The following is a 61,032-nucleotide window of genomic DNA, read 5'->3' as shown; positions in this document are numbered from 1 at the left end:
CTCTTCTCTTTCCAGAACTCTGATGGCATGAATATTGGATCTTTCATTATGTTCCAGCAGAACTTTGGAGCTCTGTTTACTTTTCTTTTTCAGTATGTTTTCTCTGCTATTGGGTAAATTTTATTGTTCTATCTTCCAGTTCACTGATTCTTTCCTCTGTTGTTTTCATTCTGCTGTTGAGCACATCCACTGAGTTTCTATTTTCGTTATTGTGTTTTTCAGTTCTAAAATTTTCATTTGGTTTTTTATATCATCTACTTCTTTGCTGAGACTTTCATTTTTCGTTGGTTTTATGTGCGTTCATAATTCCTTATTGAAGCATTTTTATCATGGCTGCTTTAAAATCACTGCCAGTTAATTCTATCATCTCTGACATCTTGGTTTTGGCATCTGTTGATTGTCTTATTGTTTTTGACATTTTCCTCATTCTTGGTATGACAAGGAATTTTCAAGTGAAAGTTGGATATTTTTGTATTGTGTTGTGAGACTCTGGATCTTCTGTTTTAACTCGGCTTCTCCGATACTACTACAAGAAGGGACAGGTAAGATAATAAGAAAATTGAGTGAAATTTTGTAACAACATTAACATATAAAGAAGCTTATAATCATGGTGAAAGATGAAATAGGAGCAGGCATACGTGGTAGAAGTGGGAACAGGAAAGATGGGGGAGAGATACGCCTCACTTTTAAACCCCTAGAACTTGTGAGTACTTCTTATGAGAAGGGCAGCACAGAGCCTGATGAATCCATCCCCATAAATCAACCACCTCCCACCAGGCCCACCTGTAACATTAGGAATTAAAATTCAATATGAGATTTGGAGAGGACATCTAAACTATATCATATGACCATTAGAAAAGCAGATGAAACAGATTCACACTTTCTACTGTCCAGATACTTTCATTCCAGAGCAAATGGCTAAATAATTGAATTCAACATTCTGTGGTCAGAAGAGAGAAAGGAGGTGTACAGGGGACTTTGGCTACATTTGTCCACTTCCCTTATGCTGTTGTTGTGAGTTTTGATGTCATCACCTGAAGGGCTATTCATGGACAGAAGAATTATTGCTATTGTTGAGATTATCCCCATTTCTTTAACCTAAATAAAAATATTCTTTTTAGTTTCTCATATATAATATTCCTAAAAAACTCTAAGAATTTTGGTTAACTTTCTTGTTACTGTGTGTTATAAAAAATGACAGGGAAATGGCTAAGTAGATTGAAATTACACAAACTCTAGGAGTCAAGTTTCTCTTGGGCAGGATTAGGAAAGACATAACTGGAAATATTCCACCAGCATAGGCATCAGATGCATGGGGCCCATTTTCTGTTGCATCCCTGCTCAGATCCACCCTCTTCTAAGGCCTCATCCAGGTCTGGCCTCACCCTAGAATCTCCTTTCACAAAACTAGTTAAAGGAGACCAGAAATTTGACAGATGGATCCTACTGCCTCTCCTGAGCTGGTGCCCACAATTTCCTGAAAATAAAAAACAGATAAATGGGAGCAAATAATTATCTATTTGTGGACCACAATTTCTTTTTCACTGAAGGCAGTTCTACAGATATCCCACCAAGTAACTTGTTTTTTTTATTTCTGCAAATCCAGTAGTTGCTCTACAAGGCACAAGAAAGGCAATATAAATACCAAAAATCCCTCTGAACAGTCCACCCTTTCTCTATCCCTCTCATGTGTCTATATAGTTTTTTTCTACATATTTTCTTCTTAAGGTAAATAATTTTAAAAATGAAAGAAAAAGTGGAAATGCTGGGCCCTTCATTTAAATCCTGGAAATTACAGAACACTTGGCACCCAACTCCCAGGGAGCCATGAGGATTCGCTCATGTCACATGATATTTCCAGCACAGTGCTCTGTACATACTTCTAAACACATAGTACATGCTAAGTATACATTGTATTAACTCATGTGTACATGGTTTCCAAATGCAGACCTACTCAAACATTGATGCCTTCTCTAGCCTCTGTAAACTTTACAGAGCCAGCTGAGAATAACATGTTTCTTAATGGTGATTGGTGGTTTCCACTTTGGGCCAAAAGTATTTATGTTGTGGTAAGAGTGTTGGGTGTCAGGAACTCTGTGTGCTGTGCCTACTTTCTCTAGCTAGTGCCACTACAATGGATGTACTGGAAGAAACATCAGCATTAAGAGGAGACTTTTTAAAGAAGTCAATTCATGGACCCCTTCCAAACCTGCAGAATCACATTACTAAGAGAGAGGCCTGGAATTGGAAGTGATTTATGTGCACATTGAAATTAGAGAGGCAATTCTTAGCTAAGTGTCTCTCAGCCTAGGCGTCCAACCATAGTCACATGACCACTTTAAAGATAATACCATCACCTGTGCCCTCCCCACAGATTTTGTCTGTTGATCTTGGTGGGCAATGCATATGATTTTAACTAGAAAGTCAAATTGTTCCTCTTTGATGATTACATAGTATTATATCGAGAAAAATCTAAAGACCACCAAAAAACTTTTAGATTTCATAAAAGATTTAATAATGTTTCAGGATACAAAAATCAATGTAAAAAAGGTAGTAGCATTTTTATACACTTTTTTATAGCATTTTATACGGCATCGTATACATAATAATGAACAACCTGAGAACCAAATTAAAAAGTCAGTTCCTTTTACAATAGCTAGAATAAAGGTGAAATAACTAGAAATACAATTGATCGTATAGGCTAAAGATATCCACAAGGAAAACTACAAAATATTGATGAAATCAATTGTACATGACACAAACAAATAAGAAAAACATCCTATGCTCATGGATTGGAAGAATTATTATCATCAAAATGACCATACTTCCCCAAACAATCTACATATTAAACGCGATTCCTACCAAAATGCCAATGTTATTTGTCATAGAATTAGAAAAAGTTAAATTCATATAAAATCATATACTAGAAGGCTTTAATAACCTAAACAGCATGGTACTGATATAAATAGAGGCCTAGATCAATGGAACGGAATAGATGACCTAGAAATAAAGTCACAAACCTACACAAAACTGATCTTTTACAAAGTCAGCAAAAACATACACTGGTAAAATGACATCCTATTCAACAAATTGCGCTGGAAAAATTATATTGCCATATGCAGTAGTATGAAATGGGACCTGTCGCTCTCACCATATACAAAAATCAGCTCAGTATGAATTAAAAGACTAAAATGAAGACCTAAAATTATAAAAATTCTAGAAGAAACCCTATGATAAACTCTTCTGGACATTGGCCTGGACAAAGAATTCATGACTAAGATCTCAAAACCAGATGCAACAATAAAAAGAATAGACAAATGGAACTTAATTAAACTAAAAGCCTCTTAAAAGGATCTTTTAATTAAACTGTGAGCAGACAACTTATGGGATAAGAAAAATGTTTGTGAACTATGCATGTGACAAAGAACTACTGTGCAAAATATACAAGGAAATCAAACAACTCAACAAGAATAAAACAATTACCCTCATTTAAAAGGAGGCAAAGTATGGGAACAGATATTTTTCAAAAAGAAGACAATAATAGCCAACAAACATGTAAAAGATGTTCAACGTTGCCAATGATCAAAGAAATGACAATTAAAAACCACAATGAAATACCATTTTACACCATTCATAATGGCTAATTATTAAAAAGCAAAAAAATGAAAGATATTGGCAAGGATACAGAGAAAAGGGAACACTTACACATTGTTTGTGGGAATGTAAATTTCTACAACCTCTGTGGAAAACAGTATGGAGATTTCTCAAAAAGCTAAAAATAGAACTTTAGAGTTCTATTTTTAGAGTGATTCAACACTCCCTTTACTGGGTATCAATCCAAAAGAAAATAATTTGTTACTTAAAGAAGATACCCATACTCATATGTTTATTGCAGCACTATTCACAATAGCAAGGATATGGAGTCAATTTAAATTTATCAATCAATGATTGAATAAAGAAAATGTGCTATGCATTTATACATTTCTGGAATACTATTCAGCCGTAAAGAAGAAAAACATTTCTTTTGCAGCAACATGAATGGAACTGGAGGCCATTGTTGTAAGTGAAATAAATCAAAACAGAAAATCAAATACTACAGTGTAAAATAAATAACACAAAGATTCATAGCAATGACAAATTAACATATTTTCAATCATATTAGATGATATTAAAACCATTATAAAATTTGCTGTTTTGTATCGTAATAAAGAATCATAAATGTTAACTTCATTAAAAAGTTTGACTAGGCATACAGATACATGAGCAGCACGTTTACCAGTAAACAGAGGATATACAGTATTTTCAAAGACCAAAATTATTTGATGTACATTTATTTATTTATTTTGGTGGGGGGAGCAGCTTTATTTGCTGGGGATATAGTGGGGTCTTCTCTCTGGAAGGTGGGGTCTTCCACTGGTCACCCCCGGCAGTGGTCCAGGAGGCGCCATGCAATTTAGTGCTGGGGTCAGTTGTGGGCTGGGCCTTGGAGAAGGCGAACTGTGCAGGGAAGCAGTAGCTGTGGGTCCTCACTGCCCGCTCCGTCTGGATGCACTGGGTCTCCTGGTACTCCTCAGACTCCCGCCAAGCCTGCGTCTCTATAGGGCAGTGACCCATCCGGCACGGAACCTTATCCTCGGAGCCCAGTTTGATGCAGGCCAGGCATTTCCGCTTCCTCCGCTGGGCTGGACTTTGCACTAGGGTTTCATCCATTCCTTATTCTGGCCGCTTGTCTGCCCGAGCTTAAATTCCAGCCTCGCAAATGTTCCAGCTAGGAAGGGCTTGTCCACGGCGTCGTCCACACTTGTCTCCCGGAAGACACGGGTGGGTGATTCCTCCAGGGCCACCTGCAGGCCCCAGGCGCTGGGCCCTGTGAGCTCCGCCCAGCTTAGGCCCCCCAGCACCTACCCACCGGGCCAGCGGCATCTGCAGCCGTCGTTGCTTCCGCCGTCATCCCGGCCCTGCAAAGCGGGTGTGCACCCCTCAGCTCTCCGAGCCCGCCAGGAGCCGCCTCCTCCCCTGCCCTGCCCCTGGGGGGACCATGCCCCCAGAACGTTGGGCAGAGGCGAAGGAACTGGGAAATGTTCCTTCCTCCAAATTGACCCTGAGGTCCGCCTGGTCCTCTCCACTCCCTCCCACCCTGCCCACACTGTTCACTGGGCCCTGCAGTTTCAGCAAAGTTCCCTGCCCCCTGCCTGTGCCGAGAAGCAGTCCCGTTGCCCACTCTCACCTTTAACCTCTTTTCTGGCCCATTCTCGCTCCCCACTGGATCTCCGACACGACCCCTCTCCTCCCTACTGTCCCCAGAGCCCCTCTCTGTTTCTCCCGCTCAGCCTCCTCCCTGCTTGCTTCTTCCTCCCCATGTGGAATCTCCCAGCTCCCATGGGGTGCCCTTCATCCTGGGGCCCAGACAAAACAGGTAAAATTATTTTAAATGGGAGCATGTGAATTACGTTGAATTCATGACAGCAGTAATTCATCTGGTCATATTTTAAAGAATTGTGAAATAATAATAGCAACTATCAATTTAAAATGTTAACTAGGGTTAAAAATGCCCGCCATTTCACCACCACCAACACCACCAACAGCAACAAAACCCTGTTATAGCTAACAAACTAGTAAAGTTGCAGGATACAAAATTAACATTGAAAATCAGTTGCAATTTGATACAGTAACAGCAAAATATTCTGAAAAAGGAATAAACAAAACAATTTCATTTATAGTATTATCAAATAGAATGAAATAATTCATTAAATAGAATGAGTTTAACCAAGAATATTAAAGATCTGCATACTGAAAACTATAGAAGGTTGATAAAAGAAGAATACAAAATGGGAACTATATCCTGTGTTCATGGATTCTAAAAATTAATATTGTTAAAATATCTGTACTACACATAGTTATCTACACAGTTAAATAAATTTTTTATTATTATACTTTAAGTTCTAGGGTCAAATTTCTATCAAAATTTTAATGCCATTAAAATAAATGTAGTGCAAACAATTGTAAAATGAGTAAGGAGCCACAACAGAATCCAAATAGCCAAATACTGAGAAGAACAAAGAGGCTGAAAGCCTCAAATGCCCTGATTTCAAACTATAGTACAAAACTATAGTCATCAAAATAGTATGATACCTACATAAAAACCAATGGAACAGAATGTAGGAGCCAGAAATAGACTCACACATATACAGTCAACTGTTACCATGGAATTAGAAAAGAAACAGAAAATGACATAAATAAATGGTGTACAAAACACTAGATATGTGCTCACAAAAAGTGAGTTCTTCTCTTATATCATCCCAAAAATGAGTTTAAAATAAATTAAGGACTTATACATAAGAACTGAAATCATGAATTTTTTATAAAAAACAGGAAAAAGCTCCTTGACACTGGTCATAGCAATGATGTTTTCGATTCGACATAAAGAACACAAGCAACAAAAGCAAAAATAAAAAAAGTGGAACTAAAGCAAAGTAAAAAGTTTCTGCACAATAAATAAAACAATCAACAAAATATAGAGATAGTATATTGGATGACAGAGAATATTTGTAATCCATATGTGGGATAATATGATACTATCCAAATTATATGTCACACTAATCAATATGAAAAAAAAAAAAAACCCACAGCAGAACAAAACAAAAAACAATTTTATTATTGATTGGGCAAAATATCTAAATAGCTATTTTCCATAGACTTAAAAATGGACAGCAGATCTGTAAAAGCATTCTCAACATCACTATTTATCAGAGTAATTAAAATCAAAATCACAATGAGATACTACCTTATCATGGTGTTAAGATAGCTATTATAAAAAATTCAAAAGATAAAAAGTGTTAGAGTGCAAAGAAAAGAGAATATTTGTACATTGTTGCTGAGCATGACCATTGGTGCAGACATTGTTAAAAAAAAAACCGTATGGAGATTCCTTAAAATGTGTAAATTAGAAGTACCATTAATCTCAATTTGGAGTATGTAGCCAAAGGACATAAAAACAGTATCGCCAAGGGTATCTGCACTCTTCTGATACAAATAAATGGATAAACTGTGTGAGAGAGGTAATTTCAGCTGTAATAAATTATTTCATTTACAACAATATTGATAAACCTTGAAGACATTATGCTAAGTGAAATAAGTGAAATAGGAGAAAGACAAATACTGCACGCTTTTATTTGTGGAATCCGAGAGAGAGAGAGACAGTGAGAAAGAAAAAGAAAGAATAAAAGAGAGAAAGAGAAAAAGAAAAGAAAGAGAAAGAAAGAAAAAGAAAGAAAGAAAAAGAAAACAGAGAGTCGAATGTTAGTTACCATGGGCTAGGAAGTGGGGAAAAGTGGGAAGATTGACACATCTCAAAGCACTCTATTTTACACCCTAAATGTATATACTTTTCAATGTGTAAGTCATAGCTCAATAAATGTGGAAAAAATTTAAGAGTAATCAGCAGGTCCTATCTAGCTACATGTAAACTTTATTTAAAACTCTCTTGGCCACTGTTTCTGGCTCAAGCCAGGAAGGACCCGAGCGCTTCTGGCCTCTTGACTTCTCCTACACTCCTCCTGCTGTTGCTATAGCTGAGGAAGATGTAATAGTTCCCAGGAGTTTTCTGGTTTCCAGACCTTGCAGATCGGGGAGGGCCATCAGCCGTCCCCTTGCTTGTTGCCCACAGCCCCGTTTGGCTCCAGGCAACCGTGTCAGGGCATCCTGGTGGGGGCCACAGCAGCCATCCTGGCGAGGCTGCCTTTCGATGCCTGCATTCCCATGGCCTCTTGGTTCCACAAGCATCCATTATGGCCCCAGCGCAGCCCTCCGCACATTACCAGTGAAGGGAATGTAACTGCAGAAGATACTAAGGAGGAAAATGAGAAAAAAATTTGGCCCTGTGTATTAGAGTAATTGTCATTAGATCACCTGTGTTGTATACAGGGTCACTGTTTATCATTACTGCTGTAAAACCTGCTGCAATTGGAGGAGAAAATGATCCTGAGCATGCTCTTTGAATCCTTGAAGTTGGTGTCAGTAAGTTTCATGCAGAAATTTATTTTGACCATGACTTACAAAGTTACGTCCTTGTAGATCAAGGCAGTCAAAAGGGGACAATTGTCAATGGAAAATGGATTGTTCAACTGGAAATTACTGTGACCCTTATGTACTTGAGCATAGTCATGAAGTGAAAATTGGAGAGACTGTTACCGTTTTACACTCACCCTAGCAGTGATACCTGGGCTGGCTGTGAACCACAAGTTAGAGCTCACCCTTGCCTTGATAAGAAAGATGAATTGTTAATTGGACCAACTCTAAGTAAGGAGAAAAAATAGTTGGAAATAAAATAATTAAAGAAAATACAAGTAAAATATATTTACAGAAACAGACTATGAAGATAAATAGTCATTGAAGAATCTAAAATATAAAAATAGAGGTGGAAAACATAGCAGATTGGAAGTGAAGGAACTTTCCAAAGAGATAATTCTCCTGCATCTGTTCATTCTGAAATTACCGACAGCAACAAAAGTAAGATGTTGGAGAAGATGGGTTGGATAAAAGGTGAAGGCCTGGGGAAGGATGGCTGGGAATGAAAACCGATTCAGCTTCAGCTTCAGCGAACACGTGTTGGCTTGGAGACAGGCAATCCATCCTCAACTGAAGATGTTCACCTTCTCCAAAACAAAAACAAACAAACTGGTACAAAGCGCGAGATAGGTTTGCTGAAAACTTCCCAGAAACTAAACCTTTAAAAAATGACCTAGGGACCATGCCTTGGGTAAAAGGGACTGTAGAGTGCAGGTTAATCATAGAGGAAAACTCAAGCTTTCTTAAAAATAGAGTTTGGAAACTCTTATCTATTTTATTTTATTTCATTTCATTTTTTGCAGAACTTTTATTCCCCAAAGAGTCTGTGGCACACAGGAACTGTGTCAGAGTTTAACATTTCCTGATTCAGAAATGTGTAATAAAGTTTGGTTTGCAGCTTTTAAAAATGATTTTTTAAACCAATAAATAGTAACTGAATCAAGGTATGCAGTTAGTGGACTAAAGTTTACAGGGCACAGATGAGTTTATCAAACTTCATTATTTTATTTTATCTCGTCATTTATGACATCCATAGAAGCAAAAAACCATATAGGCAAAACTCATGTAACCACTAATAAATGTACATTTGTCTTTTTCTCCATATATTCACAGTAAGATGCACAGCAAGAGAAACATCAAAAGTCTATAAAAATAAATCTGACTATATGCATCCTTGTTTATGCCCTTCGGAACCCAGGTAAAAGAACCTCTTATACTTGATATAACCTAAATAATATTATTGAAGAGCTAATAAACTAGTGACATATCGTAGAAAATTAGTGTTTTACTGTCTTCTTCTGTGAAGAAGCTGTTTATTGGTACTACATATTCAGCATTTATATTTGGCTTGCTTCATAGCTAACAAAATATTTAGATATGAACAACTGAGTATTGAAACAGTGTGCTGGCATTTGTAGTTTTCATAAATATTATGGCAGGCAATGGAGTTGCACCAGAGAAATCTGATTTCTAGTTCAAAAGGAATATTTAGTGAGGGTCTCCATTTAAGATATTTATTGAAAGTGTCCTCAATTGCAATACAAACATTATAAAAAATTTTAAAACACTCTTTTCAATAAATTACGAATTAAACAAAAAATTTAAATGATAGTTTTTATGGAGGTAGGTAAATGCTAATGAGGTAGAATGGCAATTAAAGCCAAAAGACCTGAATTCAGGTAAACAATTTTGCCCATATTAGTTTTATGTTAAAGGAAACAATGATTCTGACCATATACTATTTACTGCAGTAAAGTATTTCAGAAATCTGTGCATAATACTTAATTAATTTTCTAATGGTAAAAAAGGAACCACATCCTACAAATTACTACAATACTGTCTATTGAAGAGAGTGGTATTTCAAATGAAGAAACTTGGAATTTCTCATGAGGTGGTGATCTATGCCATAGAAAATCCATGTAAAATATTTTATTCATGTATGCAAATGTTGATATTTCTGCTTTTCAGGAAAATGACGTGCTCTAAAAACTTAATGCAGATAACTAAAATTACCAATAAGTTGCAAGAATTCACAAAATGCCTAATATAGTTGAAAGAAAAATATGGAAACTTCTCAGGACCAGAAGAAAATAATGGTAATGATCCAAAGAAGTATCAACCAAAGAGGTCAGTGCTCCATTCAGATGGATCTGATCACAAGGATTTCACATCTATGTGGGTTGTTCAGCTTCTGACAATGCAAATGGAATAAACATAGATCAATTGCCTGCTGGCATCTGGAGTGTGCTGTCTTCCACATGTGAGAACTAAATTATAAATTATGTTGCAGAAAAGGATATACACTACGAGCGTGAAGGATTAGATAAATTATATGGCACATAAAATTCAGATATGAGGTTTATATTTAAATGTTTGCCAATATCATTAATAAACAAGAAACCATAATAATGTGGAAAAAACCTATGAGCTTGTCAAATCATATTTGGAAAAGAGGCAAATGGAAAATGAAGCATTGAAAATGTAGTAAAACAATTTGATTTATGGCATACAAATTACATTACTAAAGTAGACTGTGCTAATGAGAAGACTAGTAAACTGGAATGCTGGGTACAATTAATGTAGTCATATACTCTATAGAAGGCAAATTAATACAAAATACAAATATATTTATTTATACATTAAGACTAAATGAGAAGAAATAAAAAAACATTTAATTGTTTTACTAGACTTTATAAACAGGAATGCAATATTCAATGAATTGGTGGCTCATAAGTTTCAGAAATTAGAAACAAGGCATGAATCCTATCAAAGTTTAGAGTATAATGAGTCAAAAAAAATTAAGAAATACTTAAAAGAAATAATGGTTTTGGTTATTGTGAATACTGCTTCAATAAACATGGGAGTGCAATTATCTTTCGGACACACAGATTTTATTTCCGTTTGATATATACTAAGTGGTGAGATTGCTGGATCTTATATATGGTAGTTCTATTTATAAGTTCTTGAAAAACCTCCATGCTGTTTTCCCTCATGGTTGTACCAATTTACATTCTCACCAATAGTGTATAAGTGCCCATTTACAGATGAATGAAGAAAATGTTACAGACACACACACACACAGGAATAATATTCAGTAATAAAACAGAATAAACTTCTGTCGTTTATCTCAGTGTGGATGAACCCAGAGGGACATTATGTTAAGTGAAATAAGCCAGTCACAGAAAGAAAAAGAGCACTCATATGTGAAATCTAAAAAAGTTGATCTCATAGAAGGAGAGAGTAGAATGGTGGTTACCAGATGCTAGGGAGAATAAAGGGATGAAGGAATGGGGAGAGGTTTGTCAAAGTTACAAAGTTACAGTTAGGAAGAATAAAGTCTGATGTTCTATTACACAGGAACTACAGCTAATGATAAAGTACTATTTATTCTAACAGCTAGAAGAGAGATTTTGAATTTTATTAGCACAAATAAATAATAAATGTTTAAAGTGCTAATTATGCAAATTACCCGTATTGGGTCATTGTACAGAATACACATGCATTGAAACATCGCACTGTACTCCATAAACATGTACAATGATTATGCACCAATTATAAATAAAATACATCTCGAAAAAAGAAGAATGATCAAACTGCATGACACCGAAAAGAAGAAAAACTCTTAAAAGCAGTGAGATAGAACACAGATAACCTGTGAAGCTGAGGGAAAACTCTTACCTTTGTATCAAGTTAGAGAACAGAAAAATTAATATCAATAAAATATTAAAATAAAAGCTTCTGGACAGCATACAATCTGTTAACAGAGTGATAAGACAACCTATAAAATAATAGAAAATATGTGCATCTGACAAGGAGTTAATAGGCAAAATATATGAGACTCAACAGCAATAAAAACTCAACTAAAGAGTGAGCATAAGACGTGAATAGACATTTTCCCAAAGAAGACACAAGGAAATGCTCAACATCACTAATTATCTGAAAAATGCAATCCAAAACCACATAAGATAGTACCTCATTCCATTTAGAATGACCACTGTCAAGAAGACAAAAGATAACAAAGATGAGGATGTGGAGAAAATGGAACACTTATACACAGTTGGCATGAATGTAAATTTAGTACATTTTTAGATGTATTTATTTTTTATTAGACACCATGAAAAACTATGCAGGTTTCTCAAAACGAAAACAGAAACAAAACAAAACAAAAATGAAAAAGCTAAAAATGAAACTACGATCTAATCCGGTAATTCCACTATTGAGTGTATATTAAGAGAAAATAAAATCAGTATATTGAAGAGATATCCGCGTCATCTTTATCATGGCTCCATTGACAGTAGCCCAAATATGGAATCAATCTTAGTGTCCATCAACGGATAAACAGATAAAGCCAATGTTGTGTACATACACAATGGAATAGGATTTAACCACAGAAACAATGAAATCCGGCGCTGCGGGTTGACGCCGGTCTCTGACGTATGCGACCCGCCCGCCCGGGCTTCCGGCTTGGCGGAATACCCGACAGCTGGGTGTCCTGCCGCAGGCCCTGCTTCAGGACCACCCACCCTCTGCCTCCCAATAAGCTCAGGCTTTTGCGGTGGACGCCGCTGCTGCTCCTACTACCGCAACTTGGAATCAAAAACGCTTCGTCGTGCTCTCAGGACAGAACCGTGAACCCAGCGCAGCTGCGGTGCGTGAAGCCCCTCTTCCGCCGCCGGGCGCCGACTGCAGAGCCTGCCGCGTCCTCCTTGGCCTGAGGCCGCTCGCAGCGCAGCGCCGAGTTGCTCCTGCTGGCGGCAGCCTGGGAGGGATTGGTGGGCCGGACACCTTCGGGGAGCGTGCGAAGGGGGAGCCGCAGCCGTCACCTCCTCTCTCTCCCCCGGGGATGTGCAAAATTACCATGAAATTATGACTTGTCATCCTGCGAGTTACCAGTTGGAAAATTGGAGTCTAGAAAATGTTGCCACCATTTTAGCCCACCGGTTCCCCAATAGCTATATTTGGGTGATAAAGTGCTCCCGAACGCATTTGTGCAAATGCAGCTGCCGTGATAGTTTTCTGAAAAGTAACATATTTAGTTGCCCAGAACACAATACTACATGTATTAATTTTATAACATTATATACTCTATTATATATGCACTATTGAACAACTACAATGGGTGAAGCACTGCTATAAGAACTTTGTATTCATTATCTCTCATGAACTCTCTTTGAGGTAGATTTCAGTATCTTCGATTAAGAGGCTAATTTATAAACAATACATATATTTGAATAAGAAACTAAAACATGAAAGGCTTTTAAAATTACAATGTTGGATAAGGAAAGAGCATTGTAGAAGTCTATACAGCATGCATCTTTACAGAAAGTTTTAAAACTTACAAAGTTAAATAATGTATTATTTAGAGACACCTACATATGTAGTATAATTAATAACAAAAGTCAAAGGAATTATACTTTCTCAAGACTGAGGGTGAATGATGATTTTCTGAGGTAGAGAGGCAGAGAGTTGTATTTGGGAAAGACTGTGTAGACAATACAGACAGCTTCAGATGTAGGAATGAAGTTTTATTAAGTAATTGGTAGGTTCAGGGTGTTGAATTTATTTGTATACAATCACACACACACACACACACACACACACGATTTGGCCCTGTATATTCATGAGTACCACATCTGTGAATTCAAACCAACCTTGAATAAAATGTAGTTAAGCATACAATGTTTACTTTTTACTGAACATGTGCAGACATTATTGTCATTATTCCCTCAGCAATATGAAATTATTTAAATAGTATTTATGTTGCATTAAATATAGTAAGTAATGTAGAGATGAATCAAATAATATACAAGAGACTGTGCATAAAGTTATATGAAAATAATCCTTCTCTTTATATAAGAGACTTAAGCATCTAGGATTTTGGCATCCCAAGGGGGTCCTGGAACTAATCCCCTATGGATACATGTTTATGCATAAGGACAACCATATAAAGGACAACTGTGTGTGTTGATTTATATGTATAATTTTACACATACAATTATATACACTAGTGCCTAATATAATTTTTATTATAAGTGCTTGATATAAACAAGCATTAAGTTTCTATGGCATACAGTACAATGTTTCAGTTAGTCGTTTTCCATCTGTACAACAACCCCCCATGATACAAGTTTTAACAAATCTGCACTTTTACACCTGAACTTAAAATAATAGTTTAAAAAATGTTATTTTTCAAGATCCTATTGATGACATTAAGTGGACACTTACTGAAAATGTATTTTAGTGATGTTCAATATAAACTAGTTATGTATAGATTTATGCAGTCTCCTTTTACTTTTTTGTTGTTGCTTACGCTTTTTATGTTATATCCAAGAAAGTATTGTCAAGATGAAAGTAATAATTATCTCACCTTGTAAAACATATTTGGAACATTTTATTCAAAAAATTTTATAATTATAGTTTTTACATTGAAATATTTAAGATAGTTTTATATACAGTGCTGAAAAGCATCCTACATTGTTATTTTTCGTTTGGTAGATAGTCAGTTTTCCAACATCATTTGTTGAAAAGACTATTCTTTCTCCATTGTGTGGTCATAGCAACCCATGTGCAGGTCATCTGATTATGTTCACAAGGGTTTATTTTGGGGTTTTCTATTTCATTACCTCTTTGTCTTTATACTAGTACCTTACTGTTTTTATTTCTGTAACTTTGTGATATGTTTTGAAATCAGAACATATGATGCCTTTAACTTTATACTTCTTTTCTAAAGCTATGGTGGCTATTCATGGTGGCTTGAGATTTCATTTTAGATTTTTTTTATGATTCAGCAAAAACATACCATTGTAATTTTCCTAGGGATTACATTGAACTTGCATGTCATTGTGGGCAGTATTAACATTTTAACAATATGAAGCCGTCTGACTCTTGAACAAGAGTGGGTTCAAGGGTGTATTGCTTAAGTTCTGCATATTTTGGGATAGACAGTTTTCCTTCTGCTTTTAGTTACTAGTTTCATTTTGTTGTGGCCAGAAAGATGTGTAGTCTCAGTCTTTTTAGATTTAATAACACTTGTTTTGTGTCCTAATGTATTGTCTATCCTTAACTGTGTGTCATGTGATGGGGAATATTGTTTATTCTTCTATGGTTGACTGAAAAGCTCTATATATGTCTATTAGGTCTAATTGGTCTTTAATGTTGTTCAAGTTTTCTTTTGTGTTGATCTTTTACCTGTTTTTTCTATTTATTATTAAGAGTGGGGTATTAAAGCCTCCCACGATTATTGTGTTGATGTATACTTCTTGCTTTGCTTCTGTCAATATTTACATATTTGGGAACCCTTATATTGTGTGCCTATTTAGATTTATACATGCTGGAGATTCCTGGCAAATAGACTGTTTTATCATTACATAATATTATTCCTTGTCTCTTTTGACAGTTTTAATCTAAGGAGTATTTGGGTTAAAATAAATATGGTGACCCTGTCCTATTTTGGTACTATTCATGTGGATTATCCTTTTTCATCTTATTTGTTTCAGCCTATTTAGTTTCTTAGACCTAAAGTGAGTCTCTTAAAAACGGCGTATTTTTGGATATTATTTATTGTGAATCCATTTATGCATTTTATGCCTTTTGTATAGAAAGTTTAATTGATTTATCTTTAAAGTAATTACTGAGTAAAAAGAATTTCCATTTCCATTCAATTATTTTCTGTTTCTTTTAGTTACTTTTTTTCTCCTTTTCCCTCTTACTGCCTTTTTTGGTCATTGTTGATTTTGTAAGGACATAGTTTGATTTCTTTTTTATTTTCTTTTGTGCACCTTTCATAGATAATCTTTTGTGATCACCAGGAGGAATAGAGAGTATATAAAACACTTTAACATTATATCAGTATATTTTATCTCATAACAACTTAACTTTGTGTACAAAAAACACCTCTTTACATCTTTTCTTTACCTTATTATGTTAATACAATAAAATTTTATCTTATTAATTTTACAACATAGATTTTTATATTTTGTATTAACAAACATGCAAATTTTTAATGTTTTTCTTTTTACAATTTTATAGCAGAATTATGTGTATTTTATACACCATCATTATGATAATAGAAAATTCTCTATTTTTTTGCATATTTACCTTTATCAGAGAGTTCTATATTTTTATGTGGCTTTATAATTAGCTGTCTAGCATTGTTTTATTTTTCAACATAAAAGTCTCCTTTTAGCATTTCTTGTATGGATGTTCAAGTGATGATGAACATCATGTATGTTTTTAAAATTTTAGTAACAGGTGGACTTACTATGGCTATTGTACTAGTCTTTTTATAACACTGTTATAAAAACTATATGAATCTGAATAATTTATAAAGAAAATAATTTTAATTGACTGACACTTAAACAGGCTTAACGGGAAGTATGACTAGGAGGACTTAGGAAACTTACAATTATGGCAGAAGGGAAAGGGAAAACAAGAATGTCTTCACAATGGTGGAGCAGGAGAGAGAGAGGGTAAGTGCCACACTTTTCAATCATCAGCTCTTATAAGTAGTCACTCACTATCGTGAGAACAGCATGGGGAAATCAACCCCCATGATTCAATCACCTTTCATCAGGTTCCTCTCTTGACACCTGGGGATTACAATGGTGACTTGAGATTTGGGTGGAAGCACAGAGCTAAACTGTATCAGTTATATTGTTACTTGTGTTTCTTATTTGTAGCTATTTTTTTTCCAGTTTTCTCTCTTATTGCTTTTCTTGTGTCTCATGGATTCTGTTGTGGTAATACGCTGTGGTTCCTTTCTCATTGTCTTTACTGTATCTCTACAGGTACTTTTCATGGTTATCAGGATGATTAAATAAAATATCTTGAAGTTAAAATATGTTTTCAGCTGGTAACAAATTAACTTTCATTGCATACAAAATTTTCTCTCTTTGCATCTCTCCTCAAACTTAAATTACATTTTATATTTATGTTTTTATATTTTTATATAACGTATCCATTAACAAAGGTTTATGATTGTTTTTATGCTCTAGTCTTTCAGATTCTATAAAAGAAATAGAATGTTTTGTGCACCATCATTATGACGCTAGAGAATTATATACTTGTATATGTATATATCATTCTTAGGAAGCTATATCTTTATATAATTTTTTTTTTTGAAGGCAGGGTCTCACAGTCCCACACGCTGGAGTGCAGCGGTTTGACCACGGCTCACTGAAACCTAGAACTCCCAGGCTCAAGTGACCCTCCCACTTTAGCCTTTTGAGTAGCTGGAACCACAGGCCTGCAACACCATGCCCAGCTAATTTTTAAATTTTTTTATACAGATGGAGTCTCAACATGTTGCCCAGGCTTGTCTTGAACTCCTGGGCTCAAGAAATTCTCCTACAGTGCTGGGATTACAAGTGTGAACCACCACACCTGGGCTGATTTTGTGTTTCTGTCTGGCATCAAGACAAACTCTAGGATGTGAACAGGGGTTGTATATTGTATCTGAGTGGAAGTATAAATGGTGAGAAGAAAAGTTAGAAGCAGGTGCCACAGGAAAATATAGAAGGGGACTGAATAGGTGGGGTGAGTAAGTTTCCCTGAAGAATGTGATATGTGTTGGGTCCTGGTAGATGGAAAGTGAGCAGGGAAGAACATTCCAGAAAGAGAGAGGAGCCCAGAGACCCAAAGCAGAGAAAAATGGGGGTGTCAGTGGCAAATTTGGTACCTTTTTTGGTAGTAATAAGATTTCTGCACCTGTCTGGGTGCCTGGTCTTCAATTCTACTTGAAGAATCTCTGCATGTCATTTAAACTTTTTGAGCTCTGGTGTCTCATTTCAGTCTCTTCTTGTTTTGGAGGCAGATCTCAGGTCCAGGAGGCCCATCTCGATGCACTCTTGGACCAAATGAGGCATCAAAACCATGAGGAAATACTAAAGTTTCTTCTAAGAAAGGCCAAAGATTTTCTGAAGAACATGAAATCCGGGTCGGCTGATGAGACCCCAAAAGACAGAAGAGGCTGGCCTGAAATTTATAAAATGGTCACAGGCAGCCCACTCAGGAGCCTAGGAGCTTAGTCAGTAAGCTGGGGACTAACGTTTTGCCTCTAACACAAGGGAGTGTTGTGGTCATTTGCAGTTTTGCTCTGAGCCCATATAGAAGCTTCAAGAGAGAATGTTGAAAAGTTTATGGAGGAAGGTTCTAGGACAATGTACTTTAAAGTGTGACATAAATTGTGTGTTGAAAAAAGTAAAATTGATGAGTCTTTTTATACATAGAAGATAAATTGTTATTATCTTAAGCAAGACTCTTACAATTATGATGTGTTGATGTAAGTCTCTTGGTAATTACAAGAAAAAGGTTGCAATAGATCCAAAAAAGAAAAAGGATCAAAGCGTGTAACAAGAAAAGCAAAAAAATATTTAACAAAAACACAAAGGAAGACAGTATAAAAAACAAACTACTAAATGATCAGACAGCAATTAACAAATTGGCAGTAATAAGTACTTACCTATCAATAATTTTTTAAATATAAAAGTCTAATTATCCAATAAAAACACATTGTTATGGTATAAATGTCCCCTCCAAAGTTTATGTTAAAATTTAACTCCCACTGTTACAAAATAAGGAAAATAGACATTTAAGAATTTACTGGCCAGTCGCGGTGGCTCACGCCTGTAATCCCAGCACTTTGGGAGACCGAGGTGGGTGAATCACGAGGTCAGGACATTGAGACCATCCTGGCTAACACGGTGAAACCCTGTCCCTAGTAAAAATACAAAAAATTAGCTGGGTGTGGTGGCGGGCGCCTGTAGTCCCAGCTACTCCGGAGGCTGAGGCAGGAGAATGGTGTGAACCTGGGAGGCAGAACTTGCAGTGAGCAGAGATCGGGCCACTGCACTCCAGCATGGGCGACACTGTGAGACTCCGTCTCAAAAACAAAAACAAAAGCCAGGTGCGGTGGCTCACGCCTATAATCCCCGCACTTTGGGAGGCTGAGGTGGGTGTGTTACGAAGTCAGGAGATTGAGGCCAGCTTGATCAACATGGTGAAACCCCATCTCTACTAAAAATACAAAAATGAGTCGGGCATGGTGGTGAGCGCCTGTAATCCCAGCTACTTGGGAGGCTGAAGCAGGAGAATCGCTTGAACCTGGGAGGCAAAGGTTGCAGTGAGCCGAGATTGCGCCACTGCACTCCGGCCTAGGCGACAGAGCGAGACTCCGTCTCAAAAAAAAAAAAATAAATAAATTTACTAGGCCATGAGGGCTCTACTCTCATGAATGAATTAATGTCATTATTTCCAGAATGAATTAGTTGTCATGAGAGTGGTTCCATTATAAAAGTAAGCTCTCTGGTATACACCTTCTGTCCACCTTATGCCTTTGACCATTTTGTGACGTGGAAATATGATTCTCATCAGATGGCAATGACATGTTCTTGGACTTTCAGCATCTAAAGAAAGGAGCTAAGTAAACTTCTATTCTTTATAATTTACCCACTCTAGGGTATTCTGTTATTGAAGCAGAAAATGAACTGAAACATTCACAAATGTCTAAAGAGATTAACAAATTTACCAGTATATTTTACATAAGAAATTTTTTTAGATTAAAGGGCACACATAGGTTACTGGTTAAATAATAAAAAAAAAGAATATACTATGCCAATAATAACTAAAAGAGTATATTAGTGGCTATATCAGACAAAATAGACTTCTAGAAAAAGTATGTCAGGAGATACAGAGAAGTTGACTATATAATGATAACAAGCTGATCTGTCAAAAGGCTATAACTATATATGCACCCAACATTGGAGCACATATATATGTGTATATATATAGTATAGTAATATGTCTATATAATATCTATATAATAATATTTTATATATGACTGTAGAAAAAAACAGACCATTAATATCATAATAGAAGATGTTATTACTCTACTTAAAACAATGTTTTAAGTAGTAAGAAAACAATGTACTTACAAAGCACTGTAGAACAAGTGCACCTAACAGTGATAAACAGAGTATTCCATCCAACAGTATTTGAATACACATTCTTCTCTAGCACACATGGAATATTATCCAGGACATATCATATGTTGGGCCAACAACAACAACAACAACAAAATCTCTTAAAATTTAAAAAGATTAAAATCACATGAACTTTTAAAATTACAGCTTTTTAAAACCAGAGATCAATAACAGAAAAAAATTTTAAAATTCACAAATATGTGGATATTAAACATCATATTTCTGAAAAACAAATGGTTTAAAGAGGAAAAGAAAAAAGGAATCAGAAAGTATCTTGAGAAAATAGAAATAAAAACACAACATACAATAACTTCTGGGATGCAAAGAAGCAGTTCCAAGACAAAAGTTTACAGTGATATATTTCTATAAGAAGAGGAAAGAAAGATCTCAAATAAACAAGATGACTTCGATTTGCAAAAACCTTGAAAAAAACTAATTACTCCCAATGTTAACATAACACACAAAATAATAAAAAAAAGAACAGATTCAATAAAAATTTGAAAGACAACAAAAAGGATAAAAGCAGAGAAATAATTTACATATAAAAGTTATCTAAATTAAATAATTTAGAAAACGAGAAGAGTAAATTTTCTTTTTTATTTTCAAGTTGAAAGATTCAACCTCTTACTTTTATTTTGTGTTTATGCTTACAATAAACAGGTTCCAAAATTTTATCCTGAACTCACAGACATTCTATTTCCAGTAGGGTTTGTATTTAGGCACCTAAGGTGTGGCCTTGGGTTTGTGATAGAGGGTTTGTGGAGAAGAAAAAAGCAGACTAAGAGAAAGTGATACAAAAACCCATGGGTAGAGAACAGTGCACAGTTGGTGAAAGGACTGGTTAGTGCTATAGACACTGGCCTACGCCGGGTAACTCTGATTTCTAAATGTGTGTATGCCAGCAGATGAGATGGACAGAGGGTCGAGAAGCGTAGGCTACTGGAGAAAATAGGTCACTGCTGCAGATGAAAGATCTGGGCATAGAAGTAAGCCATGAGTCCACTGGGCACTTACGTAGCATATTATTGGAAAACTCTAGAAGCACAGGTTCTGTCAGCACAGTTCTGAGGGTAAAGCCTTTTCATGGGAGGGGTGTAGCTACATCGTTGCCTAGTGTGCATGTGTGTGAGTGTGCAGGAATCACTTTATAGCAGCAGGGTGGGGAGAGGTGTCTGCCCTCAGAACTCCATCCTTTTTAATCCTCAGTTCCCTCTGACACCTAGATGGGACCCGTTATCACAAGACAATTCACACTGTGACAGCATGTGTGTAAAAGAATAGAGTCTTTGTTCCCCAAGAGACCCACAGTATACCTCCAGCCGAGGCTGCTGTGATATCTTTGTTCTAACGCCAAATACATGGAGTTTGTTGAACACCAGCTAATTCATCAACACCAACTGGGAGTCTAACATCTTAATTCTGACACCACCCAGAGTCGGCATAGACCTCACGAGTTCAGGACTCAGTCCCACAACACTGTCCCCACTGCACATGCCTGTCACAAGCAACAGGAGCACATCTATGCTTCTGAGCATCTAGCTATAAATCATAAGTTCCCATAACCCTCTTCCTCAAGTTTAATAATTAATAAAACTACTCACAGTACTTGGCAAAACATTTCACCTATGTTTGCCAGGTTGTTATAATAAATACAATTCAGAAAAAGCCAAATGGAAAAAATGGATATGGCAAAGAAAAGTAGAAAAGACAGACAGGGTGGGTAGTGAGTCCTGGTAAAATAGTGATGTTTAAGAAAACTCTCTAATTCGTTGTGTTCTGTGAGAACAGCTTACTGCAAAGAAACACCTTTACCATTGTTACCTAGTTGCTATATCCTCTTTTAGATACCACAGATTCACAGATTCTCCACATTCCCATTTGTTTCTCATAAACAATTAAATACTTTGTCTTCAGAGTTCGGAAGAAAATACTGTTATGCACATTTTACTTGTTTCTTTTTTCCCCCAGGCCCCTGGCCTCTGCTCCACCTTCAGTCTGAGTAAACATACAACCCCTCTTTACGCCCCTCCCAAGAACAGGCTGATTTCAGGGTGAAACCTTCTCTAATCTTGAACAGATTTTGTCACCCTCCATTGTGCCCTTCCCCTCCCACCCTTCTTTCTAATATACTTTGCTCCCGCATTTCAAAGACAGCTCTTTTCTGCATAATATTTTAGATGTTTGCAGATATTATGCTTGGTGCTTCCACCACTGCAATTCTTCTTTAGTTTAAAGTCTCTAAATTTATTTTATTTGAAAATCTCTAGAAAGAGCCCCAGGACAATAATTACACCCTCACAGAGAACATCTCGGTCCTCCTCCCATCTCAACTCTCACTGCATCTGCCTGTGGATCTCCACAATTGAGAAGGTGACATACATTTGGGCCCAACTCACAGGCACTATGATAAATCTTATATGTGAGCCAAGCCAAAAGGAGAGATTTTGACTCCCATAGCTAGGCTTCGAGCAATAGGTAAAGTCCTTGCTCTTCTACTTGTATGAAGGTCAGAGGATTATAAAACCCATGCATGTCGAATATACCCCTTGAGTGGTACAGAGAGTGTCATAACAGGACTTGGTACATGGATGAGACATAGAGACCTGTATGGACACACAACCAAAAGTAGAAATTGTCACATGCCCACATGTACATAACCCACAACTGAGGTTCTACACCTCACACCCATGGGCAGTCGGAAGTTGGAGTTGTGACTCTCACAGGTGGATTCAGTCCACAGGTGAAAAGGTGACTCTCCCACCAAGATTCAGCACAGCATTGAGGCTGTGACTCCCTTACCAGGACACAGCTTGCAGAAGGAATTGGGGCTCTCACGTGAGGATGCAGTCCACTGTTGAGATTGTGACTCATGTACTTGGACCCAACTCACAAGAGTTGCTGACTCTTCTACCTGGAATGGAGAAATGTGTGGGTTTGGGGGTCTCATTACTGGGCCTTCCCACAGGTATAATTGTGACATACGTCTAGAACCTTAGTGATTTAACAGTGCTTCTGGGCTCACCACAGAGATATCTTGTGACTTATACCTGGGATAAACACCTAGGTTATGTGACTATTTTGCCTAGATACTTCCCTCAAAGGAATTGTGATATATCTCTCTACTTTGCACCTAGGTGATATAAATCTTTCCACCTACCTGGACCCTGCTCACAGGTAAGGTTATAACATATTGCTAAGCTTAGTATTTAATGATGTGACTGTCTGGTCTTGTTTGTGCCCTGCCCTCAAGAAGCATTGTGACATATCACTGGGCTAAGCAACAAGGTAGTGTGTGTCTTCTGTCTGGGCTATGTGCACAGGGGGCATTGGGAAATATCTCTGGACCAATCTCCTATAAGATGTGACTCTCCTCACTTGCCTGGACTCCGCTCACAATAGAGATTTTGACACATCACTGGGTGCAGCATCTAGGTGGTGTGGCTCTTCCTTCTTTCCTGGGCTCTTCATCAGAGAAGACTGTGATGTTTTCTGAGCCCAGCACTCAAATGAGGTGACTTGTCTCCCTGGGCCCTTCCCACAGAGAGCACAGTAAAATATCTTTGGGATCATCACCTAGGTCATGTGAATCGCCTCTTCTTCATGGGCTTTGCACTCAAAAGGGCTTGTGATTTTCATGGGAAGCAGCACCCAAGTGATTTGATTCTTTTGGGTTGGGGGCTGGGATCTGCCAACAGGAATAATTTTTACATATCGCTTGGCTAAACCCCTAGTTAACAGGACTCTTCTCTCCTACCTGGGTCCTCCTTACAGTGTGTTTTGTGTCATATCTCTGGGCTGAGCATGGAGGAGTTGAGACACTCCTTCCTTGGCACTCCCCAAAGGGAATATTATTACATACCTTTGGGCAAGTCACCTAGGTGATGTGACTCTCCTGTCTTGCCTGGAACCTTTTTTTACTGTTGCGATTGTAACATATTGCTGGGCCCAGCACCAGGTGATGTTATTATTCTCCCAGGGTCCAGCCCACAGATGAAATTGTGGCATATCTCTGGGCCCATCACCTAGGTGATGTGGTTCTGCTCTTCTGCCGAAACACTTTCCACAAGAGGAATTGGGACATATTGTTGGGCCCAGCTCCCATGTGATGTAACTGTCCTGCCTTGGCTTTGTGCACAGGGGACATTGTGACATATTTCTTGGCCAAGCAGCTGGGTGATACAACTCTCCTGAACGGGCCCTGCTCCCAGAGAGGACTGTGACCCATCACTGGGCCAATCATGTGGGTGATGTTTCTCCTCTGTTGCCTGAACTCTGGCCAAAGTAAGAATTGTGACATATAGCTGACCCAGCACCCAGGTGATGTGACTCTTGTGTCTGGCCCCTGCTCACAGGTGAAATTGTGACATATATATATATATACAGTCATAGGTTAAAGGTGAAATGATGACTCTTATACATGGGATCCAGCTAAGAGAAGAGATTTTGACCCTCACAGCTAGGGTTAGGGCAACAGTCATGATCCTGGGTCTCCTACTTTAATAAACGTCATAGTGTATTATGACACCAAAGCACATTATATAAAGACCTCAGGTGGTACAGAGAGTGTCACAACAGGACCCAGAAAAGGTGAGGTTGTGACTCTCATACGTACATCCAGGTGACAGTTAGAATTGTTACCCTCACACATGGACAGTACTCAGTGGTGAGGTCCTAAATCTCATGTGCAAACACAATTCAGATTTGGAATTGTGACTGTCATACATAGATGCAGCCACAGTGACTCATTTTTGACCCCATCTCACAGGCACAGCAATAAAACTTATACCTGGGCCCAGTCAACAAGAGAAATTCACAATCCTGGACATTTTCCAGCTAAAGGTATTAGAGTCAACCCCTCTTGGGTTGAGTCCAAGTATGCAAGTTAGTCATAACAGTGGACTAAATCAGTACACAAGAACCCAAATCTCACCTGAAGACTGTTTTAATAGGGGAATTACAGTCCACAGGTGTTCTAAATCCTCGTCTTGGAGTTATCATCCCATCTGTGGATTGGATTGACTTATGAGGTTCACAATTCCAACTTTATGGCCTATTGGCATGTGATTCAGAATCTCAACAGTGGGCTCTGTTCATGTCGGAGGGTGACAATCCTTACATTTGGCTGTGTGTGCATACAACTGCCACAATTTCACCTGTGTGCTGAACTACATTATGACATTTTTTGTAGCACTTGATGGCTTTATACAATGTGCACGAAGGTCAAAGCACACCATGACCACCCTAAAGTTGAAGACCCAGGACCTTCATTTTTGCCCTAAGACTAACTACAAGAGTCAAAATGTTTTCAGGTATAAGTCATCATCCCACATGTAAGCTGTGCCCATGTATATTTCACAATTCCAATTATGGGGAGAGACAAGGCACCAGAGTCACATCACCTAGATGCTGGCCACAGATATGTCACAATTGCCACTTTGGGCAGGATCTAGGCAGCAGAGGAGAGCCCCATCACCTAGGTGATTGGCCCAGTGAGAGGTCAAAATCCCCCCTGGGAGCAGGGGCAATTCAGGAGGGTCATATGACCTAGGTGCTGGAAACAGCAATGTGTCAAAATGCCCTCTGTGGGCAGGGCCAAGGCAGGACAGTTATATCACCTGGGAGCTGGGCCTGGTGATATGTCACAATGCCTCTTGGGGGCAAGTTCAGGCAGGAAGGCAGAGTTATATCACCTAGGTGATGGGCCCAGAGATATTTTACAATGCCTTCTCTAATTAGAACATAGGCAGAGAAGTTACATCACTTGCATTAAAAGCCCAGTGATATGTCACAATCTCAACTAAGGGCAGGGCCTGGGCAGGAAAGGAGAGTCACTTTACTTTGAGGATTGCCCCAGAGATATATCATAATTTCCCCTGAGGGCAGGGCTCAGGCTGAAGAGGCACATAAATAAAGTGCATGGTTCAGGTATATGTGACAATCTCAACTGTACACTGGGCCCAGGCAAGAAAGTAAAATTAACCAGGTGCTGGGAAAAGGTATATGTCACAATCACACCTGAAGAAATGTTTAGAGATAAGATTCAAAATCCCACTAAAGTCCTAGCTTCACTTACGAGAGTCAATATATCTTGTGAGGTGTGTTCAAGTACTCGAGTCACAACCTCAACAGTGGACTTGATCTGTGCCTGAGAATCTGAAATCCTCTTGCAGACAGTGTCCTAGTAGGGGAGTCACAGCCTCACAGGGGTGCTGAATCTTGCTGTGAGAGTCACCATCCTACCTGTGGACTGCATCTATGTATGAGAGTCACAGTTCCAACTTTTGACTGCCTCTGAGTGTGAGTTCAGAATGTCATAAGTAGGCTGGATTTTTGTGGGAGGGTGAGAATTCTTACTGTCAGCCAGGTGTGCATATTAGAGTCACAGTCTCACCTGTTTGCTGGTCCCTGTTATGACACTGTCTGTGCCACCTGATGGTTTTACATGGCATATGTGCACAATCTGCTTTGGACTTTTGTGCCTTCCCAGGTGTATGTTACAAAGTCAAATGTATAAATATGCTCACTGCCCTAAGACCAGGCATGGCCATCAACGTCTCTCCTGTTTGTTGGGTCCAGGTATGAGAACTATTTATATTCCTGTGATCTGGGTACAGAAATGGGTCAACATCCCTCCTGTGGTTCAATCCACATGTCGACAGGCACAATTCCAACAGTGGACTATGTCTGTCGGTGAGGCTCAGGAACTCATTATTCTGCTCTGTCCATGTGTATGGGTGACGATTGTAACAGTCAGCTGGGTGTTCATACAATAGTCACAATCTCAGTGTTGTGCTGAGTCCTATTAAGACACTCACTGTACCATCTGAGGGCTTTACACAATACGCGTGTGTGTGGTAATCACCTTTTATTATTATTTTTTTAAAGTAGAAAACCCAGGACTTTATTTTTTGGCTTAAGCCTAGCTATGAGAGTCAACAGCTCTCTTATTGGCTGGGTGCAGTTATAAGAGTCATCACTGGGCCTGTAAGCTGGGTACAGATATGACTCACCCTCTGATCTTTGGCCAGACTCACATTTGACCGTCAATATTCTAACTGTATATTGTGTCCTCATATGAAAGTTAGGACCTTACCAGTAAGTTTTGTCAATTTGTGAGGGAAGCAGTGCTAATTGTCATCTGGGTGTGCCTGTAGAGTCACAATTTTACCCCTGTTCTGGGCCCTGATATGACATGATCTGTATCACCCAAGGACTTTATAAAATATGCATGAGTGTTGTGTGGCCTTTCTACATGTAGAAGACCAGGATCCTTACCTGTTTCCCTAAGCCTAGCTATAAGAGTCAAAATATCTTCTACTGCCTGGGTCCACATAGAAGAGAGTCTTCATCATACCTGTGGGCTGGACCTAATTATATGTGACAATCCCACCTGTGGGCAAAGACCAGGAGGGAGAGTCACATCAACTAGGTGCTGGGCCAGAGATATGTCAATATTTTTCCTGTAGGCAGGGTCCTGGCAATAAAAATTGTATCTTCTGGGTGCTGGGCAAAGCAATATGTCACAATCCACCCTGTAAACGTGTTCCAGGCAGAAGACAGTCATGTCACCTAGGTGATGGTCCCAGCAATATGTCATCATTCCTCCTGTAAACAAACTCAAGACAAAAAGAGTCACATAACATAACAATGGGCCCAGTGATATCTCACAATGACTCCTGTGGACTGGCCCAGGCAGAAAGGGAGAGTCACATTACCTAGGTGACTGGCCAAGAGATATGTCACTATTTCCCTGGATGGCAGAGTCCAGGCAGGAAAGTCACATTATCTGTGTGCTAAACCTAAGTATATTTTACAATCTGAATTGTAGCCTGGGCCTGAGCAAAGGTGTATGTCACAGTCACAGATGTGTAAAAGTCCAGAGGTAAAACTTGCAATCTTTCATATTCCCCAGCTTCAGATTCAGAGGCAATAGTTCCTGTGAGTTGCACCCAAAAGGCAGGTAACAACCTCAACAGTAGACTAAGCCCATGCATGAGAGTCCCAATCCTGCCTGCACACAGTGTCCCAGTAAAAAATAAAAACATCACAAGGGCCGAATCTTGGTCCAGAGTCGCCATCCTACCTGTGCATAGAATCCACATATGACAGAAACAATGCAAAGTTTTGACTGCCTCTAGATGTGAGATTCAGAACTTTAACAGTGGTCTGTGTTCGTGTGGAAAGTGACAATACTGTTGGCTGGGAGTGCATATAAGAGTAACAATCTCACCGGTATTTTAGGCCCTTTTATGATGCTCTCTGTACCACCTGAGGGAATTATACAATAAGCATAAGAGTCACAATACTCTCTGAAACCTGCATGCTTGGGTTTCTGTGCACGATCTTACACATTGCTTTAAGCCCAGACAGGAGAGTCAACATCTCTCTTATTGGCTGTGTCCAGGAGTGAGATTTATCAATGTGCCTGTGAGTAGGGTCCAGAAATAAATCACCATCATACCTGTGGCCATCACAATGTCAGCTGTGAACTGCATGCGCAGAAGTTTTAGGACCTCAGCAGTGGGCACTGTCTGTGTGTGAGGGTGACAATATTAATTTTGACTGGATGTATATATGAAAGTAACAACCTCAACTGTGTGCTGGGCCCTGTTTCTGCATATTCTGTACCACCTGAGGGAATTATGCCATATGCTAGAATTTCATATTCCTCTGTGACCTCTGTACAGATAGGAAACTCAGGACCTTACCCTTTGCCCTATGGCTAGGTATGAGTCAATATATGTCTTATTGGCTTGGTTTAAATATGAGAATCAACACCATGCTTGTAAGCTGGATCCAGATATTAGTCATCATCCAGCCTGAGGGCAGATCCACATATGACAGTCACAATTTCAACTCTGAACTGCATCCATGTGTGAAATTTAGAATCTCACTAGTGGACTCTGTCCATGTATGAAGGTGACATTCCTAATTGTTGGCTACAAGTGTCTTTGAGAGTCACAAGCTCATCTGTTTGCTGGGCTGTGTTATGTGACTCTCTCTATACACCCCAAGGGCTTTATCAAATACATGTGAGTGTCATAATCTTCTGTGACCTTCTTACAATTGGTAGACCATGGACCTTAGTTGTTGCCCTAAGCCTAGCTGTTAGGGTCAAAATTTCTCCTTTTAGCTTGGTCCATGTAAGAAAGCCATCATCATGACGGTTGCCTGGTCCAAGGTATAGGTCACAAGCCCACCCGTGAGCAGAACCGAGAAGGAAAGTCACATCACCAGAATGCTCGGCCAGGGAAATGTCAATATCCCTCTATGGGCAGGACCCACACAGGAAAGTCACGTCACCTTTGTGCTAGGCTCAGTGATTATGTCACAATGCCCACTGTGTGCAGAATCCAGTCAAAAGAGTCACATCACCTAGATGCTGGGTGCAGCAATATGTCACAATCCCCCTCTGTTCTCAGGGCCCAATTATGAGAGGACAGTCATACCACCTAGGTAATATTCCCCTATTTCTGTTACCGGAGGCAGGGCACAGTGGGAAAGCAGAGTCTCATCATCTAGGTGAAGGGCTCAGAGATACATTACAATGCCCCCTGTGGCCAAGGCTCAGGGAAGACAGTCACATCATTTAGCTGTTTGGGTTAGGTATATGTCACAATACCAACTGCTGACAGGGCTTATGCAGGGAGGTAAACTATCAAGTTCTGAGAAAAAATTATATGTCAAAGTCACATGTGCAGGAAGGCCTTGGGATGAGATTCACAGCGCCACACATTTTCTGGCTCAAGGTATAAGAGACAGCACCTGTGATTTGTGTTAAGGTACACAAATTACAGTATCAGTGATGGACAGAGTTCATGCATGAAAGCTCCAACTTCAACTGCAATCATTGTCTAATTAGGGTAGTTACTGCCTCACAGGGGTGCTGATGTTTGGTATAAAAGTCACCATTCTACCTGTGAACTGGTTCTATATTTCAGAGTCACAGTGTCAACTTTCAACTGATCTGGATATGATATTCAGAATTTCAACAATGGACTGTGTCTCTATGGGAAGATGACATACCTCAGTGTATGTTCTGTGTGCACAGAACAGTCACAATATCAACTGTGTGCTGGGTGTTTATAAGACACCCTCTGTGCCACTTAAGAGCTTCATATGGTCTGCATGAGAGTGAAACCTGCTCTGAGACCTTAATGATGGTATAAACCCATGATCTTACATGTTGCCCTCAGTTCAGGTATGAGAGTCATCAATGTACCTGTGATCTGAGTCCAGAAATGAGAAACAATCTCATTGGTGGATGGATCCAGATATGACACTCACAATTCCAACTGTGAATCATTTCTGTGAGTGAGATCCAGGACCTCATGAGTGGGTTCTGTTCACGTTTAATCCTAACTGTAGGCTGTGTGCGTACAAGAGTCCCAGTAAGAATTTTGAGCTGGGCTCTGTTTTAATACTCTCTGTACCACCTTAGGACATTATACAATATGCATGAGTGTTGTAATTCTTTGAGACATCTGTAAAAGTAGGAAGCCCAGGATCTTATCTGTTGTTGTAGGCCTAGATACAAGAGTCAACATGTCTTCTATTTCCTGGGACTAGGCATGAGAGACATTGACATGCCTATGAGCTGGGTTCAGAAATGAGTCACCTTCCAACATCTGTTATATGTGCCAGATACACATATGACAGTCCCAATTCTAACTCTGGACTGTTTGCACATGTGAGATTTACAACTTCACCAGTGGGCTTTGTCCATGTGTGAGACTGACAATCCCAATTTTTGGATAGTGTGCCTATGAGAGGCAAAATTTTACTTCTGTAATGGACTCTGATAATCCCAAGTATTTTACAAAATAGTCATAAGTGTCATAATCATCTGTAATCTTTATAAAATTAGGAGAACGAGAACCTTACTGATTATTCTAACCTTAACTATGAGAGTGAAAATCTCTTCTATTGGCTGGGCTGTCATATGACAGTCATCATTATTCCTGTGAACTGAACCTAGGTATATGTTACAATCCTACCTGTGGGCAGAACCAGGCAGGAGAGTCACATCACCTGAACACTGAGCCAGATATATATTAGTGTCCCTCCTGTGAGTTGAGTGCTGGCAAAAAATTCATGTCACTATGGTGCTGGGACAAGTGATGTGTCACAATGTCTTCTGTGGGCAGAATCCAAGCTGAAGAATTACATTGTATGAGTGCTGGGCTCAGCAAAATGTTACAATCCCCTTTGGGAATGAGGCCCAGGCAGGAAAGGACCATCGCATGACCTGGAAATTAGGCCAGAGGTATATCACGATGCCATCTGTGAGAAGGGACTAGGCAGGAGGGCCACATTACCAAGGTTATTGACTTAGCTCTATGTCACAATCAAAACGCGGGCTTTCTTCGGGCAGTATATTCAAATCAGTCAAGTTCTGGCTGGGCAAAAATATATGTCACAGTCACACCTGTGGGAAGGTCTGTGAATGGAATTTACATTCCTGCACATGTTCTGGGTCCAGGTATTAAAAATATTACACCTTAATATTAAAAAGTATGCACCTAATAAACTTTTACACACCTCATGTGTCCAAGTATGCAAGTCATAATTAATAATAATATTAGATGTGAACTGTTTGGGGTAACTTGGCTTCATTTCTGCTGTCCTTTTATTATTACATTTGGGGCTTTAGATGTGACTAGGATTCAAATAAAGTTGGTTTGGAATCCAGCAATAGAAAATTCCCCAAAATACTGAGGGAAATAGCTACTGAATAATGCCTTTCAGTGAGATTTATACATGAAACAGAGTTCAATGAAATTCATAAAATTATTGCGAGTTTTCTAAATTTAGAAACTGACTGCAAACAACATATTAGGCACTTGTAGCTTGTCTATAGCATCTGTAGCTATGAAAGACAGCTGAGACAAACAGGAAGTCTGAATTTCAGCCTGAATACTAGGTAATCCTATGGAATTGTTAGCTTTTTCTTTTTTTAAGTGTAATCATGATATTGTGGCTAGAACATAATATTCTTAATTTTAAAGGAGGCATGTTGAAGTAATTAGAGATAAAATGACATGATGTCTTCGACTTACAAATGAAATAATAGAAAGGGAGGGAGAGAAAGAAGACGGCTTATGAAAACTAATAATCATTAAATCAAGGTGCAGGCACATGGGTGCTCATGCTGCTGTTTTTCAACTTTTCTGTATGTATGAAAATTTAAAATTTCCGTAATACAAAGCTAGGAACGAGAGCATTCCAGCTCTCATGTCTCAGTGCTGGGAGGATACATGAGAACATCTTCCACTGAGGGGAGCTTGGCAAGGGTTCTTAACCCTGTTCATGGCCACACATACACCTTTAGATCTGGCAATCCCACTTTAAGGAACATATCCTAGAGATATAACCACCTCTGTGAAAAAGTGCTGCAGTGGAGGGCGGCTGGCCGCTGGGGGTCACAGAGCAGGACATGGAGGATCTCCATCGCCCCCTTCCCCCACCCCAGGGTACCTGGCATGGTCCCTCCTTTCCTTGTCCTGGGGAGGGGAGGTTCCTTCCTACTCCTGGCCTGTCTATACAGGCCAGTTTCACAAAGGTGAAACTGTCAAACATACATAGCCCAAATCCAGGTGAAACTGTCAAACATACACAGCCCAAATCCAGGTGAAACAACTCAGTCATTGGTTTTATTCTGGATCCTGGAAGCTCCAGCGATGGTGTGAAAAAGAGATACAACAGGGGTGGCGGCCCACAGGGCTGGTGCAGAAAATAGTCTTTGGCTGCTTTGGCCCTGGGAGCCTAAAGGGCAGTGAGGAGAAGGCTTCACAAGAGGCCTAGAGCAGGGGGAGTCAGGTCCCCTGGGAACCCTTCACCCCCAGGGGAAGGAGGAAGATGGCTGGAGAGTCTACTGGGTTCCGCAGCACTGCCCCGCAGGAGGGGGCTGGTCATGGGTTACTCCTTGCTCTTCTCAGGGTACTGGGCTCTCAGGGCCACTTGGTAGCCTGCAAGAGCTCAGTCTCAGGGTCCAGCCGTGGTTCTTCCAAGAGCACCTCACCCTCCAGGTCCAGCTCCTCAAAAGAGGAGCCGCTGGCGCCTGACCCGCTGTAGCTGCACTCACTGCAGGTGTCACCATCCTCCCAGCTGCAGCCGCTCTCTGCAGGTGACACGGTGGCAAATGAAGTCTCCCAGCTGCCAGGGCTCACCTCCAAGCTTCCAGAACTCGTGTCACTCATCATGTCAGCTCCTGTGGTCAGGAAAAGGGAGCCCAGGTTAGCCAGGTCCACTCCGCCTTCTCCTCCAGGAAGAGGCAGCTCCGCACAAACAGCACAGTCATCAAGAATGCGGCCACCTGGTCCCAGGGCGCTCACTGCAGCTACCTTCTGCCCTGATGGGGCAATGGGAAAAAGGCAGAGGGAAGGTCAGGCGCGGTGATTCATGCCTGTAATCCCAGCACTTTGGGAGGCCAAGACGGGTGGATTATTCGGGGTCAGGAGTTTGAGACCAGCCTGGCCAGCACAGTGAACCCCTGTCTCTACTAAAAATAGAAAAAAATGAGCCGAGCATGGTGGCATGCGCCTGTAATCCCAGATACTCGGGAGGCTGAGGCATGAGAATCGCTTGAACCCAGGAGGCAGAGGTTGCAGTGAACCGAGATAGTGCACTGCATTCCATCCTTGGTGACAGAGTGACACTCTGTCTCAAAAAAAAAAAAAGATAAAAAGACGGGGAGGGAGCAAGTGGCTGTGCACTCCTCCTCCCATGCTGAACTAGCTCAGCTCCCTGCACCTCCACAAAGCCTGCTGCTCTTCCCCCATTCCTATTAAGGGCCACTCAGCCCTGCCTTGAGTTGCTGAGGGAGAACAGAGAGACACCCCTACATTCCACCACCCCCATTTCAGGCTTGGAGAGAGCTGAGTCCAGGGCCAGCTACAGAACATCACCCACAGGGCATGAGGACTGCAGAGTGGAGCAGGAGGCCCCTCTCCACCCTCCCCACACAGAGTGCCCCGCCCTGGCCCAAACCAAGTCCCCGCTTGAGGAGGGACTGAAGCACGAGCAGGTTGGAGAAGTCCCCAGAAACACTCAACCCGCTGCACAGAGGTGGGGGCTGGGATGAACCCGGTCAGGGCTTTCTACCCCTGTGTTTGGGTCGACCCTGAGAAACCCTTATCCACCCCACCCCCATTGACTGGTGCTTCCTGAGCCACAAGACAGCAAAGGGGACCACTCTGCTGGTGGCTGGGGAGCCCCAAACCAGTGCTGAGCTGGGCTGATGGCCCAAACCCCTTCTAACCTGCTCCTTCCATCCGCAATGCGTCCTCCAGGCAAGCAGCTCCTTCATCTGCCTTGTCCAGGAGCAACCCCTGGGTCCATCTCCCTAGATCAGAGGCACTGAATGCAGTGGGGGTGGCAAGGGGGAACCCAGGCTCAGACACCCTGTGTGCAGGAATCCAGATCGGGAGACAGTGGCTGTGCCCCCCCCCTTCCTGTGTGAGGGGGAGAGGGGCAACTGTGGAACATTACAGAAGGTGTCTCCATAGCTGGGTGCAGTGGCTCATGCCTGTAATCCCAGCACTTTGGGAGGCCGAGGCGGGCAGATCATGAGGTCAAGAGATTGAGACCATCCTGGCTAACACAGTGAAACCCCATCTCTACTAGAAATACAAAAAATTAGCCAGGTGTGGTGGCTCTACAGGGCATGGTGGCATGCTCCAGTAGTCCCAGCTACTCAGGAGGCTGAGGCAGGAGAATCGCTTGAAACTGTGAGGCCAAGCTTGCAGTGAGCCAAGATCATGCCACTGCGCTCCAGTCTGGGCGACAGAGCGTGACTTGGTCTCAAAAAAAAAAGAAAAGAAAATGTCTCCATGTCAATGGAGCCCAAGCCAGGCGCAGCTGGGGTCTGCCTGTCACCTGGACTCAGCCTGGGGCTCTCCTTCAGCCTCAGCTGGGGCTTAGGTTGGGGGTGGGAGAATTTGGGGGTGGGGGAATTTGGGGTCTTTCCCTACCACCTCCACACACTCAGCCTCCAGAATATGCCCTCTGGACGCTACTGGCAGAGGCAAGGTGAGTCCTGGAAGCCCAGGCTCCTGGCCCGGGGCCCTCCTCTTCCTGAGGCTCCAGGTGTGGCCCTCAGGGCAGAGGCCTGTGAGAGAGGTGGAGGGGAGCTGGGGGAGATTTGAGTTTGGGTAGTTACCTCTGCAGGGGGCAGAATCCTAGGCTCTCACTGTTCCTTAAACAATCATCAGTGCCCGGGGTGCTGCAGGCCTGAAAAGAGCAGAGGAGAGGGCTCGTTTCTCCATGGTCCTATTAAACTGGATGTTCTGTCTGCCCATCCACCCAGTGGCTCTCCTGGGACCCCGGGTACAGGAATACGCCTGCTTCCCAGCATGCCACTTCCTACCAGCCAGCTCCTAAGCTAGGAGTGTTCAGAGGAAAGAGCCTAGAGATGCCTCCTTCAGGCCAGGACTCAGCCTGATGAGATGAGGACAGCCCCTGGGGACATATGTACACTTCAAGCAAAGGAAGCATAGCCAGGCGTGGCAGCTCATGCTTGTAATCTCAGCACTCTGGGAGGCTAAGGGAGGAGGATTGCCTGAGCTAACGAGTTCCAGACCATCCTGAGCAACATGGTGAAACCCCATGTCTACAAAAAATAGAAAAGTTAGCCAAGCGTGGTGGTGCACACCTGTAGTCCCAGCTACTCAGGAGGCTGAGGTGGGAGGATGGCTTAAGCTTGGGAGATGAAGGTTGCAGTGAGCGGAGATCTGGCCACTGCACCACTCTAGCCTGGGCAAAAGAGCCAGACCTTGCCTAAAAAGAAAAAAAAAGGGAGGGTGGGGGTGGAGTCCAAGGCAAGGAAGTGGCATCTCTATAGTCCACTAGGATCAACACAAAAATAGACAAAGTCCTGTGCCTGCGTCCCTGGGGAGAAGATACCAGGCAAGGCAGGGCCCCACCTCAATCTCTATGGCCACTGGGGCAGGGAATGAAAAGCTACCACCTTCACCCCAATCCCTCCCTCTCTCCCCCTCTGCCCACAGCCAGGGCAAGAAGAACAAATTTTCACCTCCTTTCTGGAGCTCAATCATACATTCGTGTCATAACAGGCACAAGGCAGCTAATCACCCCCTTTTACCTCCAGCCCAAGCTGGGGCCACACAGGGAGGCAGGCAGGGACAGGCCAAGCCTTGGGCAGTCAGGCACCCTCCATGCACCCACCACCACCTGCTGTGTCAGGGGCATGCACCTGGTGGGCAAACACCCAGAGTCCTCCTGGAGTATTGGGACGGGCCCTGTCAGAGGTGGGCAGACTCCTTGGCACCCACATCAGGGCATGGGTGGGTGAACTGGAGGGGAGGAAAACAGGCTGAGGAGTTGGTGAGTGTGGAGCTGCGGCTGCAGCCAGCTGTGGTAGGTGCCAAGTGGTCCTTCCCTGCCCCTGGCAGGTGGTGTTTGGGACAGAAGGAAGCTGGATGGCTGGGCCAAGGAGGGGGAGGCAGGCAGCAGAGGGAGGTCACAGGAAAGGGAAGGTGCTCGGTCTTCCTGCCCTGGAGGCTGCCTGAACCTGCTGACCTTGTGCCACGTCCTGTGCCCACTGCAGGGGCACTGAAGAGTGTCTTCCGGGCACTGCCAGGCAGATGGGAGCTGTACCCCATGGAGGTCATTAAGGGGCAGATACAGTTAACTGTGTTGGACACAGGCCCCTAGGGAGTAGAGGCTGCTCCCAGTACCCTCCTGCCCAGCCTGGCTGATACATCTCTCCCTAAGGTGACCTTGGCTGTTGAAGACTAGATGGGCAGCATCTGCTAAAGGAGGGGAGGAGGGAGAGCTCCTCTCCCCACAGCTCTGCATCATGCCTAGAAGTCACGGACTCCACCAGGTTGGCCAAGAATAAGGCTCCCTGAGACCCTCTGGGATGGAACTAGCAGACCCCCTGGTGCCTGGGACAGCCTGGGGTCACAGGGATCCTGGCAGAGAGGGGGCAGGCAAGCAGCCTTCCAGCCTGGAACTGGGGCACTGCACTGCCACCTGGAGTGAGGAGTGGCCCTGGTGGAAGGCACAGGGAATGGTCTCCTGGTTCTCCTCTGTAAGCTCCCCGGCTGTTCCCTGGCAGGAAGAAAGCAGCTGGCTCTGCGGAGGGCCCTGTATTGAGTGACAGGAGAACACTCTGCTCCCATCCTTCCCTTCCAGATCCAGTGCCAATCTGACTTCCTGCTGAGCCTCACCCAAGGGACCCCTGTCCTGAGCAGCCTCGGCCCCCTCCCATGAGCATCCATCTGTCTGTGATCTTTGTTTCCAAGAGTCCTCCTGCTGCCTCTAAAGGGAATCCAGGCAGGGTCCTTGTAGCTATGTTGCCAGGAGGTAATAATGTGTGTGAATCCACATCTATGCAGATCCATGTTTCTGGAAACAGGCAACTCCACAGATGGGTCCTTGGGTAGGCGGATCTCCTTCCTCCCTCTGCCAAGCATAGCCTGACACCCACAGTGCCAACTCAGAGAGGGAAGAGCCTCCTCACCCAAGCCCCCGGAGTCCAGAAGACAGGAGCTCCAGGAGGGCCCCACCCTCACACCCTGCCTTCTGTACCTGTGCCATCCACCTGGGCCTCCCTGGCCTCCACAAGCCCCCACCATGTCTGCTCTGTCTCATCCACCTCAGGTACCTGGATGTCTCCCAGCCACGCCAGCGGCACATGAAATGGATCTGGTCTTGCTGGTAGATTTCCAGCAGTGGGTAGACACACAGCTTCTGCTCCTAGTCAGAGAGTTGTAGAATTTAGAATGAGCCCTCCAGGGCCCCTGACTCCCTTGTCCCCTGGATGGCCCCAGGAACTGTCCCTATTCTGTCCCAAGGGCTGGCTCTGCCTCTCAGTCTCTTCCACATTCCAAAGCCCTGCTGAGGGCGGCACCCATAGAGCACCCTAACAGCAGGGTCCCTGACTCCAGAATGCACTAGTCTGAGGACCCAGGATGACACTCTAGGGCAGGTGGGCAAAGCACCCAGGAGCCTGGCACTGCTGTCCTATGTGTAAATCTGAGAGCAAAAGGCTGTTCCAGCAGCCACTGGTCTAACTGACCCATGAAGCTTGGCACCCCTGGACCACCCCACGATAGGGAGACCATGTGCCCAAGCCAAAGTCCGCTGCCAGACTTTCCATCCCAGGACCCCCGGCCCTGACCGCCTCTCCACCCTGGACAATGCTGATTGACCCACGGGTATCAGAAAGCCAGTAGCCCCAATCCTTAAGCTGACATTGTGCTTTCATTCCTGGGGGAGGAGAGGTAGGAGGGGGGAAGCCAGAGAGGCTAAGGAGCAGGTTCCAGTGCCCCAGCCGATGAAGGGGAGAGGCCTGACCTCCTGTGGGTCCCCCTACACCTCCACACCCAAAAGTAGTTCCCTAATGAGAGCTGGGAAAACCAAGCCGTGTTGTGGTGGAAGGATCGCCTTCTGGCTTGGGGGTATCTGGGAAGAAAAAGTCACTGTTACTCTCAGCTAACTCCTGTTATCCTTGTACAGAATTTGGCTATGGGCTCTGGCTCTTCATCCCCATCTCCCAGGTATTCAAGGGTCTTGCTCTGAAGCACAGCCTGGATACTGTGGCTCATCTGCTCAGACGCCCTCAGTTTCTCTCTAGTGCCTGCAGGACCCAGCCTCACCTCTCATGCCCAAGCTCTGCTCGTTCCCTGCACTCCACCCTCACTGGATACACACACCATGATGGCCACCAAGCCAGCACCTTTGCCTGATCTGCCTTCTGTGGGCGGCAAGCCATCCAGGTGCCAAGGCAAGAGACCGAGGGCATGAGCTTTTCCGGTATAATAAAATATATAAAACAACAAGAGTTATACTAGATCTAGATCATAGACATGATTCTATATGAATATCATTAATCATTAGTTTGTAGCAATTACTCTTTATTCCAATATTATAATAACCCTCGCTCTATAATCATAACCTAGGAAAAACCAGGCCATACAGAGATAGGAGCAGAAGAGACACAGTGAGAAGTGACCAGAAGACGAGTGTGAGCCTTCTGTTATGCCCGGACAGGACCACCAGAGGGCTCCTTGGTCTAGTGGTAACGCCAGTGTCTGGGAAGACACCTGTTGCCAAGCATACCGTGGTCCAGCGGTAGCGTCACTGTCAAGGAAAAACAACTGCTACTTAGCAGACTGGGAAAGGGAGTCTCCCTTTCCCTGGGGGAGTTTAGAGGAGACGCTACTTCTCCATGTCTTGTGGAGGGCCTGACATCAGTCAGGCCTGCCCACAGTTATCCAGAGGCCTAGCCGTCTCCCTGTGATGCTATGCTTCAGTGGTCACGCTCCTAGTTCGCTTTCATGTTCCGTCCTATACACCTGGCTCTGCCTTTTAGATAACAGTAGCAAAATTAGTGAAAGTACTAAAAGTCTCTGATATGCAGAAATAATGGCATAAGCTGTCTCTCTCTCTCTCCCTCTCTCTCTCTGACTTGGCTGCTAGGCAGGGAAGGGCCCCCTGTCCAGTGGACACGTGACCCACGTGACCTTACCTATCATTGGAGATGGCTCACACTCTTTACCCTGCCCCTTTTGCTTTGTATCCAATAAATAACAGCGCAGCCAGCCATTCGGGGCCACTACCAGTCTCAGTGTCTTGGGGGTAGTGGTCCCCCGGGCCCAGCTGTCTTTCATCTCTTTGTCTTGTGTATTTATTTCTACAATCTCTCATCTCCGCACACAGAAAGAAAAACCCACTGACCCTGTGGGGCTGGTCCCTATAGCCTTCCACCTGGGACACTGCCCTCCTTATAGGTGTAGCCCAAATGCCCCCACCCTGCAAGGGCTGTTCTGCCTTTCCCAGGGAATCCATCCCTCCCCTCCCCACCCCCAGGCATGGCGAGGATCCGTGGCTGGAGAAGATGGGGAGGAAAGAGTGCTGGAGGATGGTCACTCAGCTCCAGGTCCCGATGCTGCCGAAAGTGATCTCCTCCTTGTGCAGAGCAGGCCACATAGCAGGGGCAGCCCCAGCAGGTGACCAGCCCTTGAGATCCAGAGGGAAGCCTGGGAATGCAGTCACCTCTGCTTCATTGAGGGTGTGGACATGAGGCATATAAGGTACCTGCAGCAGTTGCTTCCTGTGCCCCAGTAGGTGCCAAGGCCTCCCTAAGGAGTGCCTGCTGGGCAGGTGGGCACACAGGCTCTCCCTGTGCTCTGCCTCCGGCCCAGCAGTCTCCTAGACCTGAAGCCTCAACCCCCAACGCTGACTACCAGGGTTGGAGAAAGAAGATCAAGGGGGTGTTGGGCCACAGTGCAGCCATCCCAGGCCCACCCGGCGCACCATCCTGAGCGTATCCCAAATTGGTGACAAATCCTCAGCCTCTTGGATCCAGCCCCACTTATGTACATGACAGAGTGGCATAAGGCAGGTAGCCGGCCAGGCACAGTGGCTCAAGCCTGTAATCCAAGCACTTTGGGAGGCTGAGGTGGGTGGATCACAAGGTTAGGAGTTCAAGACCAGCCTGGCCAATACAGTGAAACCCCGTCTCTACTAAAAATATAAAAATTAGCTGGGTGTGGTGGTGCATGCCTGTAGTCCCAGCTACTCAGGAAGCTGAGGCAGAAGAATCACTTGAACCGGGGAGGCAGAGGTTGCAGTGAGCCGAGATCGCGCCACTGCACTCCAGCCTGGTGACAGAGCAAGACTCCAACTCAAAAAAATAAAAAATAAAAAAAAATAAAATAAAATAAAATAAAATAAAGGCAGGTAGCCATCAGAAGGATCCTCAGCCTAGGGGATCCAGTCTGGCCTCAGCCACTGCTCCATCCCTTGACCTCGGGGCACCTTCCTTCTTTAGGCCTCAGTGTCCCACAGTAAAACGATGGGGATGCTGGCTTGGATGAGGACTCTGTGATGCGTCCTTGCTGGTCCCACCATGCACAGAACAATGACACATACAACAGACCTCAGTAAACTGTGACTGAATGAGTGACTAAGCTGAGATGCCAAGAGGGCCTCCCTTGTTAAGATTAAAGTCTGGAAGCTCCCACATTAGCTCGGCAAAGGTGACAGGCAGGAAGAGGGAAATGACCGAAGATTTCACATTCCTATCGGGCTCCCTCACCTGCCTGTCCCCTGCCATGGCCCACTGGTATTGTGGCCCTGGCGTGGACTCAGACCAACCAAGATCTCACTTAGGGTCCCTGAGGTAGGTTAAGAGGAAGCACACACGGGGTTCTGCACCCACTGGGCAGAGCACAGGCTGTGACCAGGCTGCCTCGAGCGTCCTCCAGCCCACAGCTCAACAGGCTGCCCACTTCCACAGGCACCCTGCTAGGGCCCACAGGCCTTAGTTCCCAGCTGGCTGCCCCTTGGTACTGCCACACCATCATCTGCCACTCAGGAGTCCAGTCACCACCACCCCAGGACATCTCCAAACTACAGCTCCCCAGGGTCCCTCCAGGTCCCCCTTCAATCAGTCATGCTCCCCTCAAAACAATGGCCTCTCCTGGGAGCCCCTGCCCAACCTGCCCAAGGGCCGGGCCCTGGTTCCTCCAGCCCCCCTCACACTGCAGGTATCATAGCATCCTCAGGATCGGGAACACACACTCAGCTGGTGGGACCAGAGGTGGCCTTTGCCCCGTGTTGCCCTCTCTCAGGACAGAGGTTTGCAAATCAGTGGAGCCCCTGAAGCCCCCTTCCATACAAATGCTCAAGGCACCTGGTTTGTAAAACCCACAGGCAGAACTACTCCAGGTGAAGCAAGGAAGGGTCTGAGTGCAGCGCCCCCCCACCCCCACCCCCCAACAGGCTGACAGCCACAGGGCACTCAGCACAGCCAGAACATCTGAGAACCACAGTCTGGGGGCCCTGCCTGACTTATTTACTGCCTTACTTTCGCTTCCTTCCTTCCTTCATTTTTAAAAAATGTTTTAACTTTTATTTTATTTTTTTGAGACAGGGTTTCACTCCTCTTCGCCAGGCTGGAGTGCAATGGCATGATCTCGGCTCACTGCAACCTCTGACTGCTGGGCAAGAAATTCTCCTACCTCAGCCTCCCAAGTAGCTGAGACCCCAGGTGAATGCCCCCACACACAGCTAACTTTTTTTGTATTTCTTTTCTGTAGAGACGGGGTTTCACCATGTTGCCCAGGCTGGTGTCAAACTCCTGAGGTAGAGTGATCCACCTACCTTGGCCTTCCAAGGTGCTAGGATTACAGGTGTGAGCCACTGAGCCCCTTCATTTATTTTATTCTTGAGACAGGGTCTCACTCTGTCACTCAGGCTAGAGTACAGTGGTGTGATCATAGCTCACTGTTGCCTTGACCTCCCAGGCTCAAACAATCCTCCCACCTCAGCCTCCTGAGTATCTGGGACTACAGGTGTACAGCTAATATTTTTGTTTGTGTTTTTAGAGGCGGGGTCTCACTTACATTGCCCAGGCTGGTCTCGAACTCCTGGGCTCCCATCTGAGCCCCAACTCTCCCCTGCAGGTTTGCAATTTCAAGCAAGCTCTGTCCGTGCTGCAGCTGCCAGAAGACACCCTTTCCTGGGACTTAAGGAGGGGTTTCCTCCTGTCCTAGAGGACACCTCCTTGGACTCCAGTGGAGCAGCCTGACAAAGCTGAGGCATCTTCCATATGGAGTGATGATCACACAGTACCCACGGGTTCCTGGGGACTGAGTGTTCAGCTTGGGGGCCCTTAGCAGTTTCTATGGAGAAAAGCACAGTTCAGGTCCCTATAGCAGTTTCCAGGCTGCCAAGCTGGGGAAGGCTGGCCAGAGAGCCAGAGGCTGCCAATCAAGCCACAAAAGCTGCAGTCAGCCATCCCTTCCAGAATGCCAAGAGTCCTGACAAATCCTTCTCCTTGGGCCTCTCGCAGTGACCCCCGGGTCCCTCTGTCCCATGAGACCAATCCTGTCCCAGGCTCAGGCACATTTACAACTACCAGGATAGCAGCTGCTCTCCACCTCCCAAGCCCAAAGCTAAGATCCCTTCACCCTGCCCCTCAGCCAGCCTCTGAGAAGGCAGGTGAGCCTGCCAAGTCCTCCCCCGAGAACTCCTGGCAGCAGGGCTCCTGTCCTCCCTCACCCCTCCTGAAACAGAAAGCTGATGGCTGCTGCCATTCCATCTGAAGAACCTTCACAGCAGTCCCAGATCCAGAGAGAAGAGGAAGAGTGTACGCACGGGCACACACACACAGTTAAAGGCAGCTAGCTGTGGGAGCTGGGACAGTCGGAAGCACCGGGTCTCATTGGTAATCTCCTCTGTCCCCAGGGCGGTGGAGATGGCAGCAGGGATGGGAGGGAGCCTTATACTTTCTCCTTGCTCTCTCCTGGGCTGAGAGAGGCACACAGCCACTTCTGTCCACTGGCAGGCTGTGGCCAGCACAAAGAGCTAGCCCCTTCCTCATCTCTCCCCTGGCTTTGTTCCCCAAGATGCAAGGTCAGGCGACATACAGGGACAGAGGAAACACCCCAACTCTACCGCCAAAACAAGCCCAGGACTCTGGCTCCTCAGTGGGCAGCCCGGCCTCGCTCCCTCTACTGGTGACCATGCCCACATAAGCATGCCTCACAGATGTCTCTGGGAGAAGCCCCTTGCTCTCCCACAAATCCCTGGCTTCCGTGTCCCAACCCCCACTGCAGGAGAGTTGTGTCCAGAGCAGAGCTGATGGGCAACTTGTGAAGCTGTCAGGGGCTGGGAAATTTGGACAAAGGTGTCTAAAAATAAACCCCTGGGCTGTGCGTGGTAGCTCACACCTGTAATCCCAGCACTTTGGGAGGCTAAGGCGGGTGGATCACGAGGTCAAGAGATCGAGACCATCCTGGTCAACATGGTGAAACCCCATCTCTACTAAAAAATATACAAAAAAATTAGCTGGGCGTGGTGGCACACTCCTGTAGTCCCAGCTACTCAGGAGGGTGAGGCAGGAGAATCACTTGAACCTGGGAGGTGGAAGTTGCAGTGAGCCAAGATCGCGCCACTGCACTCCAGCCTGGTGACAGAGCAAGACTCCATCTCAGAAAACAACAAAAAGAAAAAACAAGCAAACAAAAGAAAACCCTGAAGCCAGGAAAAGGCTCTGGTGGCTGAGTCGCTCGCCACCACACCACAGGACACATGCCCTGTTCAAAGGCCTAGAACCCAAGAAGTCTCCTCCAGGGAGCTGTCTCTCCAGATGGGCCCTTAAGGTTGAGGATGGCACAGATGGGACGGGAGACGCCTTCCTGGAGTGAAATGGGGAGGGCTCCCCAGAGGTGGCATGCTAAGCAGGCCTCTGGCACTGGTATTTTCCTTCCTGCCATCACCGCCAGTGACATGCCCCCCATCTCCAGTCCAACCTCAGCCAGTCAAGCCCATCCTGCCCAGCACCCATTCCTGCCACCACCATCCAGCTCATCAAGGAAACTCCCTCTATCCTCCCTGTGGCCTGCCCTCCCCGAATGACAGCCCTCCCCTTTCCAGGTCTGCTCACTCCCAATGCTTCATTTCTGTACTTGACCACCAAGGCCACAGCTGGTGACCCAGGGCCTCATGGATTCACTCCTCAGCCTTGATGGAAGAATCCAGTAGCCATCTGAGCTTCTAATTCCATCTGCACCACCCTGTCCCTTTTCCCATCCTGCTCTGGTGAACAAAATTTCAAGGATCCTCCAAGTGTGCCAAGCTCCCACTCTCACAGACTCTCCTGTCCTGTTCCCTGACCCCAACCACACTGAGCACGGCCTCTGCCCAGCCCTTGCTGCCCCAGGCTGTCCATGGCCTACCTGGCCCCACAGAGGCAGGGGGCACAGGGCAGCCTCCCTGGTCAAATACCGCCAGCAGGCTGATGTCCCCAAACATATCCACCAGCCCAGCCCTTTCTGAACTCCAGACCACACATACCATTGCCTACTCCACACCCCTAACTTGGATGTATCTCAGGCAGCTCCACTGACAGAACCCAATAACCTGGCTTCCCCCCAAACCAGGGCCTCCCTCAGTTCCCCATACATCAGTGAAAAGCATCACTACATGCTTGCCCACCTGCCCAGGCCAGAGATAAGTGGAGCCCACTGTGACTCCCTCACTGCCTGTCCCCACAACAGCCAATCCACCCGAAGTCCGTGAGTTCTATTCCAAAAGTGCCGGTAAATCTCCATCCTTGTCTGCATCTCTACAGCCGCTGGGCCTGCCCAAGCCACTGCCACTCACACAGGGATTCATGACAGCCTCCTAAGCACCTCTACCTAGCCCCAGTTCTGTGGTCCAGCCCCTTCCTGCCTGGGAATGGGACAGCCCACCTTGCACACACATGGCTCCAACTGTGTTATTTTCTGGTTGGAACACAGCAGTCACTGCCTGCTGCATTTAGACCAAAGCTCTGCCCAGAATGTTCTTACCTCTTCTCCAAAGGCTCCTCTAGGACTCTGCCTTGAGGTGATCTCCCCGAGAGGTTGTCCCTGACCATTCTGTTCAAGTCAGTTCCCTGAATTTTCTCACCCTCTCCTTCTCTAACACATGTCCCATTTTTGTCTGACATTGATTACCTGTCTTCACCACCTAACTGTAAATGCCTGTTTCATGCACCAAAGTTTCTTTCACATTGTGCCCATTATAGCACCGGCACACAGAAAATAAACAGGTTAAATGAATGAATCAGCAGTCATTTCCAAGCCCAAATGGGTCATTTCCCTGGTTTCCAGGTTTACAAAACATTTAGAGGAGGAGGGATGCTTAAAAGGGCAAGTTGTAAAAAAATCTCTGTAGACACACAGACCTCTGTCAGACAGCCTGGTGGCTGGCTCTCCTTCCTCCAGGAAGTTTGTGCTGCCAGCATGGCCAGTGACCAGGTTAGGAAGTAAAGGAGAAGGGCCTGCCATTGCTGCTGCAGCTCTGGGCTCAGGGAGCAGGTGCATAGCAGAGGCAGGGCCAAGGGCAACTCGTGATTACCTGGGGCCTGCCCAGCCACGGGGAGCCTCAGGTCCTTGCTTTGCAGGCCTCTAGCAGTGGGAGAGAAAAGTGGACTGTCCTTCCATCTGAGCCAGGAGTGTGGGATTAGCACTAAGGATGTCTTTGGTCAAAGCCAGAGCCAAACCAACCAGACCAGGTTCATGAAGGAGCTCTCCATGCTCTTGGGAGATGCTCTGGCTCCCACAAGGTCTTGGGCATCTGAAAGAGATGCCAACAACCTCTGCCCATCTTCCTGGCTCCACAGGTACCTGTTCCATGAGGGCCCCAGAGTGCCGCTCTCCCCAAGAGGTGGTTTACCTCTTCCTCCCACTCTGGTCAGTCCTACTCAGCTCCACCCAAGGGACCTGGCTGTCCCCAACACACACACTTCAAGCCTGTGCCTCACCTTCATGTAGGTGTCCAAGGCAGAATGGACATGGCGGGCAGCCGCCCAGTGGACAGCATGGTGGTATAGGGGAAGGTGGCTGTCACCACGCGGCTGGATGCCTGGAAGGAGAACACCTAGAAGTCAAATTCCTGGTAGATGTGGATGAGCTCAGGGGAGGGAGATTCCTCACCTTCACTCAGGAGGCTGCCCACAACACAAGGGCACTAGTCAAGAGGAACCGGGGAAAGGAAGGCATGTGCATGAGAGCTGATCAAAGGAAGGAGGCCCTAAGACCTCCTACCTCCTGGGTCTGTCCAGATTAGGCCGGAGAGAACTATCAGCTCTGACAAGCCATGCAGACCCGGATACCAGGACACAGCTGGCCGTTTTCCTACTGGAACCCACCTGTGCCCCCGCCCGTGGCATCCTACTGCAGGACTCTCAGCCATTCCTTCATTTATTCCTTCCACAAACATGCCACAGCCTCTGGAGAAACAGGGATTCTAGTGAGGGATTAAACTCGTTCTTTCCCTCCAGGAGGCCAGGAGAAGGAAGGACAGAGAGGACCTGTGAACCATCACCCTCCACATGTCCACTGACAGCACCACTGAGGAGGCGCTTCCACCTCCCAATGAGACCCTCTGTCAGCCCCACTCCCCATGGCTACCAGCAGGACTGTAGCATGGCTGATCCTGCAGCCTGGGCCCAGCACATCCCTATTAGCTCATGTTCCTCCTGTCTCCTGAAGAAGAGCAGGCTTCACGGGCAAAGAAATTATGGCAGGAAAGGGAGCAAAACGGAGGAGTAGGAATAAAGAGCTCAGAACCCTGCAAGGTGCTGCCTGAGGAAAGCAGGAATGTATGTGTGCACATTTACACACGTCCTTGCAGGGTCACGACCTGGCAAGTGGCTGTGGAGGGGCTGCAGGAGGCACCTGTCAGGACATGGGATCGGGATCGCTGACCTCAGGGCTGCTGATGAATTTCTGTGAAGAGATCATCCTCCTATCCCCCAGGGAGGTCAGCGACCATCCCCAGAGCCTCTAGACTTCTCCAAACCACAACCCACCAGGGAACGACCCATTTCCTAAGTCCCTTCCTGGCTAAAAGTCGAGACTGCTGGCTCCCTCCAAGTCTCTAGGCTGCTAGTACCTGCACTTCTCACTCTGCTCCCTCCAGACCTAACTTCCCTCCTCTGGCTCCCAGAAACCCCAGCCAGGCAGGGCTCCTGTGTGAGCCTCCAGCACTTCCTAGGATGGACCCAAGGCCACAAGGCCCAGCACTCACTTCTCCTCCTGGCATCAGGGACCCACTTTGTCTCACCTGCTACCTGTTTCCCATGTCAGCTTTCCAGGTGCCCAAGTCTGTTCCAGCCTTCCGGCTGGACCCTCAGGGGATATAATCCTGAATCCAGGAGATTGAGCACAGACCTCGTACCCTCAATCCTGGGTTTCGCTCACTCTAAAGGCTTGTTTCTCCCCTATCAAGGGCCTACTGACCCCTAAGTTTATTAAGTTTTCCTTTTTAAAAAACTTTTTTTGCCAGAAGTTCATGTTCATAAGGATGAGCCCCAGGTTTAAACAGGCTACTCCCTCCACCTCCACTTACTCCCTCCCCAGCCCCCCGCTCAGCACTGTGACTTCATCATCCCCTCCTCACCTGCCCTCCCATTATGGCCCTTTCCACGCCCTCTCCGAGATCCCCTGGGGATTCTCGGCACTCAGCCTCCTCTATTTTGGCTAACCCAGCCCTTTCTTTTCATCGCAGTTTGCCTTGGACGTGGTCACCTGCTCCAGGATCTTGCCTGAGCAGACCCCAGTGGTCACCCTCAGCTGTCTGCAGCTCTGGACCCATTTCCGCCCCCTTGAATCCTATGGCATCCAAACCTGCCTCAGAGGTTTCGTGGTCGTCGGAAGCAGTGAAAAGTCCATATCCTTTCCAACGGACTCTTTTCCAGGAAAGCCCCTGGAGCTTAGCTGGCTCATCCTGTGAAGCCAGCTCTGGCCACTAGGAGCGGGGCCATGAGGTCAGCCTGGAGGGAGGCTGTGGGGCACCTGCACTCTGGAGGGAGGGACAGAACAGGCCACCAGACATAGGCAGGTGAGCGAGGCAGGGGGATGGGACTGAAGTCACCTGGGCTGGATGGAAGTCAGTGCCCTTGGGTGCTGGCACCCTGCCTTCCCAGACACCGAGAGATCAGGCTTCTGAGCCTGTTGGCCATTAGGGCCAGACTGTCCCCAATGGGTGCCATTCCACCTGTGGAATCCCCCAGGTGTCTCCAGGCAGCATGCAGGTAACAGGCCTGGAAGGTCCCCAGCAGCCCAGCTCAACATGCTCAGACGTTCTGGGGTCCCCATTCAGTGGCACAAACCCCAGGACCCAGTGAGGGAAACAGGATACGCCAGGTCAAGCAGTATGGCTAAATCCATTTACTTTAAGGGTAAAGGGGTGACTGCAAAGGGGTGGGAGGGACATGGTGGGGGCGGAGCCTCCCACCCCCCTTCTCCTGGCTTTGCTGAAGGCAACTGGCTTTCAGATGAGGGTGATCTTCACCTCGTGGTTCTTGTCAGCCTGGTAGAAAAACAGAATGCAGGGGATGCTGCCCAAGCCTGGGCGCTCCCGAGGGTTCTGCATCTCACCAAACAGCTGCATGATCTGCTGTGCAGTGGGGTTGTTGTGGGGAGAACACTCCCCGGCCTCTCCTTGTGCAGGCTCCACGCTGCCGGTGAGGCTCACCTGGCAAAGATGTTTGGAGAGAGAGAGGAGGGCTCTGAGCACACTGCCAGCCTCCCTTGCTCTTGCCTGCCCACCCCGCCTGAGGGCACTACTCACCACCCTGCTTGTCGGCAGCCCTGAGCTCCGGGGGGCTGGGGCCCCTGGAGCTGGCACATGAGCAGGGCTCTGGGCAGCTGCCAAGAATCTGCCATGGCCTTCAGTCCTGGCACCCACAAGCCGCAACACCAGCTCCTGCAGCTCCAGCAGCTTCACCTAGAGGAAAGGGTGTTCAGCTTCCATGCCTGAACCCACACCCAGCCCACAGCCACCCCCCGGGTGGAGAAGCTCCACGCCCTGCCTTCATCTCCTCCTTGTCCTGGGCTAGCCTGTGGGTGTGCTCCTCCTCCTCTGGGTGCTGCTCCTTCAGCGCTGCCCCCTGGCTGAGAGAGGGCGGTGTAGTCTCCTGCCAGAGGACAGGGCTCAGATGCTGGGTTCCTTTCACCCGCTGGGCAGCTCCCCCTGCTGTGCCCTGGCCTCCACCTCACCGATGGTGTCTGTCTCTCCAGAGAGCTGGATGCAGCGATGTTCCAGCTCCTCCACCCGCTCCTTCAGGTCCACCTTTTCCTGCATCAGCTGCATAAAGCAGCTCTGGAGCCAAAAGAATGGGGTCACATCTCGGCAGCGAACTGCCTCGCTCCCACCCTTCTTGGCCCATGCCAGGAAAGACTCACTCACCTGCAGTTTTTCCATGGCTACCAGCAGGGCCCGGTGGGTCTCCCCACACACAGAATCGATCCCAGTCCGTGGGGCTGGGGCTGCTGCCTCTGGCTGCTTCTGGACCCAGGCCAGCAGGTGAGCCAGGCGCCGGCAGCACAGCCTTTGCTCCTTCAGCTGCCCGCGGAGCCGAGCCTGCTCCCCGTCTGCCCTGGCTACAGCTGATGTTAAAAATGCCACTTGCAGGCAACAGGTGTGCATTCTTCTTGGGGGATACATAGGACCAATGGGGCAGGGAGGTGGACAGGAGCCCTTCGCTTGGGGCCTCAGAGTGTGCACCTGTTGATCACAGGTCAAATGGTATCTGAACACTGGCTCCCAGGAAAGGGGTGAGGGTCCAGATAAATAAGAAAGCAGGAAACCAAAAGCATAAGAGGGTCTGAGAGGGACCAAAGAGGGAGGGGCAAAGGTGGGGCAGGGGGAGTAGGCTCACCATGGACTCCTGGCTTTCCAGGTCCTGCAGGATGCTCCACATGGGCCAAGGCAACTCCTCCTCCTTCTCCTCCTTCTCCTTCTCCTCCTTCTTCTCCTTCTCCTTCTTCTTCTCCTTCTCCTTCTCCTCCTCCTCCTCTTTCTCCTCTCTGCCTTCTCCCCCCGCCCCTCATCCAGTCTGCCTCCTATGGTGCATAGCCAGAGGGGTCCTCATGCCACCCAACAAGGGAAGTAGGGTGGGCCCACCTCTGCCTCAACCGTCACCGTATAACCCTGGTTCAGTCCCTCCCCAGAGGGGAATGAGCAGCTGTAATTTATTTTTATTTTTATTTTTTGAGAACCAAAGTCTAACTATGTTGTCCAAGCTCAGTTCCACTACCGCCTGGCAGGGGAGTTCTGACCTGCTTCATTTCTGACCTGGGCCAGTTCACCCATCCTTAGGCCACCCGGTGGCCCCTCTACTCCCAGGAGGTCACCGTTTTGATGCCAAACTTAAGTCAGAAACCCGGTCGGCATAGTGTCCAGCTGTTCTAAACTCCTCAATCCTATGCTGCTAACAGTCCCCCCTTCCTCCTGGGCTCCCTCCTCTTCCTCTGAGTGGTCTCCTGTACCTTCCCCAGGGAGAGTCATGAGGCTCAGCTGGGCCTGTAGCTGCTGGTTCTGCTGGCTGGCAGTTTCCAAGTGCTCCTAAGGGGCCAGGAAAGGAAGTTGAAGGCACAGAGGCTGCCAGGTCGTCCCCCTCGGGCCCCGCCCTCAGCAACTCCCACACCTGGGTCTCCCGCAACTCTTGGTGGGCCATCTCGGCCATCGCTTTGCCCTAAGCTTCCTGCTGCTGCAGCTGGTCCATGAGCTGGGTCTGCAGCAGTAACTGTCTGTGCAGTGTCTCCATCTCAGAGCTTGGCTGCTGACAGGTGGCCACGTTCTGCTGCAGGGGACCCAGGGACTGGTCTCTCTGCTGCTGCAGGCTCTGAGGCTCTTGGCTCTTCATCTCTACCTGCAGGAAGACCTGGGCGAGAGGGCAGGTGGTGGCCTGCTTCCAGATTCTGGGCCCATGAATAGGGTAGCGAGGGCACTGCAAGGCTCTGTCTCCTGCCCAGGCCTGTGGCCCCTTGCTCCAGGCCTAAGTGACTGCCTAGAGCCCCATGCCTCCTTCCCTGCATGAAATCTCACACTCTTCTTCCCACCACTTAAACTGTAGGCCACAGACTGGTGGAAAAGCAGAAGGAGCAAGCCACCATCTGTTAAGTGTCCAACAAGCCTAATGCTCTCCACGTATTATCTCATCTAATCCTTGGCACCTCTGTGAAGAAGATGCTAACTTCATTGCAGCTGGAGAGCCCAGAACTTGGTGTCTGCCTCCCATGGCACCGGGAAGGGTGAAGTCAGGTTAGAAAAATTATCCCCACCTCCCCACAGCCATTGGAGCAGGGCTCTGGCTCACAGGTGCCTTCAGAAGTGCCATTTCACGTGAGGGCTACACCACCACATTTGACAGGTGGGAAAACAAAGGCCCAAAGGGCTAGGGAGGAGGGCTGGCTCCCCAGGTGGGGCCGTGCACCAGCTTTATGAAGCAACTCTGCAGCTCGGCCAGCTCTTCCTTGACCTCACGGGTCTGGGAGAGCGTGTGGCTGACAGCGGTCTGGTCTCCATGGTCTGCAGGATTCATCTGCGCTCCTCCACTTGCTTCCCCAAGGGCTCAGCCACCCGCTCCAGCTCCAGCAGCCTCTCCTCCTGCTCCCAGTTCAGGCAACTCAAGCCCTCATTGTCCTGTACCTGGGCTTGGAGCTGTCCTGCCAGACTCTCCAGCTCCTCCCTCAGGTGCTCAACCTCCTCTTGTAGCTGCTGCTCCACCTCCGAGGGCCTGCTGGGGGTTGCAGGGCTGGGGGTTCAGCTGAGAAAAAAAGCAGACAATAAGGGCCTCTGGATTCTTAAAAAAAAAAATCTTCCTCTTGGTCCACAGCTCCTCTCAGGCTCCACAAACTTGGCCTCCCTGCTAATGATTCCCCACACCTGGATGGTAGGGAATCTTCCAAGCCACTTACAGATACAGACAACTGTGGGTGGCTGACAATGGGCACTCCTCCCTCTTTGCTGACTGGGAAACTGAGGCTCATGGAGATTACTAGACTTGACATCTCCTGGCACATACCTCTTTTCCTCTGCCTCAAAGTCCTTCCATCTACCCACCTCCCTGGGGCATTCTAACCCACCCCGAGGGCCCTCTGATGTCAGTCCTCCTCCCAGGTCACCCCAGCTTCGGCTTACTCATCTGTTTTCTCAATTCCACCAAGCTTGTCTCTAGCTCCTGTAACCGATTCATAATACACTCCTTCTTCTCCCTCAGTGTGCGCATCTGCACAAAGCACAGGGGGAAAGGGCCCTGGAGAGGGGGGCTGCTGGCTGGACAAGCTACCATCTCCCTCTCTGCCCCCCTCCTCCACAAAGCCCAGACCCATGACCACCTCTGGCAATACCCCTCCCACTTTACAGATGCCCAGAAAGATCTAAGGTGGGTGCTGAAGAGTCAGGTCTGTTTCATCCTCTGCTGCCACATGGCTCTCTGTCCTTTAAGAATCTCAGCAAATGTATCACTTTCCAGCTGTATTTGTCTACATGCCTCCACTACCTACAAGAATGGGCACAGAAGTTAGGAAGGGCTGTCACTGGTCCTCACCTGCTCCTGGCCACCTGAGGTCATCTTCCTTCCACATCCCTCCCTCTGCAAAGCCTCATGGCCCCAGGTGAGCTTCCAGCTATGCCCACTCCTCCATGGCCTGCCGTAACTGCTGGTTAGCATCAGGGGCTTCACACTGGCTTGAAAACTGGATGGTGAAGAGTGAGAAGTTCAGGTCTGGGGACCCCGGGCTGTTCCACACAGTGCCCCTTAAAAGGGCTAGGGCTAGGCTCAGTGTACAACTCTGTCAATAAAGATCTCTACTGTCAAGTTACTTTGCTTTAGAAATAAAAACTTAAATAATTTTTAAAAGATCTCAGGCTGGGTATGGTGGCTCATGCCTGTAATGTCAACATTTTGGGAAGCTGAGGTGGGTGGATCACCTGAGCTCAGGAGTTCAAGATCAGACTGGCCAAAATGGTGAAACCCCATCTCTACTAAAAATACAAAAATTAGCCAGGTGTGGTGGCGGGCGCCTGTAATCCCAGCTACTCAGGAGGCTGAGACAGGAGAATTGCTTGAACTTGTGAAGTGGAGGTTGCAGTGAGCTGAGATCACACCACTGCACTCCAGCCTGGGCGAGAGAGTGAGGCTTTGTCTCTAAGAAAAAAAGCCCCAAATTCCATATGCCTGCTCTTAAAGTTATTCTCAAATTACCTCTAACCTTTAAGATATGTCTCACTTTCTCCAAGATAATAAAAGATGTGGGTGAAGGAAAAAAAACCCAATCAATCAAATAGGTGAAGAGCAGACATAAACAGGCAGAAGGCAAATGGCAGCAACATAAAATAAGCCAGAGGCAAAGTATCTCCCAAACCAGAGGAGCCTCAGGGGCATGCCCAGCTGGAGAGAGCAAGTCAGAGAGGGGTCTTGGCACTGCCTCACCTTCCACTTGTCCAATGTGGGGAGTGCTACCCCACTGGAATGGTTAAGGTCAGACACCAGGACATTCAGAATGTCCTGAATCTACAGGAGGTGAAAAGGGTAGAACAAGGGCAGGGGGAGAAAGACAGAAGTGGCTTACAGAGAGGCAAGAGAGTCAGAGGAGGAGGAAGAGGTGGCTTCAGGGAAACAAAATGCTGAAGAAGAGCGGAGGAGATCAAGACCATGGTCTGGTCTTCAAAATGGCTGCCTGCTGCCTTGCCAGGGGCAGAAACAAATAGATGGAAAAGTCCCCTGAGAGATGCAGTCACACACGGTGGAGTTACCTGACCGATGCTGCTCTAAATACTCTCATTGGGGCCGGGCGCAGTGGCTCATGCCTGTAATCCCAGCACTTTGGGAGGCTGAGGTGGGTGGATCACAAGGTCAGATCGAGACCATCCTGGCTAACGCAGTGAAACCCCGTCTCTACTAAAAATACAAAAAATTAGCCAGGCGTAGTGGTGGGCGCCTGTAGTCCCAGCTACTCGGGAGGCTGAGGCAGGAGAATGGCGTGAACCCGGGAGGCGGAGCCTGCAATGAGCAGATATCGCGCCACTGCACTCCAGTCTGGGCGACAGAGCAAGACTCCATCTCAAAAAAAAAAAAAAAAAATACTCTCATTGGACCCCTTTCCTCAGGCCCAGGATGTGGGGATGAATCTGGCAGAGCACCAGACCTCCAATTCCATTTTAAAAACCAGACTTTTGAGTAAGGGTTCACTTCAACAAAGGGGACTCCCGCTAAAAAACAAGTTTGAAACACACTGATCTTATCCAATGTCATCTTACAGAGGAGGTAACTGAGGCCCAGGGGAAGAAGTGACTTTTCTGAGGTCACCCAGCATGCTAGAGGCAAAGATGAGATCAAAAGTTAGATCTTCTCCTAATTTTAGTGCCTGGGGCTCTCCTCACCACATCCTGGAGCCCTTTCGGTGACTCCAAAAGAGACAGCCTGATGGCAAGTGGCGGTTCTCATTGGCCTGGCTCCCCCTTGAGACTGGGGATGAGGAAAATGAAACAGCAACTATCATTTCCTGGGTGCCTTGGGTGTTTATAGCAGGCCCTGTGCTTGGCATTAACATAAAAACAACAATAACAAATCTCATTTAAGCTTCACAAGTGTAGGTCAAACAATTCCACCCCTATTTTACACATGTGAAAAGAGAGGCCCAAAGAGCTCCAGCAATTTGCCCTACATCATATCCTTAGCAGCTGGAGAGGTAGGATTCAAACACAGAATTCTTAACCAGGACCCAACAGTTCTTCCACAATCTAAACAACTACCCTTTACTGCCCTTGGGCCCCCTGTCCCCAGGAGCCTAGCCAGCCAAGACTCACATACCCAGGTGAGTGGCAACCACCAGAAGTGGTTGTCTCAGGGTTACTGCCATTTTTAATTTTCTCTTTCGCTCCTGTAGGAACACCAACGCTGTTCCTCCACTGATAGTTTCTTATCTGTGGAAAAGAAGAGCAGGAATTCTCATGAGAAGTCCCTACAGTCACATCCGACTTTACAGTTTTTACTGAGGCAAAAATTTAAAAATAATAATAAGTACTACGTTTATTTACTTCAAGAAAAGTAAAAGCTAAGGCCCAGAATGTGACAAGGCAAGGGTTAAAAAAAAAAGAACAAGTTTTCCTCTACCTAGCAAGCTCACTTCAAGGACAGTTATAACACTGTCCAAATAGCCAAGGCCAGAGGAATGGGCTCCAGACACCCCACCCCTTCCAGAGCAAGGTTAAAAAAAAAAAAAAAAAAAAGATTGTTTTACGGTAACTCTTTTCTCAGGCTTCTTAAGCATTATTATGTTTTACAAATGTCTATATTTAGCCAGTTCTTGTTTTTCTTTCAATGCAGCTACAAGGTCACCAACTATACAAGGTCACAAATTATGTTATGCTATAGATTACACGACCTATGACTGTATAATTAACTGCTTTTGTTTTGCTTCTGTAAGGCTGCTTATAAAAACCCCGCTCTGTCTTTGTTCAATGCTCAGCTTTCTAAATATAAATCCACTGAGCCGGTGTGTACCTAAAATAAACAACAATCTTCCTGTACTCCATATTGGTCTCTCCATTCCTCAGTTTACCACAACATTTTTGGCAACCATGAAGGGACCAGAGACGGCAGGCTTACTGTCTCCTTTGCCTCTGGGGTCTGGAGCCCTGGGCCAGGGGAACCTGTGACCCCAGGTGCTGCCAGAAAATCTTCAGCCTGGAAGGGAAATAAGCTCTCCCCTGACCCGGTGCCCCCTACGCAGCAGCACAACAAAACCTGAAAAGAACTACAGGACAATTTCAGAAACAGAGCACTTCAGGAACCACGGTAAGGTTTTGGGGGCCCAAGGCAGGAGCTGTCCCATGGGGACAGAAGGGAAGCCTAATCGCCTCCTGGGGTGTGCCAAATAGTCCAACCCAGAGGGCCTGGGGGCAACAGGAGTGGCTCATCAATTCAGATAAAACTCACACCTCAGCTGACACAGGACACGAAAGTAGCTCACTAAGTCGGCTAGAAAACTGAAGGTGGGGAGAGTGGCTCACCACCCTAACTAGAAAACTAGAGGTGGTAAAAGTGGCTCGCCACCCCAACTGCAAAACTAGAGGTAACAAAAGTGGCTTGCCACCCCAGGTACAAACACGAGAACTAAAAGTATATAAAAGTGTGTAAATGGAGGGGCCTAATTAGGCTTATCAGCCACAAAATAAGAAATCACAAATCTCTTAATGTAAACTGTATGCTCCAAGAAAATTATGGGGCCAAATAAGACTAATAACAATCTACATATGACTAATAGGAGCTACCCTACAACTCAAAGTTATAAGAAAAATAAAAAACTCTCCAAAGCCAAGCAACTTTGGAGTCTGAAAACTCCCAAAATAGGAGACAGCATAGTCGGCCAAAATGAGAAGAAAAATTACTGTACAAAAGTAAATGTGCAGCACCATAACTAGGAGAAAATGGGGAAAAAAGTCATCAAAACCGACTCCAATAAAATATATATTCAAAAACTTTTTAAAAAGTTTTACAGAAAATTACAAAGTTAACCCCCAAAAGTTAAAAACTCTCCATAAATTAAAATAACACTGTTTTAGTATTAAATAGCTGACCAAAGGCACTGTAAACTAAAAAACAATTAGGCATATATTTAAGGTGGTGACAGGGGTGGGAGGACAGCCAGGGTACCCAGACCAAATTCCTTTAAATTGACTCATGGTTAAATATAATGTAAACAAAACAGACATAAATCCAGTCCTGTTTAATGGCTTATTACAAAAAGCCAAAAATAAAATAAAAACAGCTTCATTCGCAGACACAGAGTTAAAGGAAAAGTCCCAGAAAAAGCAAAAGAAGCTAGTTTATAGGAGCCACCAGAGGGAACAAAAATTCTCCTTCCACATGTCCCAGCCCACCCCCCTTTACCGAGGCCAACAGATCCAGCTCTCCAGGATCCAGATTCAGGAGCCAGCATGCCCCAAGTCTCACCCCAAATGGAAAGACTGGAGCCTCAAGAGGCTAAGGAAGGAAGTCAAAATAGTCAAGCAGGCCGTCCCAAATCTGATCGTGCTGAAGCTATACAAATGCCTCTCAGGGAGACGCGAAGACCCATCTATTATAACGACCAGGGCCACATCTGGGTAGGGGGGCAACGGACTTTCATCTATCAGCCCTTTTCAACCACTAATCTACTAAACTAACACCACACACCATCACGGAGAAGCCCCAAGCTCTTATAAATCTCATGCAATCCATCTTTCTGACACATAATCCAACCTGGCCAAACTGCAGGCAGCTTTTGCTAACGTTGTTTAACATTAAAGAGTGCCAGAGAATGACCCAAGCAGCTCTTCGCTGGCTAGAAGCCCATGCACCAGCAGACGCAGTGAATGCTCAAGCATATGCTCAAGGCCGGTTCCCAGAAGCAGACCCCAATTAGGACCCAGCTTCAGCACCTGCAGAGGTACAGAGAGGTCGCTTTTACAGGGGCGAAGAGCTGGTAAAAAGAAAACAATTAATATAAGGAAAACTTCAAAAGTGCGTCAGAGAGCTAACAAAAGCCCAAGTTAGTTTTATAAAAGACTCTGTAAAACATTCTGGCTTTACACCCCATTTGACCCTAAGGCTGCCAAAAATCAGCACGTGGTGAACACAGCATTTGTCAGGCAAGCCCAGGGTAACATCAAGCGGAAGCTGCAGACATGAAAGCCACCCAACTTATAAAAGTGGCCACCAAGGTATATGTTAACTGTAACAAGGGAACAAAATGGGAAAGAGCAAAAGCAACAAGCTAGGCACTCCAAGGGTTAAGTCCGTCTCCCCAGCCCAATTCTATGTAGAAAAAGAGGGGGCAGGAACCAGTGCCAGGAGAAGAGCAAAGAAAAGAAAAATAAAAGTAAGTGTAAAAAAGGAAAGGAAAAAGTAAAAAAAAAAAAAAAAAAAAAAACGGAAAAAAATAGAAAAAATAGACATCAGTGTGTGGGGGCAGTGCCTGTGCAATTGTCCAGCCCCACCAGCCAGCCGCAGGAGAAGAAGAACTCAAAAAGAAAAAAAAAATGTAAATTAAAGGCTTAAGAAAAAGGCCAATCTGTTGGCAACAGCTCTTATAAAAAGAGAAATTAACAATGTGAGAGGACATGGACACGGGCATAGACATGAAAGAGATCAAATTAAACAAGGATTTGAGAGCCGGACAAGGTTAAAAAAAAGATCAATGTGTGAGATGCAAAAAAAAGGACACTAAAAAAATAAATGTCCAGAAGGTAATAAAGAGAGTAGTAAAGGCTGTGGGAAAAAAAAAGTCACCAGCTAAAAGGTGTCGCACCCTAAAAAAACACCAATATTGATCTAATCGGGGCTGCCAGGGGCTAAAAAATATAAAGACTAGAGACAGACTGAGCACCTTCTCATTAGGCTTCCAGAAGCCCATAGTCACATTAAAAGTTAAAGGCAGCAGGATTCTGCCATATCTGGATTCCAATTTCTCACTAATGGCTAAGTTGAAGAATGGCTAACATGGAGTTACAAAGTGGGGGAAACCCCTCCTCTGAGACACTAAACAGGAGAAAGAGCCATGCTTTATGAAAACTTGCTTATAAGCATAAAATTGCCCCATGCCAGAGGTTATCAGTACATGCTAGTGCAGGTTGAGGCTTTTCCCCAACAGGACAAAAAAAGCCCAAGAAGTGACTGAAGTACCGCTAAAAGACATTATCCCCAAGTTTGAACTCCCTCTAACTTTAAAGTCAGACAATGGGCCGGTATTTATATCGAAAATAGTGTAAAATTTAACAAAACTGTTAAAAATAAAATAGAAGTTACACGCAGCCTATCGGCCGCAAAGTTCAGGAAAAGTGGAACAAATGAATCGGACACTCAAGCAGCTACTAAAAAATTATTGCAAACAAATGAATCGGACACTCAAGCAGCTACTAAAAAATTATTGCCAGGAAATTGATCTATAATAATATCAGGTTTTACCTGTGATCCTCCTCCGAGTCAGGTACACCCCCGCCAAACAAACTGGGTATTTGCCCTATAAAATTTGGTTCGGTTGGCCACCCCCAAATCATAAATCAAATTAAAGGCAATCTCTAAGAACTAGAGGAATTAACTTTCAAAAAAAAATGCAGGCTTTAAAAATAGCCATGCAAGAGGTCCATGACTGGGTATGGAAAAAAATGCCTATAAGTCTAACAGACCCAGTATACCCCTTTAAACCTAGTAATTCTGTTTAAGTTAAAAAGTAAAACCCAACTTCTCTAAGACCCATGTGGAATGGGCCCCATACAGTAATCTTGTCCACTCCCACTGCTGTTAAAGTTACAGGAATCATGCCTTGAATCCATCACAGGCAGCTAAAATCAGCAGCTCAGGACAAGTAAACCAGCCAGCAGGACCCAGATCATTCAATCCAGCTAATCCTGAGACGAGACCAAGCTGCTGCTGAGGACCACAGCCCTGCTCTGGTCACTCCAGAGGCTGACCAGTCTACACATGGCTGAAGCTTGAGGAAACAAGCCCTGCTCTAATCACACACCGGAAGCTGACTAGTCTATGCACGGCCAAAGCTTGAGGACTCGTCAAGCAAGTAAATGTAATTAAAAATCTTAAAACTAATAGTTTTCCTGTAATACTATTTTCCTATTCTGTCGCTGTGCTCAACCTCCTCCCCCAAGTAAAGACCTCCTTTGTCCTTACTAAATATAAGTATGCTGTACATTGTTTTGCTGCTGTTACCCCCCTTAACCATACTAAAAAAAAACACCTATAGAAGGGTGTCCCCACTGTACATATACTACTTGGTCAGGGAACAGTTTAACTAAAACCCTATTATACTATATGTATTATAAGTGTACAGGGACTCGCTTAGAAACTTGTACTCACAATCAGACCACCTATTCAATTAATAACCCAGGAAATGGCCAGCCTTATATATGCTATAACCCTAAGTCTTTACCTGGGACTTGGTTTAAAATTCATACCAAGTCAAAGGAAGGAAGTCTTATAAGTCAAACCCAAGCCTCTCTTCCCCGGTGGCGGGGGGGCTATATCCATATACTTTAATATTTGTCAGTTAAAATCCATGAACCCAACCTATCTCACAGTCTCTGGTCCTGCAGGGTACTATACAAACTGCCAGTACAAAATTATATATATGCACCCTGTTTGTCCCTCCAAGGCCCTAGCAATAGTTTGCTGGAACTGCACAACGCAGTTCACTGACAGATCATCACTGAGGCCAGAGCCAATCTTTCTCATCAAAATACCAGCAAAACCGAATTGTAAGACAGGCACTTACAATCCTATAAAACTTACCATCTTAAAGCCAGATCTACCTATATGGACTACAGGTTACTCCATGACATTACAAAGCTACAGTCAAAAAGCTAAAATAGCTTTATATATTATAAAGAGGACTCAAACCAAGCAGTCAGCCCAGCAGCAATTCCAAGTACTTAAGTCATTCTTTGAACATGTAAACCAGAAGTTCCAGAGCCTCCTCCTTTAACCAAAAACCTATTTGCTCAGCTGGCTGAAAACATTACCGGCAGCCTAGGCATTTCCTCATGTTATGTTTGTAAAGGGACTAACATGGGAAACCAATGGCCTTGGGAAGCAGAAGAGTTAATGCCTCAAGATAACTTTAACTGACTCTTTCCCCAAACTGATGCCCACAAGTTCAAGCGTCTGGCTCTTAAAAAC

General features: G+C 45.2%; 1 protein-coding gene, 1 long non-coding RNA gene and 2 pseudogenes across 3 annotated transcripts; 1 reads left to right on the top strand and 3 right to left on the bottom strand.

The window, feature by feature from the left end:
* Positions 1-4,705: 4,705 nt before the first annotated feature.
* Positions 4,706-31,124, bottom strand: LOC134731788 (uncharacterized). The gene is made up of 3 exons (XR_010114375.1): positions 31,043-31,124; positions 22,845-22,956; positions 4,706-4,958 (listed from the first exon to the last, which is right to left on the bottom strand). It is a non-coding gene; the product is annotated as an uncharacterized lncRNA (long non-coding RNA).
* LOC134731871 (angiogenic factor with G patch and FHA domains 1-like) lies at positions 6,881-12,937 on the top strand (annotated as a pseudogene).
* A 1,579-nt stretch (positions 31,125-32,703) lies between the features above and the next one.
* LOC129493476 (testis-expressed protein 264-like) lies at positions 32,704-37,770 on the bottom strand. 2 transcript variants are annotated; one of them, XM_055299709.2, is made up of 4 exons: positions 37,675-37,770; positions 35,206-35,276; positions 34,306-34,389; positions 32,704-33,255 (listed from the first exon to the last, which is right to left on the bottom strand). In XM_055299709.2, exons 3-4 carry the CDS (start codon positions 34,316-34,318, stop codon positions 32,996-32,998), a joined length of 273 nt encoding a protein of 90 aa, XP_055155684.1. In that variant the 5' UTR covers positions 34,319-34,389; positions 35,206-35,276; positions 37,675-37,770; the 3' UTR covers positions 32,704-32,995. The 2 variants fall into 2 exon arrangements, with proteins under 2 accessions (XP_055155684.1, XP_055155685.1); XM_055299710.2 differs by lacking the exon at positions 37,675-37,770 and adding an exon at positions 36,259-36,265 and having other exon boundaries at positions 34,306-34,403.
* Positions 37,771-48,819: 11,049 nt separating this feature from the next.
* The window catches only part of LOC129492646 (golgin subfamily A member 2-like), a 14,181-nt pseudogene continuing 1,968 nt past the window's right edge, over positions 48,820-61,032 (bottom strand).

Source organism: Symphalangus syndactylus, chromosome 11 (genome assembly GCF_028878055.3).
Source record: "Symphalangus syndactylus isolate Jambi chromosome 11, NHGRI_mSymSyn1-v2.1_pri, whole genome shotgun sequence".
NCBI lineage: Eukaryota > Metazoa > Chordata > Mammalia > Primates > Hylobatidae > Symphalangus > Symphalangus syndactylus.
This window is presented reverse-complemented; position numbering and strand designations above follow the sequence as displayed.